Source organism: Sciurus carolinensis, chromosome 3, assembly GCF_902686445.1.
Source record: "Sciurus carolinensis chromosome 3, mSciCar1.2, whole genome shotgun sequence".
Taxonomy (NCBI): domain Eukaryota; kingdom Metazoa; phylum Chordata; class Mammalia; order Rodentia; family Sciuridae; genus Sciurus; species Sciurus carolinensis.
The window spans coordinates 126,046,983-126,107,930 of record NC_062215.1 but is presented as its reverse complement, the minus strand read 5'-3'; the positions used below and the strand labels follow the sequence as shown (position 1 = coordinate 126,107,930).

The window sequence follows — 60,948 nt, the reverse complement described above, 5'->3', positions numbered from 1 at the left end:
CGAGCACGAGCTCGCAGCGTGGCCCACATTTCCCCTGGGCAGGGCTCTGGCTCCAGCTCCGGAGGGGACCGAGGGCCAGAGGGCAGTTGGCGGTACGCACCGCCGCGGTCCAAACCTCCGGCCCCCGCCTCTGGGCTGGCGCCACTCTTGGGCGGTGGGGTAAGATAAAACGGGCAAGGTTCTGCAACTTCAAATCAGCGAGGTGCAGCTCCGATACCAGCGCCTTTACAGGGGCTCCGGGCGTGTTTGTTCCAACTGTTTAAACTGTTTCAAAGCGCCTGAGCCCGAGCCGCCTTCGGCAAACAACTCAATCTCACGGCGAGAGCGCCGCCCTTCTATGCGGGGGAGGGCAAACAGCGCTGGGAGCCGGGGGCAAACGCCTCTTCTCCCCACACCCCCGAAGGGACCCCAGCCAGTCGCCCCTTCGCGCCCGCGGACAGCAAGCTTCTTGCGTCAGCCGGGGCGAGGGTGGGGGATTTTCGGCAGCCTGGCAGCGGGGAAAGGAAGGACCCGGGATCTTGCCCCGCCCTCAGGGGGCGGGAGGCGGAGCGGGCCGGAGGCTGGCCCGCAACTCGGGACGAGTAGCCGAACGGCGAGTGCCCGGGAGCCCCAGGAGCTGCCGCCGCCGCCAGTGCCGCCCTGTCCGCGCCGCGCTTTGGCAGCTGGGACAGGGTCGCCGTCGAGGAGCCATAACGCATTCTTCAGCTCAGCATGATGGACATGGAGTTGCCGCCGCCGGGACTACCGTCCCAGCAGGTGCTGCCCTGGCCCCGGGGCTCCACGGTGGTGTCGGGACCCGGACTGGGGCGCGAGGGAGCCACGGCTTGGGAGGGACAGCTAAAGCCAGGACTGCAGCGGCCGCGCACTGGAGCCGCTGCGCGACTCTTGAGGCAGCGAAGGGAGAGGGGACGCGGCAGGGTGGTCGGACCGTCAACGTACCTGCGGCCCCCGAGGATGACCGGGTGTAGGTGTGGGGAGAGATTGGGGGGCTGGGCCAGCGCGTGTGGAGAGAGGAAGCGTCTCTGTCCGCTTCCTGGCCCTCAAAGCTGGGACCCTGAACCCTGGCCTGGTCCTCGAGTTTGAGCGGCCCCATCGGTGGCGGGGCAGGAGGGGGCGGACGCTGGCGGTCTGAGCCGGCGCGGCCCGGCCCTTTCCGGGGCTGCGCGGCTCCCCAGACTCGGAGCCGGCAAAAATGTGCCTAGTCACGGGGCCGCTCTCGGGGGAGCTGAGGTCTCTTTCTTGCCTGGGCCTGGAGCCACTCCTCCCGCCGCGTCGGTCCGCGGGCCCCACGACTTCGGCGGGTGCGGGCTGTGGCACCGCGCACACACCCCGCTGGGCCGTCTGTGTGCGCTTCTTTGCCAAGTAACCTAACCAGTGGATCCACGGGATCACGCGTTGGAAGCTTTGATCTAGAAAACCCAACCCCCGGAGGCGGGGTGGGGAGGGAGAAGTCACGAAGTACCCTGAGCGCTTGAATCCCTCGACGTGCGGCCGGCAGCCGGGAGGGGTTCCGCGCGCGTTCTGAGCGTTCTTTTGGGTCAGGGGAAAGGTTTGGGCTGGGAACCCAGGGTTGGCCCCTCGCACCGCAGCAGGACATGCGGGCCAAGGCCGCGGACTCAGGTCTGAATGGGCCTCGCCCCGGGCTTCTTGCTCCGTGAGTGGTGCATCTCACTGGCGCTCGCAGCGTTCGTGGCCTTGGCCTTGGTGACAGTGGCCAGTTGGCTGTCACAGCGGCCCTCAGTTGGCCCTTTCCTGCTTTATAGCGTGCAAACCTCGCCGCGCTGGGGCCAAGGGACAAGTTGGAGCTGTTGATCTGTTGCGCAATTGTTATTTTCCCCTGGGCGGCTTTGTCTTTGGATTTAGCGTTTTAAAATTGCAATTTCAAAATGTGTAAGGCAGGATATTCTGTTCTGTGCTGTCAAGGGTAAGAGTTGTGAGTGTAGATTAGAATTTCTATTACTTTTCGCCTGTTACTAAATTTTTTTTTCCTTTCAGCTATTATTTCTCCCGTGGGTCCTTTATATTTTTATTTGAAAATTTGCCTCCTCGGTTTCTTATCGTTTTACCCCTCCATTGAAAGGGCAGAGAGTGGGATACTGGCATTTCATAACACTTTGATATTGTTTTGTAAATTATTATAAAAGTACAAAGTTTCTGTTCATACTTTGTAGGAACTTTTGAAAGAAGATTGTTCATTGTCAGTGGGGGCGGGAATTGGGTTTGTAGGGGGGGAAATTAGTTTAAGAAAATGTGTAACTTGATAGGACAGTACATATGTTTATGCTCTTAAATGTAAAGTTTTAGACTGATCCCGAAGAGCTAATGTAAGCTTTTAGGTTACTGACAGCGTATTAATGGTACTTTTTTTCCTTCTTAAGTTGTTTGTCTTGAACTTTTTCTCTCAGAAATGATTGGAATCATATTCTCCTGGTTCTGGTTATTATGAAGTGTATTGTACTTTTTAATTTTCTGTTGTTTGTTAGTAATCAGTAGGAATGCTTGTTTGACGAAATAATAGGTGATGTAAATGAACTTTGACTTTTAAGGTTTTTTTCCTTTACTGTGCAGTATTGCATTCCATATGCAGAAGTGCATTAAAAAATGTATTGCTTTCTCATAAGTACGAATTTTTCAGTTATGTTTGATAAAAATAACCAATTTTCCATCCTGTAATCAAATCAATTTGTATATTTGAAGACTATGAAAAAAGTGGAGTAAAATTGAGAATCAGTTTCTAGTTTATTATTATGATTCATATTAAAATCATTGCAGTACAGAAAGATTTGAAGAATCAAAAGATTTGAACAAAAGGTCAAAGAAACTATCCAGGTGTGCAGTGGTACTAGGATCACAGATTTTCACTCTGCAGAGGATGTGTTGATAAACAAAACAATAAGAAGAGCCAGTCTGAGGTTCTGTATCTTCATTAAATAGAAAGAACCATCAGTTATTTTTCAAGAGTGTCTCAGAAAGATAAAGCACTTTTGTAAATGAGGGATGAAGTTGATCTTGGACTAGACCAATAAGATTATTTTTAAAAGTCAAGCACAAAAACAGAACAGGCCTCTCATCTCCTGAATGAATGTTAAGCAAAGAACAATCTGACTTTTAAGGTATGTGGAAATCTCTTGGGATATTGTGGAAACCAAATGTAGGAGGATAACTGCACAACTCACATCAGTCTCTCTGCATTAAACATAACTAGGGCCATTAAAAAATATCACTTACTAACTTTGGTCCTTAAAGATATTGCTGGGAAAGCAACAGAAGAATCCCCAGTCTTTCTTTAGGGCTATGGAAGAGTTGAAAGCCAAATATATCATTTTTCTTAATATTTATTTTTACTCCAGATGAATTACACTTAACAAAGCTGCATGAGAAAGGATCCTGTGGTCTGCAGACACTTTTTTTTCTGTACTGAGCATATCCTCTGTCCTGACTGAACACATTTAAAGGGAACTTTGTATATATAATATTTCTTTTGTTTTTCCTTTAAGCCAGGTTAACCTTTCAGTGTATAGGAAGAATTTGACACTAAGATGATAATAGATAAGTTATTGGGCACCTCTGTGTGCTAGGCAATATGATAATTGCCCTACATTAATAATTTCACAGTAACTTCATGGGAAATACTATTTATTATCTCTAGTTTCCAGGTTAGGAAAGAGGCACAAAGAGAGGTCCAGTCTTCTAAGGTGACCCAACTGTTGAGTGGCTCAGGGAGAATTCAAACCTATGTAGTCTAATATAGGGCTCAGAATCACCACTTCCAAATTGAATCAAGACCTTTAAGCAGGAGAAAAAGCCTACCCACTCTTTAACAAATTGATAGATTAGAAAAACTAGCAGAAGAGTCTGGAATTAAAGATTAACATTTGCACCTTTTCCACTTAGGAGTGAGGTGGATCTTGTTAATTACAGTGAGTGAGAGAATAAACCATCAGTGAAATTGCAGCCTGTGGTCTTTTTCTGAAACAAGCCTGGGTGGATTTCATTAGAAAGGCAGGACTGTTCTAATGCACTAATAGTTTTAAAGGCAGATTTCAACAGTGTTTGAGATTCTGCCTCACATTTTTCGGTGACTATTTTCCTTTTTTCTTAATTAAGTCTCTTGCTACTGCAGCCTTTGTTGGTTGGTATATTCTCCTGATCCATCAACTCTTTTAATTTTGAAGTAGTGATCAAAAATAAGTTTGGTAGTGAGGATGGTGAAGAGTGTGACTGGGTTAAACCAGGTTGAAGGAAAATGGGTAGAATGGGGGCAGAGGGTAGGAATTTGAGTAGAAAACAGCTAGCAGAAACCTGCTGGCTCAAATTAAACACTAATCCTCTGTTTTGGCACTTCTGAATTGAAGCAAACATAAGGGCTCAAGTCTGTCCAGTTGAAATTTACTTGGGGCTTTGAGAACAGTACATTTTAAAATTAAGTACTTTATTTCTTAGTCTTTATTGTTAAACAGAGTTATGACTTTATTTGCCTGAATCAAGTATGCCCCAGAACTTATGATCCATGGATGATTTATTTGCCTAAAAGTTGATGGGGGGGGGGGGTAAGTAAGTCCCCAGGGTATTTAGATACCAGGCTCGGCCACTTCTGAAAGTTGCTTGAATCTATTGGACACCAGGGTAGAGGAGGCAGGTTTATTAGATGCAGTACTTAGCTTGTCTTTGTGTATGACTATAAAAATGCATCCTAATTTCACGTTTACTATAAAATGAGTACAAGTTGTGTGTGTGTGTGTGTGTGTGTGTGTGTGTGTGTGTTTCTTTGTGTATTTTTTTGGTACCAGGGACTAAACCAGGGGCAGTCCTCGACTCTTATAATTTTGAGACAGGGTCTCACTAAGTTTCCCAAACTGACCTCAAACTTGTGATCTTCCTGCCTCAGACTCTTGGGTCACTGAGATTGCGAGTGTGTGCCACTGTACCTGGCTATAGTTTATATTTTGATAATCCGATTTCTAGGAATTACTGAAAATTTTTTGCCACTTGCTTTTAAATAAGTATCAGCAAATATTTATTAAAAAGACTTTGAGGTATAGGCCAAGGTTTCTTCAATTGATAATGGTATGTCTTCTGGATATAAAAGCAAAAATATCTTCCGGTATATAATATTTATATTCCCGAACAGTGTTGGAAAATACAAATAGTATTCTTACTCTAACACCCCTGTAAAACAAAACAAGACTGTTAAACAAAATCCTGTCTTGCCTAAAATTGGATTTTGCTGTGTGTGAGCCCCTGCCACAGTAAACACCTTTTAGCTATTTGTGTTAAGAATTTTAAGAACTCTTGAGGGTGGGAAGCCCTTTCTGTTCATTGTTTTCATTGCATGTATGCCATAATACCTATGTGTTACAAAGCCTCATATTTGGAAGTTTTGTGTACATTAGCATGTGAGTTTATTTGTTGTAGCAGTGAAGACAAATCCAGGATATAAGTCAGATATGGATCACCAAGTCAGTCTTTCAAAGGCCCTATCGATTGTTGACTCTTGAGTGTTATAGTCTATCAACAGTTTTTGTTCTGAAGAATTTGTTAAAAATTCCTTGACAATGCTGAGTAGTCCTTTCTCTTCATAAACTTGGGTAGTGAGACTTTAAGGCCTGTAGTATCAGTAGTACACTGACAAGATCTGACATCTTCGAATACAAGAAAAATGATTGGGTAGGAAAAAGAAAATATCAGATTGCTTTATCTTTGATGCCTCTTGAGTATAACTCTTACTTTCTATATTACTTACGTAATTCATTTTAATGGCCTTTGAAAATCTTTCTTGATACTTGTCTTACCTACTTATCTAGGATTTTTAATTTCTCCACATCTGGATTTTAAGCTCCTTAAGAGGCAGACACACAGTTTAAGTGAGGGATCATTCACATACCATTTGATTCACCTACTTAAACTAGTTCAGTGGTTCAGTGTATTCATAGAGTTATGCAACCGTCACTATTCTTTTTAACATCAAAAGAAACCCCACCCATAAGCATTCACTTCACATTTTCTGCCAACTCTCTTAGCCCCTGGTAACCACTCAATGATTATTTTTCTCTATGGATTTGCCTAGTCTAGACATTTCATATGAATGGAACCTTACAACATTGGTGGTATCTGCCCTTTGTGTCTGGCTTCTTTCATTTAGCATAATGTTTTCAGAGTTCAGCCTTGTTGCCACATATCAATGAGTCTTTCTTTTTATTGTTGAATATTTCATTGTATGGACAAACCATATTTTATTTATCTGCTCATTATCAGTTGATGAACATTTGAGTTATTTCTACTTTTTCGTATTTCTTTTTGTTTCTTGTAGTAGTGGTTCTCAGGCTTTGACATATATTAGATTTACCATTAGTATTCAAGTACTGATGCCCAGACCATGGGCATCAAAACATTAGTGTTTTAAAGTTTTCCATGGGATTCCAAGGTGCTGTCAGGTTCAAGAACCAGTGCTCTAGGGGACCTAACTCAGGACTTGGTACCCATTGAAAGTATCTATATAGTGACTTAGCAAAGCTGGTTGTGATGCCTTACTTAAATCATGAAGAGAAGTATTTTTATAGTTGATCACTGGCTTTCACAACATTATGATTGCCACCTAAATCTGGGAACTTTGTTTCAAGGTGTTTGGTGAATGTCTGAAATTCAGTAAATATAACTGGAGCTCTTTAAATCCCTTGGGAAGTTTGGGCGATAAACTTGTTATCAAAAAGTTTTCCCCGAGTGAGTCAGTAGAACTTTTCCTTTTTTTTCAAGAATGTGGCCTGTGGATAATCTGTAGTGTAGATTATTTGGGGGTAGCATGTAGAAAAGACAAGATGGAATACTCAGAAACTGGGATGGGTGTTGCCTGGAGGCCAGGCCAGGACACTGCCTCACCCTAGGGCTGTACAATCTTGGGCTTCCTTATTATCCTCTATTGCAAACAAAATCCCTAAAACTCCAGGGCAACTTTTAGCAACTCCATTTTTTTGGTTCTTTATCTGCCCCATAAAATCCAGCTTTATATCCTCATCATGGTGACTACCACTTGTACTTCTCTGGATGGTATTTTTGGTTTACATATTTGGAACTAGGGGTTAACCTCCAAATTGTGTGCATATTGTATGCGTTGGGGCATGGAGTACAGCACAGCGGTCCCACTTGAGAGACTTGAGTGTGGTGTGGGACCTTCTGAAGCTAACTTAGCCCCTGCCCTGTACACCCTTTGTACCCCACAGACACCCCCCCCCCCGCCGCCCCGCCAGGTTGCCAGGCAGAGCTCATGAGGCCCAACTGTCATCATCTCCATCACCCCTTGGTGGGCTGTTTGGAGTCACCTCAGAAAGCTGCATGCTTTTTAAAAACTTCTGGCAGTAGTTTGAAATTCTTTTCATATGACCTATTTGTTGCTTTAATATTTCAAAACTATGTTATTCTTTTATTTGTTCTTGTGATCTTTGTGTCAAATGATTTATATAATATGTTTAAAGACCCTCAGAACAGAAGGATTTCAGTGTTAACATTTATTCTTCTGCAGTGCAGACTTATGTTTTCTTGAGTCATTTTTTTTCCCATTAAATGCCCTTTCTTTTCTTATCAGGAATATAGCTGGCATTAGAGATGTGTTAGAACCTCCTATGTCTCTGTGAGAAATGACCTGAATTTGGGGTCTGTATTGACTGTGTACAGGGGCCTGGCCCACTGATAAAGGTGTATGGAATTTTTCTTTGTTTCAGACCTGACAGTCCTTTCTGTACTCTGCTTGAGCACAGAATTATAATATTACACGTGGATGCAGAATCCAACCTATTCTAGCCTAAGGGATTAGAACAGAAGGGGAAACAAACATATGCTTTGTTGCTTCCTGTGTGCAGGACAGGCACAGGGGTGTGACTGCTACTTTGGGCCCTCAAGAGTTGTTGGAAGATTTGTACTCTTTGTTGGTTTGTTCTGTAGCCAGGCACCTTTGCTACTGTGACTAGAGAGTGTTGAAAAACTGTGGATTTTTCAGCCTAGCCCCAACCCCCCAATTTTTTTTTTTTTTTTTTGACCATTAAAATTCTGGTAATGAAAATCACTAAGAATAAAAATTACCGTATTTTACTTGCAAAAGAAAAAATTGACAAGTTTTAAAGAAAGTGTTTTTGTTTTTGGTAGTCCTTAATGAAACATAACAAAATATACAATTTCAAAGGACTAGAATGGGGTGGGTTAGTTTGTGCTGGTGGGGCGGGCCCCATTGAAAACTCCTGTTGTTCTTCTCTTACTGATCCCCAGGCTGAAAACGGCCTGTGGGTCCAGGGTCATTCTTCAGAGACCAGAGTTTTGTACTCTCTAGAAACTTCTTTACCAGGCTTTATATTTGGGGGAATCCTCAAGCAGTGGTTTCCCAGCTGTGATCTAGGAACTACCCCCTTGCTCTGGTGGGTAGAGGCATCCTAAGGAAAATCAGGTAACCTCATTTTTCTTCTAATTGACTCTGTCAAATAAAGTCTGACCTCCAAAGAGATGTGGTTAGAGGTGACTCCCCTAGGTAGAAACTCAATGTCTTCTTTCTTCTGCCCCTGCAGGACTCTGGTATCCAGCTGCCTGTGGCTCTTGTGTCCCTCAGGTTTCCAAAGTTCTTTTGATAATGGTATAATTGTGCTATAAAGCTCAGTGATTGTGCTGCAGGAGATAATGGAGACTGAGGAAACAATTATGCTTTTATTTTGGTTCATGTTACCAACTCACTGCCTATGTTGTGAAGAGAACCTGCTTTCCGTGTTAAAAGATATATGTTCTTATTGGTTCCAGTACCCCCTACAGACACTAAAATTAAGTCTGTTGTATAAGACACCATAGTATTTGCACAAAATCTATTTACACATTCCTCTGTACTTTAAATCATCTCTAGATTGCACTTAATACCTAATAAAATGCAGATATTATGTAAGTAGTTGTTATGATGCTGTATTTAGGGAATAATAACAAAGAGAAAGAAGAGTTATGTATTCAGTACAGAGGCAGTTTTTTTTTTTAAATTTCAATCTGGGCTGCTTGACTCTATAGATGTGGATTCTAGGGATATAGAGGGCTGACTATACAGCAGAATTGTCAATTTATGGGGAGGAAAAAATAACATTTACTGACAACCCATTAGTAGAATACTAGGCCCTAGACATGTTCTCTTACTTGATCTTGATCAATAAGTTTATGGAGATTTCTCCATTTTATGGATGACAAAACCTATTCAAAAAGGTTAAGTCATTTGTCCAGGGCCACCACTGGAGATGGCAGAACAAGAATTTTTAATGTCCATAATCTCTACTCTGCCTTGCCTGTTTTACTGCTTCCCTCCTCCTTGAATTCTTGACTAAAGACTATGGGCATTTTGTTAGATGCTAAAGAGGAGCTCCTTTTTAAAGATTAGTGATACAGCGCCCTGCTTGTGTTTGCTAAAGGGGGTGCTGTGGGCAGAAGTGAACATCTATCCCACATTACAGGGTATTTACCATAATTGTCACTACCAGGAAGCACCCCGCCCAGCCTCCATACATTTACAGATGCTCCTAGGTGTTGGTTTCTGTCCTAGCAGAACCCTACTGTGTGTCTACTTCCAGAGACCCTTAGAAGTCTGGGTTCCACTGCATTATCAAGGAAGGGAGATCACAGAGATCATAGAAAATAGAAAAAGTTCTAGAGACCAGTGGAACTGCTTACTTTTTTTTATATAGGTAGTGACTTGTCGAGATCCCTCCACACCACATGGAGAGCAATGTTAATTGATGTGGTCGTTGTGACACTGATAACTCAGATCTACAACTGTAAGGAATTAGTCCTGAAAAGATACACTAAACATTACTATTTTAATTTTCCAGGAAATGAAGTTAAAAGTCATAGCTGGGGTGGTAGCACATGCCTGTATTCCCAGCACCTTGGGAGGCTGAGGCAGGAGGATGGCAAGTTCAAAACCAGCCTCAGCAACTTATCAAGGCCATAAGAAACTTAGTGAGATTCTGTCTCTAAAAATATAAAATAAGGAGTGGGGATTTGGCTCAGTGGTTAAGCACCCCTGGGTTCAATCCCCAGTACCAAAAAAATACAAACCAAAAAAAGTCATGTCATATTTCTCTGGGTCTTATCAACCTTTTTACTGGACACTTTGAAGAAGTCTGCATATAGAGGTAAGAGTAAGGGAAGCTATACAGTAGCTGAGTAGCTGAGATGACATGGTAATAGCTTGATGCTTTAGAAAAAATGTAGTGTATAGGAGCGAAATGAGTTTCCCACTTGTTCTTTTTCTGACCACTAACCTAAGGAAAATACCTAGTATCTTCTAAGAAGACATGCATAATCATCAGTTGTAGTGATTTATTGTTATATTACCCAGATTGCATAATTCTTTTAATGGACATTTTAAGACACTATCACATTTGTTCTCTTAAAACATTAATTTTATTATTACCTTGAAAGGGGTATGTGATGATAGTTCTTAAGATATGATATTTTAGTAGTGTACCCAAAGGATAATTTTAAAGTATTGTTACAGGAAATGTGGTTAAATAAATTTTCTACAACTAATAATTAGGTCATAAGTTATATGAAAACATGGTACCTTCATTTCTAAGTAATTTGAAGTCTTTAACTGGAGACACCTTAGATATATATGAAAATATTGAATTCAGAGCCAAAATAATGTGCACTTATTTATTCCACAAATATTTATTAGATGTCTATATAGCTTAGGGAACTTTTAGGACATGAAATTGTTAGGCTTTTTAAAAAAAATTTTTTTTTGGTTGTCAGCGACCCTTATTTATTTATTTATATGTGGTGCTGGGAATCGAACCCAGTGCCTCACACATGCTAGGCAAGCACTCTGCCACTGAACTACAAATCCAGCCCAATTGTTGGGTTTAAAAAAAAAAAAAATTGGTACCGTGGATCGAACCCAGGAGTACTTCACCACTGATCTACCAACCTAGTCATTTTTTGAGATTGAGTCTCACCAGGTTGCAGAGGCCAGCCTCAAACTTGGAACCCTCTTTCCTTAGCTTCCCAAGTCACTGGTATTACAAGTGTGTATCATCCACACATGGCATGAAGTTGTTTTAATCTTTAGGATAATGCAGCAGATACTCTCAGTCAAGGACATTTGTTTTTCAGGTTGCCCCTCCTAATTAATCTATCTCTTTGGCTCTTTTGCACTTCTGAATTTTAGGGTGTGTTTTATGTCATAATTATTATTAAATTAGTTAATGTCTCTGTCTCTTCAGCCTAGGGTATGAATTCTTCTAGAGTAGGGATGTATTTTGTTCTTTTTGGTAACTCTAACATCTATCACCTTGCCTGCTGTTTACTTAATTGTTACTTAATAAGCGTGAGAGTGAGTCTGCTAATTGCCCTCCAGGAGGGCATATACAAGCTAGTAGATGATATATGACAGGACTTTGACAGTGACTACATGAGAAAATGTCACTTCCACCTGACTTATAGAGGATATTACAGAGGACACCACATTTTCATTAGACTATTTTAAAGCCAATAGATAACATTTGGCTCAGACTTAAGAGACTCAACTGAAGCCCTAGGGATAGGAGAGGCATGAGCCAGAGGTGGGCTGTAAAGGATGACTCAGGATGTCTGGAAGACCTTTGGTGAGCTTGTCCAGTGTTTCAAGTTTATACAAAGCACATGGAAGCCATCGGAGGTTTTGGAAAGGGCAGAACACTGGAGCTGGGTGTGTGCTGGAAGTTTTTATGGTGAGTTGGAAGATGGAGGTGAAGATGAGGGGGTCCTGCTATGTTGTAGGAGTGAGTTTTCTTATCGCTTAGAGGGCTTGGCATCAGCATGTGTATTGAGAATCTGCCATTGTAACTAAATTGCACCTTTGCTGGCCACTAAGAAGGATTTTTAAAGGAGGGGAATGGATTTTCTTCTTTTGGTCCCATCATGAAACCGCTTATACTCAGCCTGCATGTTCCACTGTTACTGTGTTTGATCAGGAACTCATCTGCCAGAATATTCATTCCAATGATGGAAGAAGAGAAAAAGCCAGCTAGAAGTTGCTGTTCAGCTTTCAAAATAAATTCTTTTCTTCCCCAAGATAGCACAGAGGGACTCTCTTTTTGCCCTTTTCTAAGATCAAATTACTATCTTCAGTCAACTGTAACAGTCTTTTCCTTGGCTTCCAGTCCCAGTGATTATCACTGTTCACCCAAGGAAAGAAAAAACTAAACAAAACAGCATCCTTTCTCTTGTGGGCTTTGCCTGTGAACCTCAAGCAAATAGATGTGGGTATCTGCCAGTGGTGACCATGGCAGCCACATGCTAAGTGCTTTAACCAACTGTTTTTGTTCTGTGCAGTCCTATTACATCCCTAGGTAAGGAGCATCCTCCTGTTTTCTAAGTGAAGAACTGAGGGTTTTACTGTGGGTTGTGTTTAGTGTCAGCACCTTTAGATTATGGATATCTGTGCATAGTGTTCTTCAAGTTAAGGAAGGTAAAAACTCGGCTTGGGATCTAGCTTATGATACTAGTGCTAGTATTCAAATGCTAGCTATGATTATTCTTATCATTATATTCCTTCTTTTTCAGGGAGTTTTGAATGTGTGGGGATTCAGGCTTTCCATGACCCATTTGAAAAATACCCCTCCTCGAATTTTAGCTGCATAATGGCATAAACGTTCATGCCCTGTTTTTCTCTTTGCTATATGCTTCTCATTCTCCTGTGGTCTTCCCTATACACATCTTGGTCTGATGTGAGGGCCTATATCTAAATACTGGGCCTCCTGAAACAGAAGACCAACTCCTGGCCAGGCCTTGCACATGCCCCAGCCCAACGAGGCCCTGCACACAGCCCAGGATCTTCTAGGGACACTACAAGCCCACCTGCCATATGCTGGATTCCCTGTCCTTGTGAGGATTGTTAAACCATCTCATAGAACCCCTTCCCAGACCCATTCCCTATGTATGGCAAAATTTCTTCCTCTCGGGTTCTGGGCCTCAAAATCCAGTATCCACAAGTTAGTTTATATGGACAGAAGTTACATGAACAGAAGGAATTTGGGGATTGGCAGTTCATTCGCAGAAGGCTAAATCCAAACTCATCTCCTGCAACCCACTCCTTCAAAGGCTTTAAAATATCTTGTAATAACTACCCCAAAATAACTTTAACCTTAAGAAACAGGCAGAATGGTGGAGAGAAAGAAAACCTAAGACCCTTGAGGAGATGACAGAGCTGGAAGGTTTTTATGTTTACAACCCTTTCACCATGCAAATGTCTGGTACATAAACAGTTTCCTTCTATTTTTTATGTAGTGGCTAGACCCAGAAACTTAAAAAGTAGATGCTTCTCAGAGTCATTTGGCATTTGCAATGGGACATGGATTTATTAATAGCATTACCATCTCACCTTGTGGTTGTACTTTATGTTTTTAAGGGGCATTCATATACTTTTTCTCATGAAAAACCATTTTGTGACAACTGATGTTGTCTTGGCTTCCACTGTAGGGACCACAGAAGAGTTAGGTGGTGACCATAGGCCCCTTACACAGTTGGTTAGCAGCCCAGGCCCTATGTGGCACTCATCTCCCGGGCAGCCTTCTTAAGAGACCTAGGCTATACTGAAGGAAGAGCCTGTGTTACTGGAGTGGTTCTGTAAAGTAACTGTGCCTGTACCTGATCTCACTGTCATCGTTTACTAGATGCAGGTCTTCAGGCAAAAGCAGTGTGCTTCCTTTCCTTTCTCTGGAATGGTGATGATGGAAATGCTGCACACCAGGGTGGACTGGTATGCACATATAAGAGTGAATTCAGGGTTTTAGAATGGTGTTGAGCACATACAAATGTGTGAGCACATACAAATTGTGGTCATTATTATTATCTGGACTCAATTTTGACACTGTGATCCTTCATTCTCAGATCTCAATGTGAAGCCTTACTAGATAACTGCTGTTCCCTATATAATTAGTGGGTTAATTGAAAAGATTCCCATTAAGGAAAAGATTTCTACATTAATTTTAAGAGAATGAAATATGTGTACATTAATGATAATCTTTTTAAGAGGTACATATTGCCATCTGGTGATGAGTAATAACAGTGTAAGGTATTGTGCATTTTAAAGCAATTGAAACCCAAGTTAATTTACATACCTAGTAGAAAGAAATATTAAGTACCTAAGGCTCTATTTCTATCCATCTTCAGATGATCTCTGAAGTAATCTTTCTTTCCCTTTCCATTCCATTCTATTCTAGTGCTAGGGATCAAACTCGCAGGCAAGCACCCTACCACTGAGCTATATCTCTGGCTCTAACCTTTATTGTAATCTTGGTAATTCCATGATGTTTGGATCATAACATTGCTGAATAACAAAAACACTCCACTTAATCATTATGAGCCAGCTCTCTTGGTAATTCAGACTCCTACCAGCTCTTTAAAGTCAGGGAGGTAGCAGTATAAATACTACCCAGTGTAGCTTGGAAAGGCTAATGTGCCTAGGGTATTCAGTGTATACTTAGGAAGTAATTTGCCAAGCAAAAGAGTTTGGTTCAGTAGAATTTACTCCTACGGAGTGCTGGAGGATTCACTTTGTAGGGTGTTGCAGAACCACCCTGTCCAACAATGTAGTTACACTAACCATGTGTTGTTTTGGAGTGCTATGTGGACAGTGCCACTGAAGAACTAAATTTTTATTGAAAAAAAATATATATATTTTTTGGTACCAGGGATTGAATCCAAAGGGGCTTTACCACTGAGCCACATCCCCCACCCGCCTTTATGTATGTATGTATGTATGTATGTATGTATGTATGTATGTATTTATATTTTGAGACCCTGAGGCTGGCTTTGAACTTATGATCCTCCTGTCTTAGCCTCCTAAGCCACTGAGTTGCTGTGATTTCAGGTGTGCTGCCAGGTGCCCTGCTAAATTTAAATTACTATTGTTTTATTTTTTGCAGTACTGGGAATTGAACCCAGGGGTTGAGCATCCCCAACACTTTGTGTTTTTTATTTTGAAACAGGGTCTCTCTAATGCCCAGGCTGTCCTTAAACTTGTGAGCCTCCTGCCTCAGCCTCCTCAGTAGCTGGGATTATAGGTTTGGGTCACTACACCTGGCTTAAATTTCTATTCCTAGAAATAGAAGTAGTATTTTTTTTTTCTCTTAAATATGCCTTTACTGTTTGGCAAGACTATTTCATGTTGTCGCGTTAGGCAAGATTTGGTGTCAAATTTGTTGAGTTTATCACTTATAGTATCTCAATTTTATAATTTTGGTCACATGTTAAAAGTGTGTGTAAAATAAATTTTTGAATATATCGAGTTAAATATATTATTCACTTTTTTTTTTTTTTTTTTTAGCAAGGCTAGGCTACTAAGAGAAATTAGGTATATGTGATTTGCATTATATTTCTATTAGTGCTGCTTTAGAGCATCTTACAAGTAGCTGAAGTTAGCCTGATTTTTAAAATTCAAAGTTAGTTTTTAGATTTATATTCTGGGCATCATAGAATCAGAAGCATTTAGAAGGCAGCATTTTAAGGATCACTGAATCTAGCCTCACCCTTTTGCAGATGAGGAAACCAAGGCCAAAAGTTTTTTTGTAAAATGATGTGACACCAGGTGTGTGTTCTTGATAGCCTATTTCTTTGGATCCTGGGTTTACTTGGCACTGGAAACCTAGTAGTTGGAACTGCAAATAATTTAAACTTTTACTAGGTTCAAACTGAAGAAATTGCCTTTACAAAGAAATTATCCTAGGTGAGCTGGGTGTAGTGGTGCACAACTATAATCCCAGCGACTCAGGAGGCTAAGGCAGGAAGATCACCAGTTCAAGGCCAACCTCAGCAACTTAGCGAGACTCTAAGCAACTTAGTGAGACCCTGTTTCAAAATTTAAAAAAAAAAAAATTTTTTTTTTAAGGGCTGGAAATGTGACTTCACTAAAAGCTCCTCCGTGTTCGATTTCTAATACCAAAAAGAAGAAGAAATTATAGGTGGTAAGAAATTTATTGGGTGGTATACTGTACTGAACAGACAGTATGATGAGTTAGTGTCTGACATATATTTTGGGGGGCACTATAATGACATTTTCATGGGGCAATGGCAAATAAGGTCAAAATTCCCACAGTTTTTGTGAACATTTACTTAGGAAAACTTCATACGGCTGATTTTCATATTTTAACTTCCCTAGTCATAGATTTTTCTAATTATACTGATAGCTTTTGTTCTAGAGGGAAGAGAATGAGATTTTTTTACTCCATGTGTTTATTTTTTTATTTAGGGGTATCTGAGGTCATTTAAAATGTTGGGCCTGTTTTTATGGTATTGTTTTCAAAACTGGTTTAAATGAATAGTCCATCCACAACTACAATGAACAAACTTTAGAGCAGACTAGAATTTAATTATTTTGGTGGGGCACAGGGAGGAAAGGGAGGTGTTAGGATTCACTAAACGGTGAAATGATTTACGTGGGTATGTTCCTCAACTTGGAGAGGACCTGCGTCTGCTGCAGATGGCAGCTGACCAGCTGGGAAACCTTTGACACTTAACCTTCCTTACCTTGGCTTCTTCACACATGGTAGTACGAAATTTAAATGACATAATGGTACAACTGAAAGTGTTTTGTGATCTTAAAGCACTACAGGTGTCAGGCTCTTTCTCATGGAGGCTGAGAACTGTTGCTTGATTCACTTGTCTTGAGGAGCCCTTGGATATGGAATGTGGATTTAGAGCATGTGTGACCGTACTTGGTGGTTCTCAAGGCTCCACGCTCATTCCGGGCCACCTTTGCTCTTGGTAGGGAAAGCTGGTGGCTAGGCAATGGAGAAGATCTGCTGGTAGGGTCTAGGACTGGGCGGCTCTCACTCCTGTTGTATTAAGCGGAGCCAGTCTTAGAAAACCCGACTGTATTCACACTTGTGGATGAGGGAAGAAAAGTCTTAGGAAGCGTGCAGGTTAGACATCGTGTGGTTTTCTGCTAACAAGTTTCACAGGCCATTAATTTGGCTCTTTTTTTTTTTTTTTTTTTTTTTTTTTTATATGGTGCTGGGGATCGAACCCAGGGCTTTGTGCTTGCCAGGCAAGCACTCTACCGACTGAGCTATCTCCCCAGTCCTAATTTGGCTCTTAAGGTTAAATTCCACACAATAATTTTAAAGTCTGTTTTCAGAAAGATCAGTGGAGTAGAGGGAAAGGAACAGGGAAAGGGAGGAAAAGGGAAAGTACTGGGGACTGAATTAGAGCAAATTATATTCCATGCTTTTATAATTATGTCAGAATTAATCCTAATGTTATATATAACTAAAAACTATAAATAAAAAAAAAGTCTGTTTTCAGAGTAATTCCTAATAGTTAAATGAGTGGTTTTTTTTTTTGTTTTTTTTTTTTTTTTCCCCAGTACTGGGGATTGAACTCAGGGCCTTGTGCTTGCGAGGCAAGCACTCTACCAGCTGAGCTATCTCCCCAGCCCGTTAAATGAGTTTTTAAGTAGTAGAAATCATAATAGAAAAGTCTGTCTTTAATTTTAGCTTATGTTAAGTAACTAAATGAACCCTCTGGGGGTCTGCTTAGGCAGATGAGACCTATTGCTGGTTGCCCAGTTAACGGGCTATCTTTATAAACCTGGACTATGGTCTCCAAAGTTACTGTTGGCTCTTTTTATAACCAGTTATGTGTTCTAAATGTAGTTTAGTGGGCAACAGACACCTGTTTCTGAGAGACAAATCCTTAGAGTGTTTTCTTTTTTTCTAACATTTACCTTGTCTATTAGAAAGGCTGAAGTTGCTGATTAGACTGTCGTGTTTGAGTGTTCCACCTGTTGGGACTTTCCCCCACCTGCATTATTTCTGTGCCGTGGCCTCTGTTTCTTGCCTCTAAGTACGCTGCCAACTCAGAAAGCACAAATCAGGGTTAGCTGACTGGAGCATGGCTGGGCATAGATTGGTGGTTAAAGAAGTGCTATTTGCAAGTTGACATTTCTGCAGGGACAGTTTATTCTTATCTTGGATCTCCATTTTATTGTTAAACAATAATGGGAAGGGTCCAGTTTTGAAATGATTATAGACCATAGGAGACCTGTACAGTTAATGGGTTTTTAAAATTTATTTTGGTGCTGGGGATTGAACTTGCACATGCTAAGCATGTGCTCTACCACAGAGCTGTACCCCCACCCAAGTATGTATTTATTGAGTGGGTGCCACATGCCAGTATGATGCAAGATGTAAAGGGCACTTGAGCTGGGAAAGGTGGGGAAATGGGCATTCCATGTTACCAAGTGGGAGTGTAAAAGGTACAATCTTTGTGTAGGGCTCTTTGGCAGTATCTGTCATAATTTAAACTGCATGTACTCTGACCCAGCATTTCTACTTGTATTTATCTCACAGATATCCTCATAATACTTATGAAGTCATTTATATACAAGGGTATTCATCGTGGCATTATCTGTAATAGCAAAAGATTAGAAACCAAGCACAATGGCACGTAGCTATAATGTTTGTAATCCCGGGTACTCTGGAGACTGAGGCAGGAGGATGGCAAGTTTGAGGCCAGCCTGGGCAACTTAGAGGGACCCTGTCTCACAATAAAATAAAAAAGAGTGAGAATGTAGCTCAGTGGTAAAGCACTTGCCTACCATGTGCCCTGGGTTGAATGCCCAGTACCATGCCCTGCCCCCCCCCCAAAAAAAAAAAAAGTTGAGTGGAGGGACTGATTGTTATACTATTGAGTAATTTGTTGTTATGGTACATTATATAATGAAATGCTGGCTGTTATAAGTAATGGGACAATTCTATGACCTGAGGTAGGACCATTTCTGGAACATATTAAATGAGGGGAATAAATGTGGAACCCTGTGATCATAAGCTGTTTTGTATCTCTATGTGGATATAAAATGGAATGTTTCCTTAAGGAAACACAGAATACAAGTGGTTGCTTTCCCGGAGGGTAACTTGGAGATTACTTTTTTGATTTTTTAAATTTTTGAATGCTGTACCATATACATGTATTTTTATTTTAAAAAATATTGTCATGTCCAAAAGGAATTTAGTCTAATCAGAGTATTTAATAAAATTTCTGATAAGAAATATAAAGAGTGTGGGGTATATATTGGCCTTATGAGAAGATCCATTTCAGTGCTGAACTCTCCCCATGAGTTGGTCTGATCTGCCTATAAGCCTCCTGGGTCAGTCAGGTCCAAGGGTTCAGAGGGCTGACTTCCACATCTCAGTTTCCTGCCTGTGGGGAGGGAGATATAGGGCTAAACCAAGGTTTCCAGACCGTGTTTTGCTCTGGTGTGTGGAAAGAGCTTCCCAAACTCTGAATTTGAAGTTTGGAGTTGGAGTCCTAGCTGTGCTGCTTGCTGAACATGTGTTTTGGGGCAGATAGCTCCAATCCCAAAGCTCTACATGCTCATGTAGAAATGAAGATTACAATACTGGTCACCCTCCCTCACACTAACACTCCTGTAAACCATGAAGTGAATTTAAAAAGGGAAAGTGAAGCAAAGGTTTACCTTTTCCTCTCTCACAAATAACGTGGTAAGAGTTGTAAAATTAGAAAATCAGAAAAGGGGGTAGTTTGAGAATCCTTTGGCTTTGGACCATGTGTAAGTTATTTCACCATGTAAGCCCGTTTCCAAAATGAGGGGCTGTCTGCGTGATTCTTCTGGTCTGTTCCAGAAGCATTTCGTGACTGTGTGGCATAAACAGTAATTCCCATGCCCCATGCTGGACGAGATGAGTCATGCTGACGGAAAAGTCCAAGTGCAAGGAGGAAGTCTCTGAGTCTGAGAATTTCCCTTGCGCTGGAGAATCTGAGCCTCTGAGGGGGCAGTGAGGGAAAACATTGCCACCACCAAGGGAGACCAAGAACAGAAACAGTGTGGAGATGTATTTATTTTTATGTGTTCTCATCACCTCTGTAGCCTCCTTTGCTTTCAGATGGCTAGTATGTTCATGTAGTCAAGACTGTTGCACTTTACGGCATCTGTTACCTCTGTGAGGCCTTTCTGTGCCAGGGTAGTGGTATTCCCTCTGTGATACCTGGGTTCCTCATTCGTCTCCCTGTGTTGTCTCATAACTAAGGTCAGAGACTGTCTCTTATTTATCTTTGTATCCCTGGCACCTAGCATGGTTCCTGGCACTTTAGAGGGGCCCTGTATGAGTCTAGGAGGTGGGTAGATGGATTAAGGATGTACTTAGGGTGGTATGTACACTAATCTTTTTGATCTTGGCCATCACCTTTAATAACTACCACCACTGTGGTAAATTGAGATTTTAACCATTAATAACTTACTATTTTAAGAAATATTTTATACTCAAAGCTTACACTAAAAAAGTAAAGTATTTTAATGGTATCCTCAGTTTCCAATGAAAAGCTAAGTGTTAAATCTGTGTTTATTAATATGTAATATGGTAAAAAATATATATCAATAAAATTCATCACTACCACTAGTGTTCCCTACTGTTGCCACATCAAACAAGGTCTCTGGTTGGCAGTGACATTTGGCGCCCACTCAGCCCCCAAACCTGAATGACTGCTCTACTTATTATTTTTTAGCTAATTTTAAGTAGTTAAATATGAAAAGGATGGACCCTGGAGTTCTTGTTTTTGTTTTTTAACAAATGCAGGACCCCAAAATAGGGTAAGTGTAATTCAAGGAAATTTAGAGCCCCTTTGGTTTGAGGTCTCTCTCATGGAGACACCCCTGTAGGAGGACCCAAGAGACAGGCAGCAAGGCTGCTTGACCTCCATCAGGGCTTCCTGGTTAGTCCACACCCGGTTAATTTCTGTGTAGGTTAGATGAAGGGGGTTAGGGAGTTGGATGCAATGTTCTCGAAGGTTGCTGGTAACATGGGGTATACATGTGTGTTTTCCTTTTGGGTCATTCTGACAGTAGTTTCCTATTGGATCATTCTGTCCAAGCGTGCCTTTCCTATGTGGAGGACAGCGTTCAGAACTGAATACATAATGTAGCTCACTCAAAAATGGAAAAGAGATTAGAAAACTGTATCCTAAAAATTTGTTGTCAGTTCAAGCCCTTCTCTTGGTAAAGAAGTGATAACTTTGCATAACCCCTAAGAAGCCTAGCAGCCACATCTTGCTCCAGTACAACCAACCAAAACCAACTCTGATGGGACCCAGGTGTGAAGCCTCTCACAGACAGGCTGGAGCTGTGCAGCTTTTGTAGCAGGTGGGGTCACCTATTGTTTTAGAAATTAATTCTTCTGATTTCTTTTTAACCAAACTACATATGTTCCTCTTGAGAAAAATCACTTTTCACTTTTGCTTTATCTTTGCATCATGCACTGGAGTTTATGGACAAGGGTAATGGGTGAGAGTGTCAGTAAGCTGCCTGGATCATATTTCTTAGGTTGAGTCATTGCTGAGAAACTTGTTTGTGAATAGGAAGCAGCCCATGAAAATGTCTGTGTATAGTAACCTGCCAGACTGAGGAAACTGAACTACTTTCTAATTGAAAGACACAAAAGGAGGATAGTAATGGTTCTACAATCCAGGGAATGGCACACAGGTGACCTTATCTTTTAACTTTCTGAATAATCCATCTTTTGGTGTGATTTCGAGAATGTTTATGTGGGTAAAATATCCCTAGCTGTTGAAGACTGAGGAAGAATTCCTGAGTAAGATTTCTTTAGAAGGAAAATTAGGGTTAGTGTAACTGTTAAAACCTATTAAGAACTCTGCTGATATATACAACTTGGTTGCTAGACTAATATTTTTTAAAATGGTGCTAGAATTAGACAAATAAGCCAAGCAACATTTCTACTTGGCTTACGTGGCTGCAAAGCCCCTTTTGTCTTCAACATTCTCTTAATCTGTATTTCTAATCATTTGATAATTTTAATTATCTACAATTATTGTAGCAACACAAGAAAGAATTAGCAAATCAGTCCTGTAAAAACCCAAAGTACTTCAATGTAGACAAACTACAATGACCTGCCATTTGCTTTTTCTAGAATTCTCATTGAGAAGATAATTAGCACTGCACTGCGTATCTTCTTGTAATGCCATGAAGGACAGAAGCCCTAGAGAAGTAAATTGGGACATAAATATTTATGTACAAGTTTTTTTAGCAGTTTATTGGTGAAATTCATTTTTTTATCTTGTTTTTCGGTACCAGGGATTGAACCTAGTGGTGCTTAACCACTGAGCCACATCAACAGCCCTTTTAATTTTTTATTTTGAGACAGGGTCTCACTAAGTTGCTGAGGCTGGTCTCAGTTTGGAATCCTCCTGCCTCAGCTTCCTGAGTGGCGGAGATTACAGGTCATATGTATTTGTTTTTAGAAGAAAAGATCCCACCACTTTCAGTCAATTCTCCAAAGGAAATGGGGTGTGAGCTTCATTTACACATGTGTGAAACATACCATTTTAATTTTCAAATATCATTCCAGAGTTTGTTTATTGAACACTTTTATTTAAGAATGGCAATCATATTAACCTGTACTTTATCTTTTCTGATATTTTGAATGATCCGAGCATGGTAAATGATTTGTTCAAAATACTAACAAAAAACTTTGAGTGTGGATTCTGTATTCAAGGCCTTTCTTGTTTGTTTATCCTACTACAAAGATGTTTGTTTTAAAGTGTTAGGAGTTAATTGTCCAACTTCAGATTTCCCATAAAACCTGTGAGATTACGCAGATGGCAAATGATGATGTATACATTTTAGAAATGAATATTTCCATTAGGCCAGATGGTGATTTAACATAAATTGTCCAACTATTGTTTCTTATTGTCTTCTTTTTTGTAAGCTGTGCTTGCAACATAATTTGTAACACACTCAAGATTCACAAAAGAACAAGAAAAATTCAGACTCTTAGTGGCAGACAGGATTTGCTCCATATGCCACATGAAGTCTCATAGCCAGCACTTGTATGGCCCTTGAGAAGCCTTTTCATTGGTTTTAAGGAAATAAACTGTCGAAACACTATACAAACCACATCCTGCTTTCCTCTCTCTTCCCCAGCTCCGCTTATCTAACATTGTACACCGTGGCTCTCCTCCTCCAGGCCTTGTAGAAGGCCAGACACTTGTACTTCTTCAGTCCTGTGTTTCTGTGCAGAGGAGCATTTTTAGTTCTTCCTCAGGCACTTCCCTTCCCTGACCTCTGGTGTCACGTCCTCATTTGTTATGGGCTCCACCCCTACTATTATTTCCTCTTAGATGATGTGCAAGCTTTGCAGACATGGGTCGTTTGTGCAGTCAGTCATGTGCCTGGTCATACGGCTTCTCACAGGAAATGCTTACTGCCTGTTTGGTTAGCACAGAACACAGCACTGAGCCTGTGGGTCTCCCTAGTAGCATCTTGGGTTAACAGACTTCTGTTCATATTCAACATAAAGCTTTGAATGTTTCATGCAGTGGCAAATCTGCAAGCATTTTCCTTCTGAAACTTTTGTGAAAATTCGAGTAACAGCATGACATTAAGGGTGTGAGGAGAAAACCATTGTTGCTGCATTCTAAATTTGGTTAGAACATCTGTTTTTAGGAATCCAAAGTAGTTGCTTAAAATTAAGCTTTAAAAATGTTTTCTTCTTCTAGAGATCTCTCACAGCATAAATACAGTTAAAAATACAGAGGGAAATCTCTTTGAACACTTTCATGAAACCTGTGTGGATGGCATTATGATCTCTAGCCTAAAGAACATACATTGTTCCTTCCAACACCTTTTGGTTGCCTTCCTGGTGGAGTTGGAAAGCTAGGACTGAAAGAGCTGCTCATCCTCCCAGGATTACCATGGTTTCAGATCACTGCTGCAACAGGATGCTCTAGAGCTGATCCAAATGATGCTTCCTGTTGTATTTTTCCTGTTTGCCAATAAGGATCCATCAAGGTGTCCTTTTCTAAACTTGTTATGGGAAATTAAAAACATACTGAATAGATTTGGAGTTGCATTGAAAGGAAGTCATAGCACGAATTGAGTGGCAGAATTGTTTGTGAAAAGTTATATGTAAATGTACATGGGGTCCCCATCACTTGTAACACTGCAGCCACCAACAGTATCAACAAAACCACTACCACCATTCACCAACAGAACATCTTCTGACTTGCTTCATATTAAGGTGCTTCCATCCTTTTTATTTACATGTTGCATATGTTTACTAGTCAGTTTCAGACCTACCCTGAGGAAAGACCAAGCAGCTTCATTGCTTCAAAGATACTATCCCCAGTTTGGGGAAAAAGTTAAATCATTCATTCTGTTTAGATAGTCCTAATGTTATTCCAGGTTCTCATTAGATAGGTCCTCAGCTTCATTAGTAACTCTTGACCTGGAGTTTAGTCTCACCTACAACAAGTAGTAGAGCCCATTGCTGTCAATGTGCATAACAACATTTGTATATTTTTACATTTAGGGTAGGATAGAATAATACTGAATTATAACTAAAACCATCTGAAACTCATTGGTAACTGGTGGAAGGGGAAAGTGGGGGAAAGAAATAAGAGGTAAATCAACTCTTAGGGCGATTGCCACTGTGCTGCCTCTAGGCAGGTGGCCTGATCCTGCTGTGTTGGGTAAAAATAGTCTTAAGTGTTCACTGAGGGAGCAGCCATGTTATTTTTGTCCTTGTGAGGTTGAGCAGAGTAGCACTGTAGACCTCTACTGGGCAGGCAAGCTGACATGGCTGGCCCCAACTCCTATTGCCCAGGGCTTCACTTTTCCATTCTCAATTTCATTTTGATACAGGTAATTCATTAAATGAAACTGATGTAAATTTTCTGTTTGGACATTCCCTAAAACTAAAGTTACAAATCAGAAAAACTGCTTTTGATACATTTTTGGTCAGGAAAACATATGTCTGTTACTAATTCAAAATAACCAGCCCCTTTGTTAAGACTGTTCCCATATCTTAAAACTTAGTACCTTTTATGTGCATGTATGCATATGTAACAAATCCCATCAGTGTGTACACCTATAATGCACCAATAACAAACATGTGGGGGAAAAACAGTACCATCAATCCTTCTTGTAGAGCAGTATTTTTTTGTTTTGTTTCTTAAAAAGTTAGGGGCTGAGTGGTAGAACATATGCTTATTAGCATGTGCAAGGCCCAGGGTTCACTCCTTAGTAAGAGAAGAGGGAGGGAGAGACAGACAGATACCCACACGGCATTTACAATTTCCCAGGAAGGAGCCTAGCAGGCATTCAATACCCCTTTCCCAACTTGGCAGTACACAAAAAGCAGCCTTTCTCTTTAGCAGTTTTTTCGTGCCTTTGGAACTAAAGCATAAGTCAAAGGAAATTATTTATCAGGTGAACCACAAAAACAAAAGTAGCAGGACATGAGAAGAGAAAATAATGTAGTGCAGCAAATACCAAAATGGTGATATTTCTCACCTGCTAGATTGACAATTTTTCAATCTTTCCCTTTATAAACTTGATATTTGCCTTGCAAATTTAAAGAAAACTCCCATGCATTCAGTCTTGTTTGTTCAAACCCCATTTCTTATAATCCTGTGATTTGTAGTGCTCTTAATTTCTATACCATTAAAATCATATAGGGTTTCTTTTAATTCACACACATTAGTGTACAACATTTGTAACCTTGCCCCCTTTAGCGGTCTCTACTACCTTATCAATAATTCAAGCTGTCATATGTTGGTTGTTTTTAGTGAATAGATTCACTGAGTCGAATTAACTGCTTTCCTGGAACATATTTTGTAATCTCCCCACCATCAACCATGGCATACTGTGAATAACTTATGTGGACTATCTTAACCATGAACTCTCCTTTTCTGCTTTAAACGTAGGACATGGATTTGATTGACATCCTTTGGAGGCAAGATATAGATCTTGGGGTAAGTCGAGAAGTATTTGACTTCAGTCAGCGACAGAAGGAGTATGAGCTGGAAAAACAGAAAAAACTTGAAAAGGAAAGACAAGAACAACTCCAAAAGGAGCAAGAGAAGGCCTTTTTTGCTCAATTACAACTAGATGAAGAGACAGGTGAATTTCTCCCAATTCAGCCAGCCCAGCACACCCAGTCAGAAACCAGTGGATCTGCCAACTACTCCCAGGTAGAGTACTCAGTATGGGGGAAAGTATATGGCAGGGTTTAAGAGAACATTGACCGAGGATTAAAATATTTGGATTTGAGTTCCAGCTCTGCCTTTTCCTATCTTTGTGACCATATCAAGTTAACTTCCAAACTTCAGCCTCTTAGTAAGTTCAGTACCTAACCTGTTTACCTTCAAGAGTTATTGTAAGATTAGTAGGGCATAAATCACATGAAAGAGCTTTGTACATACAAAAACATCCCTCCTAGGATCAAATAACAATAGAAGTACTGGCAGTACTAAAACTAGTAATAGGTATTGCTTATGGTATTGAGGCAAACGCTGTTCTAATTACATTTATTAGCTGAACTATATAAGTGAGGCACCATTCACATTTTATCTGAAGCTCAAGAAGGTTAAATAATTTGCCCAGAAAACTTAAGAAATTAGGGGAAGGCTGAGGGTATACTTAGTGGTACAGTGCTTGTTTAGCATTTGTGAGGCCCTGGGTTTAGTCTCCACCACCACTACCCAAAACAAAACAAAATAAACAGAAAACAAATTGAGGGAGCTAAGATTTGAGTCCATATAGTCTGGTTTGAGTCTGTGTATCAAACTGATTTTTGAAATAAGCAATTAACTAGATTAAAAACATTTTATGAACATTAATCATGAATATTTAGCTTGGCAATGGAACATTTAACAATTTTTTTCTTCCTTTATGCCTTTCCCTTTTAATCCAGGTTGCCCACATTCCCAAACCAGATGCTTTGTACTTCGATGACTGCATGCAGCTTTTGGCAGAGACATTCCCATTTGTAGATGACAATGAGGTATAACACATTTGGTTAAGAACAAAACTCTATAAGTACATTGAACATATCCTTTATAAGTCCTTTCAGTGTGTCTTCATTTAAAAGAAAGAATACATTTTAAAAGGAAAATTTTTTAACAAGAAAATGCCTTGTCAGGGCACTTTTTCACAGATATCTTTACAATATAAGACAAATAAATAAAAAACGTTTATGATGGGTCTGGGGTTGTGACTCAGTGGTAGATCACTTACCTAGCATGTGTAAGGCACTGGCTTTGATTCTTAGCACTGCATATAAATAAAGGTCCATCAATAAACAACTAAAAAAATTAAAAAAAAAAAAAAAAAAAAAAAAAAAAAAAAAACAGGAAAAGGAAAAAAGCCCTTATGATGTAGAACCCAAAACCTTTGGAATAACATAATCATGGCAACAACTTACTTGTGATACTAAAAATTTTTTCTAAGTAAGGGACAAGCTAATAAACCAACATTGGTTCAATTAATAATTTTTATCTTTTGTGTTTGAGGCACTGTATAGATAATACAAATGAAGTCCTAAGATTTTTTCTTACCCATTTTGAAGTTTACCTTTAAATGCATGGGATAGGTTAAAACAAGCCATTAAATTGTAAATTAGGAGTCAGTTGTGGAGAAAAATGTTGTTATATAGAGAAATTGGGGTCAGAAGTTGGTAAATAGAGAAGTAACTGCAGCTGATTCTACTTTTAAAGAATGACCATGCCTTGGAGCTTACTTATCCACTGTTGGTGGTATACTCATGCAGATAAATAAATGCTTTGTCAATTTTAGGTTTCTTCGGCTACATTTCAGTCACTTGTTCCTGATATTCCCAGCCATATTGAGAGCCCAGTCTTCACTGCTCCTACTCAGGCTCAGTCACCTGAAACTTCTCTTGAGGGAGCCATGGCTGATTTAAACAATATGCAGCAGGACTTTGAACAAGTTTGGCAGGAGCTGTTTTCCATTCCAGAATTACAGGTAACTAAGAATAATGCAGTACTGAAGATGCTATTTCATATTCAGTACCTTTTAAATTAGTCATTCTGGGGCTGGCGTTGTGGCTCAGTGGTAGAGTGTTTGCCTAGCATGTGTGAGGAGGCACTAGGTTCAAGAACCCTCAGCACCACATAAAAACATAACTAAATAAAGTTGTGTCCATCTACAACTAAAAACTTAAAAAATCATTGATTGTTTATTACTTACATGCCACCTATTCATAAGAAGGATTTGAAGATGCTTTTCAGTTAGTCAAAAGAACTTCCCAGATTCACTTAACATGCACGGTTAGTTAATGGGCCCTACCTAAAGTCTGATCTATAACCCTTGAAAATAATACATATGCTTAGGTGTATATATACATCTAAGATATATCTATTGAAAATGGAGATTAATCTCTGAATTACAGAAGAGAATGCCTTGTAGAGAATAGGGGTGATAAGTGTGTTTACCTAAACTTAACAGAAGGTATGGCTTATCACCTATTAAGAATGTTTAACCTTGCTGGGCATGATGTTGCAAGCCTATAATCCCAATGATTTCAGGAGGCTGAGTCTGGGGGGATCACAAGTTTGAGGCCAGCCTGGTCAACTTGGTGAGACCCAGTCTCAAAATAGAATTTCAAAAGGGGCTAGAATGTAGCTCAGTGGTAGAGTGCTTATATAACATGTACAAGGCCCTGGGATCAAACTGGAAAAAAATTTAATCTTGGTTCATATAGTATAAACTTCTTTTCCATGCAGTGTCTTAATACTGAAAATGATAAGCTGGTTGAGACTACCACCGTTCCGAGCCCAGAAGCCAAACTGACAGAAACTGACAACAGTTATTTCTACCCATCCATCCCTTCACTGGAAAAAGAAGTAGGGAACTGCAGTCCACATTTTCTTAATGCTTTTGAGGATTCCTTCAGCAGCATCCTCTCCACAGAAGATCCCAACCAGCTGACAGTGAATTCATTAAATTCAAATGCCACATTAAACACAGATTTTGGTGATGAATTTTATTCTGCTTTCATAGCAGAACCCAGTATCAGCAACAGCATGCCTTCCTCTGCTACTGTCAGTCAGTCACTCTCTGAACTTCTGTATGGGCCCATTGATGGTTCTGACCTGTCACTTTGTAAAGCTTTCAACCAAAATCATCCTGAAAGCACAGAATTCAATGATTCTGACTCTGGCATTTCACTGAACACAAGTCCTAGCATGGCATCACCAGAACACTCAGTGGAATCTTCCATCTATGGAGACCCACCACCTGGCTTCAGTGATTCTGAAATGGAAGAGTTAGATAGTGCCCCTGGAAGTGTCAAACAGAATGGTCCCAAAACACAGCCAACACGTTCTTCTGGGGATACAGTGCAACCTCTATCACCATCTCGAGTGCACAGCACACCTGTGCATGATGCCCACAGTGAAAATACACCAAAGAAAGAAATGCCTCTAAGTCCTGGTCATCGAAAAATCCCATTTACAAAAGACAAACATTCAAGTCGCTTAGAGGCTCATCTCACTAGAGATGAGCTTAGGGCAAAAGCTCTCCATATCCCATTCCCTGTAGAAAAAATCATTAACCTCCCTGTTGACGATTTCAATGAAATGATGTCCAAAGAGCAATTCAATGAAGCTCAACTTGCATTAATTCGAGATATACGTAGGAGGGGTAAAAATAAAGTGGCTGCTCAAAATTGCAGAAAAAGAAAACTGGAAAATATAGTAGAACTGGAGCAAGATTTAGGTCATTTAAAAGATGAAAAAGAAAAATTACTTAAAGAAAAAGGAGAAAATGACAAAAGCCTCCATCTACTGAAAAAACAACTCAGCACCTTGTATCTTGAAGTTTTCAGCATGCTACGGGACGAAGATGGGAAACCTTATTCTCCTAGTGAATACTCCCTGCAACAAACAAGAGATGGCAATGTATTCCTTGTTCCCAAAAGTAGGAAGCCAGATGTTAACAAAATCTAGGTTTGGGAGAATCTGACCTTTTCTGAGCTATTTCTTTTTTTTTTTTTTTTTTTTTTTTGTACTGTTATACTAAAAGCTCCTACTGTGATGTGAAATGCAGAAATATACTTTATAAGTAATTCTATGCAAAATTATAGCCAAAGCTAGTATAGAAAATATGAAACTTTAAAAAAAGCATTAAAATATCAGTACATTGAATCAGTGGTTCACTTTTAACTATAATTTCTTAGGACTCCATTTGGGCTAGATTCTAAGTGTAAATACTACAAACTTCTTATTTATACTGTTCTTATCTCATTTGTTACATTCATAGATTTATGATATGACATCTGGCTAAAAGCAAATTGTTGCAAAACTAACCACTATGTACTTTTCTTTTTTATAAATACTGTATGAACAAAAAAACTTGCATTTTTTATATTCAATTGTTTAGCTCTGGAAAAAAAAACTTTTAAGAGCTGGTACTAATAAAGGAATATTATGACTTAAATTATTTCTTCAGATTCATTTGAGTTTATTCACAGTGATTTCCATAAGACAATCATCTGTTTGATATATTTGGATGTTCTGTACTTTGAATCTTTTTTAACTTTAAAAAACATTTTATAATAAGTATGTGGTATTAAGAGTTATAAAGAAAAAAAATATCAAGATATTCACTCTTCAACAGCAGCTACATCTCAAGGAAAACGTTACAAATTCATTTTCATGGCAATAGGTGCGTGCGCACTATGCAGTCGGCACCTAGAACTTGCAATCTAGCAAAGGGAAGTCAGCAAATGTACTTCATGTTAGAAAGTAAAGGATCATTGGCTTAATGGTGTGAGACTGAGACAGGAAGATCACAAATTCACTGTCAGGCTGGGAAAGATCCCTCTCAAAAAAGGAAGGACTGGGAAGGTCAGTATTTTTACTGCAACCTATAATGGTTGCAGCTATCAAACCATGTTGAGGTTGCAACATTTGAAGGTGTGGGAGAGCAGGTATTTTGATAGTCAAGATGGAAGAGTCTATAAAGGTCAAGGACTTTTGAGAGGATGAGGGGTGGGACACAAGCCTTGTAAGCCCTCAGAACTTCAGCCTAGTTAAGTAAAGGACTTTATTATGATATTGCCCAGGAATGGAGTAAACTAGAACACAGGTAAGTGGGAACTGGCTCCCATTTGGACACCTTTGGATATCTATTAGACAGGGAGGCCCTGCCAAGTCCTTTTGAAAATGCATTTTCAAACCATTCATAGCTTCCCTTCAGTTAATCTAAGCAACTCTATGTATTCTTGAGTCAGGAAACTTTTAAAGCAAGCGTGTTCCACCAGTTCTGGAACCAGATAATCTGAGTTGCTATCAATTTAACAACCTCCAGCCAACTTTCTTCAGCACTCGGGCTCTTATCTGTAAAGTTCTAGCTCACATTAAGCACACTATAGCTGGTGTTTTGTCAATTTTAACTTTGTATTAGGATACCTTTCATTACAAGTAAAATGGAACTGGCTCATGAGAATTTGACTCAGATGACTATAGGAACAGGGTTGAATATGACTTCAAGGACCAACAGATCTGGGATTCAAATGCTGTATTCTAAATATTGTGCTGTCAAGGAATTTCCTCTGGTGGTGGTAGCAGTGATGACTGATTTAACTCCTGGAGACTTGTCCAACCTGAGTAGAATACCCGGTTGGGTAAATCATTTATTCTTACACAAAATTAAGTGGGGATTCATGACAATTTTAGCAGTAGCCTCATCTGGAGCACCTGTACTTGGTACTTAACAGTGAAGAGCACCGTGGGACACGCTGCTTCACCTATTTAGCTGCATCAGCTGAATTTCAAAGTACCTTACCAACTCATACAACGTAACTGACAATCGAACCTTACAGTACCCAAAATTATCAATTGTATTATGTAAACTCGTTTAAAATTTCAAATAGAACAAATCCTAGTTTATCCAGTAGCTTCATACCAGTTCTCAAGATAAAATTTTGGCCCTTTAAGAGTTAAGCCTTGAAGTGTTCCCGATTTCCATTCTGTGTATCTTTTGAGGCATTAGTGCCAAACATGATACTAAATATCCTAATTGCATAACACTTTATGTAAAAGTCCTTTTCACCCTGGGACTTCTGAAGCTTTTGTTGTGTTTTATTTTGTTGGGAGGTGGGTGTTCAAATTTACCTCCCATGCCCATTATTTCCTTGATTAGGTCTTAGAACATAGAATTCTATTTTAAGATACACAGAAGGATGTTTCAGTTGATACGATTTTGTACTACTGTAGAACTGGGCTGGTGGGGGGAGAACCATACATTTTCAATTCCATGTGAAGAAAAATGTCTCTGGCATAACTCACCTGGTCAACCATGAAAATCTCAGGCATGTTCAAGGATGGTGTGTGTGTATGTGTATTTGAGACAGGGTCTGGCCAAGTGGCCAAGGCTGGTCTTGAACTCATGCTCCTGTCTCAGCCTCCAAAATGGATAGGACTATAGGTGTGTACCACACCTGGACAGAAAACTTTTTTTAAAAATTGCCAAAACTACACTATCTTTACATACCACAAGATAGGCACTAGTTAAGCTCTTTATGATCATTTGCACTTCTCATGGTATTTGAGGATGGATATCATCTTCCTTTCACATTGAAAAAATAAATGCCTAAACTTGATAAAAATCAAGACAAAAACCATGCTTTCAATACCAACTAAATAACCCAACCCTAAAATCAAATAGGAAGTTCCTCCAACATTTGCATTTGAAGGATGTAAGCTTGCACTTTTGTTGATATAACAGTAATACAAGGTATTAAAAATTGGAATAACCAAAATTATAAAAATTACCTGTCCTGTAACCTTCAGGTAGCCAGTTAAAATTTGACAAAATTCTTTGATTACATGCCCTTTAACCATTAAAATAAGTGTAATGGCTATACACAGGGATGTAATTTAACCATTTCCTTTTAAAATGTAGATGCTGAAGACACCCTAGTATAACTGAATCCACATGAATTATTTCTTTACCAATTCTAAAACTTTAGTATGGGCAAATTCCTCAAGTTTTCAGAACTGTGCCATTTAAACTACATGAACATGCAGCTCAATGCACCCTTGCTGTTCATTACCTGGTATTAAGGTCTTCAAAAATGTGATAAATGGGAATGACATGTTTTATTACTTCATCTTGAAGTTATATATTCAACCCAAAGTTAAAATCATTTTTGCAAAACACTAGTCTTCAGAAAATTTAACAGCAATAGCACGTGGAAGATCCAAATTTTGTATTTTTTAAAATGTTTTACATTTCATAAGAATTTATTCTTATTGAGAAAATATTGTTGAAAATAAAGTCCACTCTTGTCCCTATTTAGGAACTCAAGTATTAAAATAAGGTACACAATTCCTTAAATTATTTAACTGCAGAGAATATTAAACTATTGCACATGCTAGGAGACCACTCTGAATACAAGCAAAATGTTTTAATTCTATTACTTAAAAGTTCCCATCTGGCTTCAACTTACAAGGTATTTTACTTAAAATATACTGAGAAAATATCAATAGCTGTTAAAGCTAGAAATTCAAATATGCAATGCTACTTAAAATAATTATCCCACTATCAAGCCAGACATACACATTCATTTCACTTTAACTTGGGTTAACTGCAGCAGTGTAGTTCAAGACTACTTTCAAGGAAGGATATTTCCCCAACTTGCCCTCACCAGAAAACATTCAACCCATCAACTTCAAGAAACACTTCTAACATCTGGGAGTATTTCTGCTGCACACACACCCCTCCGCCCAATTTGTCTATTAACTCACTTGCTTAATCATTTCTTCTCCCTTAAAGTTCAAATTCCTCACATCACCAAAGTTTCTCATGGATTCTGTTCTCAAAGACCTAAGTCTAAGTGTCCTTTTAAGCAACATGTATTGTGGCAATACATTTTAACTTTTTAAAAATACTTTTTCTTGTACACCTACTTCCCAGTTGTATTCCATTTAATAACATCCACATCTTTAAAAACAACTTTATATAAAAGGTTCATTCCATGTTTACTGTTTTATTACTAAAGTTGTAACATTCACCTATAGCATGTTACATGATCATGAAGTGACGAAAACACACACATTTCTAAAAATATTTTAATGAAAAATTTCTTTCTGTAAACATTTCATTATACTACAAATTAAACAGTTGAATCCATTACAGACCACCTCTGAAGTCTTAAAAATCAGAAAACATTGAAGCTTCAAAAGTAATTGTGAATATTTAGATAAACTCTCAATCCTTACGTCACCCCTGCACATTAGCATGCTTATTCACTACTTTGTGACATCAGTTACCGGAACTGTAAGAGATAGTCATTAATTAGAAATATTCCTAATTGTGACTTTTACCAGAACTCTTAAAACCAAATTTATTTCTACTTAATCCCCTAACACATGGGCTTTACCAAATATCCTTTCCCGTAGAAAAGTGTCACCTTGCTTTTAGAGAAAGGAATAACCTGCATGTTTAATAAAATCAGTTTGAAGTTTGCCTCACCATTTCCCATTTAGTTAACAATTTCCTTACTTTGTTTATGGTGCTACAAGTTGAAGATAGTATTGAGAGGCTGGGGTGTAGCTCAGTGGTAAAGCTCTTGCCTAGCATGCAGGAAAAAAGGCCCTGGGTTCCAACCCCAGCACCACCAAACAAAAAAAAAAAAAAAAAAAAAAAAAAAGAGAGAATGTGTAATTTTCAGAAATGACAATGGAACTACATTTTTAAAAAATCCTTTTATTTCATAAATGAACTGGAAAGAACAATGCTTTAAAATGTTTTCGATCTTATCAAATTTGCTCCACTAAACCATGTTGTGAAGGAATTTTATTAAAAGGCTGTTACCTTTAACTCAATTCTACGATGGGTGACCCAACCTTTTTTTCTTAAACCCTATGACAAACTCAATACTCCTATTCATGGAAGGAAATTGACTTACATCTTAGAAACTAGTGTTTTGAGCATCTGTCCCCTGAAATTGTTATTCTATTAAAAAGTAAATTAAATTAAACCTGTTTTTAACAAGCCCTATTGGGGCAGCAAAAATAGCCCTTGTGTACAATCAGCAACTGATCTAAATAGTAACCAAATAATTCTTTGGGAAAAGATGTCCTTTCATTAGTTTAATTAAGCCTTCACTGCTTCTGGATGAGTAACCAAAATAAACAAAACCAAAGTTTATTCTATTTGTTCAAATAATTCCCTGAATTTATATGCAAGAGAACTTATGAGGCCACCTGAAAGAAGAAAACTTTTTATCTGTACCACCTGGTAATGGTGAAAATTCATTTGAAGGTATTTTTCCTGGCATGAGGATTGTCAGCTTAACGCATGTTATTAGTCATGTTTATTACAAAAACTGTTTTCACAAGTTTTTTTCCTTTACCAAAACCTGACTTGACCCTAAAGATATTAATGAACTGTATACATCTTGACACATCTTTATCAAGATGAACACTTGTGGCCATTTCAGGAGAATTTAAAAAACTGTCTAAGGTTTAACACATGTTGAACATGGTACCAAGATAAGTTTTCCACTTGATAATTTTGCCAATGTACCTATTAGAAAGGGGATGAAGTTTTAAAATATGTAATAGATTTGTAGGGAAATAAATGGTGTCATCAAATTTTACTGTGAGCTACAAACCTTACCCAGCCAGAAACCTTCGTATTTAAGATGGTAGGAAAGACATTCCTCATTTAGGCAAGAAGGATTCTCATTCAACCTGCAAATCAAAAAGATTACTCTTACCTTGCTTTACAAAAAATTACTCTTTAATTAGTGAAAAAATTCAAATTCAAGCCTTACCTAATCCTTATTGCCCTTCCTTGCAGGTCTAAATGCTAGACCTAGTGACTGTGGCAACTATCTCTCATTGATGTTCCAAAAGGCGAAGAGCTCCTTCCTGCTAGACTTTCTTCGATATTTCAGTTGTAATAAGCAGATTTAACTAGCTTTTGGAAAGTTGCTTACTATCATCATAGTATCTTATGCCTTCACTTCTCAGTAGTTGAAGCTCTTGCTGCTGCCTTGTCATTCTTTATTTATGCTGACTTGTCCATACTCAAAAGGCTGCTGAAGTCCTGTCTTAGTCAGTTTCCTTTGATCCACATTGTGCTTAAAAAGCACATCTTAGGTCCTTTAAAGCTGGTTAAATCGCTCTCCTCATGGCTTACTTTTCCACACTGTTCACAAAAACTAAGCTAATACAACTTATAAACAGGTCACATACACAGATTTCACCTGCTTATAGGTTGCAAACATTAACTTACTGAAAATGTATTCGCTATTAAACTATTCCAGAACATACAAAGTTCATTAACAGTACAATTAACCTCATATGCCATTAAAGGATACTGTCAAGGTTGTGTCAAACAATTTCACAAACATAAAAACAGGAAATGTTAATCTCCCCCATTCCTTCAACCTTTATTATGTGAATAAAAAAACTTGAGACAATTTAGCTCAATTTTAATAAAATGTTTCCCAAGCATTAGTTTGACCAGGTACCCAAGGTTTAAGTTATGAACATTGACAGTGTCCATTTATATAACCACACTTGAAGTTATTAAGGACTTAACCATTTTCTAATATTAGCCTATTTTCTACACTGCTTATTCACATATGCCCATTAACAAATGGAATGTTGTCTGTTACATTTATTGGTTTGTGAGTGTTTTCTGGAAAACTGCAGAATCTGTGAAGACCGATTTCCATGCTGGCATTGCATGCATCCAAATATTAATAATGCACAGAGGCACAGAATTAGAGCAACAAGAGAGCATATTCAAACACTAGCACGCCCCATTCCCCTTTTTATTGCTTGTTTTGCTTAGTACTTTTAAAACCAAATATAAGTCTTGAATTCAATGTTCAACTACCAAAGAAAGTATAACAGCAGGGCACATACTTAGGGCTTGAATGATTTTAAGCACTAGCTGGCGCAAAACAGTAAACATTGGTTTTTGTATATATGACCTTGTTATCTGTTAAACTCTTCTCAACCATGGTCTTCAAAACAAATTGATAACTCACACCAACATAATTTAGGTTTAAATATACATAAGGAGTAACAATGTGTTCTTTGGGAAATTAAGAACTCAGGCTATCCAAATTTGGAATCCAGGTCTTTGGGAAGTGAGAAGCTTGTACTAAGCAACTGTGCTACATTTCTGCTGCATTAAATTATTTTGGACAATTATACCTAAAACTATCCTTGGTTTATTCAGCAAAATGTATAGGGTAAAATCAGGAAAGCATGCCAGCCAGTTAAGGGTTCAATAGCATGATTTTTATTTTCTTGCTATGAAAGCTTTATCAGGGGGAAAAAATTAAACCAAGGAAAATAAGTCAAGATGTATGGGCCTCATATGCTTTAAAAAGAAAACAAAACAAAAGCAGGTACCCACTAATTTGCTCCAATGTAGCAGGCTTAGTGGACCTGTTGTCTTAAAAAGTTAACAATGGTTTTTAAGCTGAGGGGGGGGAAAATATCCACTAACCCTTTTCAGAATTTAAATAGAGGGCAGCAGACATTCTTTACACCCCAAAACTATGGCAGCAGTTTAAATGTGACCAAGGTAAATGTAGAACGGAGATGTTCCAGACACAGCTAGGACTCAGCAAATCTAACACACTAAAATCATGATTACATTGTGAAAGAAAATGCACAAAAACCAAATAGGAATTTTGAGATTTTTCATTTGAAGGTAATCTTAGTGCTATTAAATTCACAAATATGCTAATTTAAATACCCAATCCTATTTATCTAAAACACACATTTCAAACATACAAATTATCTATTCTCTCCACATGTCAGCGCCCATTCATATCATGGTTTGGAAATGGGGAGAATAGATTCCCCTTAAACTGCAAGTCAGCAGGTGTTTCTTTACAGTTAACTTTAGCAAAATTCATACAAAATAGTAATTAACAATGATCTTCTTTTCTGTTAACTCACAAGGAAACACCTTCGAAACTGCATTTTGTTAAAGTTTCTGTACTAAAATGTAGAAAAACTGAACTACACAAATATTGAAAAGTTAAAAATTCCTTAATTTTTTATTCCTGGTACCACTACCACAATTTACAGGGCAATATACCTGATGTAATGAAAAGAAAAAGAAAAAGACAAAGCTACAACAGATAAAAGACCTCAGGAATGTACATCTAATTGACACTACATTGCATTAATCAATAGCTGCACTTTTTGCAAACTGTGGCTATGACAGTCCTGAACAAGAAGGGTTTCCTGTTTAAGCTGCAGTAACTTTTCTGACTATGGATCATCGTTCCTTCTGTGGCAGATTTTTACAGTTCCTCTAATGCATTTGGGACGACTGTCTCAAAGTAACCTGCAGCTTTCCTGACAACTCCTCGCTCTCTCTCCTGCTAAGAACTGTAGCCTGTTGAATAATACAGGATAAAAAAATTATTACACTCAGTGAACAGTTCCACATATTCTTTATCATCATGATAAAAACTTAAAGATACCTACCCTTTTCTGCTGTTTTTAAAACCTTCTGCTACCATATCCACCACTTCCACCACCAGATCCATAACCACCTGAAAATACACATGTAGAGTTTTCAAATATATGTGGAATTTTAAATTAAAATAGTTCTGAAGAATTTTGATTTAAAGTATATTTACCACCATAGGGACTGCCAGAGCTTCTTCCACCAAAACTGCCCCCCTTCATGGGTCCATAATTTGATTGCTGTTGTCCACTGTAATTTCCAAAATCATTATAGTTCCCACCACCACCATAGTTACCTGAAATCACAAAAGATTTTTATTTGTGGCTTACTATACAATAACCATGTCCCCCCTTTAGTTTATATAACTTATCTTGACAATCATGGTGGCATTCTCTGCAGTACTTACATCCAAATCTTCGAAGATTTTCTAGTTACCCGAGTACCTCTACTAGAGTTTCCTAGCAAACCTCAGACATAGGTAGCAGAGCATGTTTCTAAACAGACTGCCAAATGTCAGGATATTACAGGAACATCTTTTATAGATTCCATACGTTTGCTCACTCATACATCCAACACCATCAAAACTGTCACTGTTCAAAACTCACTGTGATTCTGTCAAAGTATGTAACTTTTAAAATACAAATGCCTTCTATCAGAGCTCATTCTCACTAATAAGCCCCAAAACAGTGCATTCCTAACAAAGTTCTAAGGTATCAGAGTAAGGACTCAAATTTATAGTATGTTATGCATTTATAACATTAGGATTCAAAGTATTTTTGTTAACCTAGACCCCAAATGGCATCCTGAACTGGGAGTACTGAATTTGTAGATCCCATTTGTCCAGTTCAAAAGTGCCTGGGAGAATTAATTTCTGGCAATAAACATTCCACTGATTTTAAATTGTAAAATACATACATTACATACTGGTAAGTGTCCATTTTACTATGCAAAAATGGGACGGAATACATTTTACTGATTTACTAATAGCAAAGTTTAGGAAATTGTTTACCATTTGATTGCTTTCCAATATTACAGTTAATCAAATGCTTTTATCACTTTTTCAAATATCTGTAAAGGAACTATGCAGTCAACACTGAATATTTAATATTTAAATAAAAGAAAACTCACCACCACCAAAATTTCCTCCTTCATTGTAACCATCATATCCTCCTCCTCCACCACCATATCCACCACCTTGGTTTCCATATCCTGGTCCACCACCACCATAGCCTCCTCTACTACTATAACCAGGACCACCGCCATAGTTGCCACCTAAAAAGATAAAACAAGGCCATACAAAATAATCATAATTAATGGTGAAGACACTGAATTCATGTTTTATATTACAGTTAAGTCACTGGCATATAAGCCAATGAACTAACACTAATGGCAATACTCAATTAATATAACAGTGTAGCAACATTCTGGACGAGTAAGATGAATGCTTAATTACTTCTTGAAAGTAGAAGTAAAACCATTTAAAAATTTTCACCTAAAAACAACAACAACAAAAAAAACCCACCACACCTCAGAATTAATTCTGTTTCAACTGTCAAGTACAATACTTCATACTGGTCAAAAAGGCAAAATATTTTTTTTTCTGTGGCACTGATCTAGAAGTATACTTTAACGATCAATCCATTTAAGTCATGACTAAAATTGCAAAGTGTAACATTAAAAAAATTTGTGTGTGTGTGTGTGTGGTGCTGGGGATTGAACCCAGGGCTTTGTGCTTGCGAGGCAATCACTCTACCAATTGAGCTATATCCCCAGCCCTTAAATACATTTTTTTAAATATTTTTTTTAGTTGAAGATGGACACAATCTCTCTATTTTTATGTGATGCTAAGGATCAAATCCAGTGCCTCATGCATACAAGGCAAGTGCTCTACCACTGAGCTACAGCCCCAGTCCCATAAGTATAGTTTAAAGGCAGAGAAAATCAAAATATCAGACATTAGAAGACAAAAAAAACTTACCATCACCTCCAAATCCATTATATCCACCATCACCTCCTCCATAACTACCTCTGCTGCCACCACCTCCACCACCATAGCCTCCTGAGAAAATGCAAGATAAGATTTAAATTATATATTCAATTTACTATTAAATTTTAGATACACAGGTAATTAATGTTAGCAAGTATATCCTTACCTCTTCCACCAAAGTTTCCACCACGGCCAAAGTTACCTCCACCACCTCCAAAGTTTCCTCCACGACCCATAAAGTTGCCAGATCCACCACCACGACCTTTAACACAGGCAAAGTAGATCTTTAAGAACCTAACAAAAACCACTCACATTTACTGAGTATGTATATATGACCCTACTTACCTCTTTGTGATCCAGCAGACTGCATCTCTTGTTTAGAAAGGGCCTTTTTCACTTCACAATTATGCCCATTAATAGTGTGGTATTTCTGAACTAATTTTTTAATCAAACAAACAAAAAAAGTTATTTTATGTTTGGCAAAGCACATGTAAACGATATCCTGTGTCATTATGTAATTCATTAAAACACTGACAAGAAGGTAGCTGACTGAGTGGGGATGAGGGAGCATTCTGGGATGTAAATAGTTTTTGATTCTTATGCTGGTTACGCAGGTGTAGGTGCTTTATGAAAATTGAACTATACATTTCATAGGCTATTAAACACAGGATTACAGCAATTTAGCAAAGTTAGTTCACAAGAGAAACCATTTGTTTCCTCAAATTCCACTAAACTGTCACTTACCAACAATTTTGTCAACTGTATCATGATCATCAAAAGTTACAAAAGCAAATCCTCTCTTTTTCCCACTCTGCCGGTCTTCCATAACTTCTATGGTTTCAATCTTGCCATACTTTTCAAAGTAATCTCTCAAATTATATTCTTCTGTATCTTCTTTAATACCACCAACAAAAATTTTCTTCACCGTTAGATGGGCACCAGGCTTTACAGAATCCTACAAATAAAATAATATGTTGAGTCAAAAAAACCAAACTTTCCTAACGTCACATATTACAAAACATGTTGTTATTAAAATACCTCTCTAGAAACAGCTCTCTTTGGTTCCACTACACGCCCATCAACCTTGTGTGGCCGAGCACACATTGCTGCATCCACCTCTTCAACACAAGAGTAAGTCACAAAACCAAAGCCCCTGGAACGTTTTGTTTGGGGGTCTCTCATTACCTACAAAATAAAAATTTGAAAGCACTGAAAATATACCTTCATAGGCCCCTCCACCCTTTTCTAAGCCTTTGTTTCCCTAGTGACTTACCACACAATCTGTGAGTGTGCCCCATTTCTCAAAATGTTCTCTTAAACTATCATCTGTAGTTTCAAAGCTCAGACCACCAATAAACAGCTTCCTCAATTGCTCTGGTTCCTTTGGATCATGGCCCTGAGAAAAAGTCAATATATTTTAATTATTTCTTGCAGTAAGTGAATTTTCTAAAAGTTCGAATCTTTAATCTACAAATAGTAAAAAAGAAACCTGCAATATTGTGTTCAGTTAAAAAATCTGACTAAAATGGTAGCAAGGAAACCAATCTTTCAAATACCAGCATCACTTCAACTAAATTAAAATCAAGACAACAAACACAGAATCCAAAATTCCTTAACTTTAAGCTGCAACTGTCTAAAGTTAGATATTTTAGAAGTTGCTAATGAGAAGTCATTTTCTGTAAACTCGAAGTGCTGGAAAAACTGTGTCCAACCATGCCATTTCAAATACTCAGTTCAATGAGCAACATTTAATTTTAAACCACAAAACTGTGTAAGACAATTTTGAAAGTTGCAAGTGGTAAATTTAGAGAAATTCACCAGTTTCATGTAAATGGATATTAAAAGAGGCACCTCCCAAAACCTTAGAAAACCCACCACCTAACTTTCTGCAACTTGTTATATAGTGCAAAAACTACCTTATCACTTGCATCACATCAACAAATGATTTCAAAAAAACATTTTTAGTCTGACAAACTGTCAAGTTGGACTTAACATTAAGTATATAAAATGGAGCACAAAACACTGAGAATTTTTAAAAATTAAAATGTGGCCCAAATTTGTTTTATACTTTAAAAAGACAATAACACGAAATGCCATTTAATGCATGCATTAAGATTTCATTTACAGTCCTCAAGGGGCTTACAAGCACATTCTAATGTTTTCTAGAAGCAGAGACAAGGCGTCAAGAGATTGTCACATGCTAGAAAAAATGTTAAATGACTAAGAGCCTAATGCACCAATTCATTGATTTTTTTTCCAAGTCTTGAAAACATTTGATTGGTAACACATTAAGTCCACAACAAAAATCAAAACAACCGAAAACACTTAAAAACTTAACTGCACTTGCAGTCCTCTAAAAACTCAGAAAACTACAACTAGAGTCAACTCAAAGAAGAGAAAAACGAGATCAAAAAGTGTAAATTCCTACTTAACATCTACTCTCAAATCCTGAAAGTACTTCATCCACATGGCGACTTAAGTAGTTATCACTCTTAGTACTCCAACAAAATTAGCAGATTAGTAAGAATTTTAAAGCAGCAAACTTTTCAGAAATCTCCTATTTCCAATTTGGTGCTGCGAAGAACAGGCCAGAAAATTAAATTCTTGTCGCCAAAGAGGACCTGTAAAAGCCTAGAAAGGCACCGGCAGAACTTCAGCGAAAGCACTGCGCCGCGAATCTCGAAGCCATCTACGGCATTTTCTGCCGGGCCGCCTCCTTCCTGCTCCTCCAATCCCGCGCTCCTTCCCAGCGGCTCAGCGAGGCGGCGGCCATTGCGGGCCAATGCGCCATTTCGTAACGCGGCAGCGGATCAATGTCAATGTGGCCGCCGCCCGCCTGCTCGCTCGCCCGGATGTGCGGGCTCGTCCCCTCCCCCCACCGCCTCCTCCCAACCGCTCCCGCTGAGGCCCGCCATGCCGCCCTCGGCCTCGAATCCGAGGCCGCGCAGCCGGCGGACCGGTCGCCCGCCCGAGGTTCCCTCCAGCCACGCCTCGCCTCCGAGGGCCTCCTCTGGTGCGGCCGAGTGAGGGCGAGGCAGGCGAAGGGCCCCGAGGAGGCCTCCCAGGCCGGCTCCCCTCCCCCTCCCACCGCTCGTCTCAACGCAGAGCGCGGGACGGCCAACCCGGTCCACCCGGCCTCCCCGCTCCCATCGAGCCAGGCCCCCCCATGCCGGCCACTACCCGTCAACCCCCCGCTCTCCCCCTAATACCTCCTCCCCCCGGCGGCGGCGGCGACGGCCGGAGTCGGGCTGGGGGCGACCGGGCGGCGGTTTTACCTCCATTTTGAGACCGGACTCGCCTCTTCCAACTCGAGTTCAATATGGGACCGAGAGGAAGAGGCGGGGCCAGTCGTCACGTGACGCGCTTTCTGCGCGCCGCCGGTCTGATGGGGGAGGGGCGGCGCAAGAAGGGGCGGGGCCAAGTGGGAGAGAAGGGAGACTGGAGCAGCGGGTTGGCGGGAGGAGGGCGCGGGGCGGAGGTTCGGCGGAACGCGGGAGCGCGCGCGCCTCGCCAACTTCCAATGCAGCGCCGCCCTTGCCGCTGTTCGCGCCCCGGCGAATGCTGGCACGTCAGCTCGGGCTGGGCCAATGACGAGTGCCCACGTCGGGAGAACGCCTCGTGACCGCGCGGCACCGGAGAGAAAGGCCTTTTCCTTTCTTCTTGCGCCTCTTCCCCCTCCCCCACGCAGGCTTCTCGGTCTCCATTTCCTAATTCATTCCAGCCCTGTCCCTGAACTAAAACCACATGTTTCTGCCCTGTAATTTTAAGATTTCAAAGAAGCTTCTTGGCTCCTCGGATCAACTTTCCAGCTTCCAAACGCTAGGGACGAATGTCTGTGACTGGCGACGCCCACCTGAGAGGCCCTGTACTGAAAATCCGTTCAACACTGACATGCATGACTCATGGGGCACCTTCGACAGGCCTCAAAACGAGACTGATTTAATGAATTTTTATCCTTAACGACCTCAGTCAGGACCAGTGGAGGTCAGTTCATCAGGTGCTCACTGATCTCAAGAATTGTCAGGCATATTTTTTAATGTTTTTCTAGTTATCCAGGAAAGAACTGAAGCATATGTTTTAAGGGATGGAATTTAGGGACTTGTGAGTGGCTTAAAATTTTTCTAAAAAGGCACACTTAAACCAGATACACTACCTATTCACGAGTAAATTTTTTAAATTTTTTTATTTTTTTTTTGCTTTCATGTGGTCACCTGTTACCAATTGTTATTCAGTATAATGAATGGGATGAATTAAAGAGAAAACCAGAGATCTAATCCTTTTTCTGCCCAGCCAAGGGATTTTAAAATCATTTGATCTTAGCTTTAGTTTTTTGAATAAAAATGGGGATAGGATTGGGTGATCTCCTAACATCCACGACAGCCATAAATTAATAATCTGTGGATCTATGTTTAAACAAAATCACTGATGAAAAATGACCACAATTGACAAGCTTCCCTTCCCTGCTAGGATATGCCTTATATTTTAATTCAGCAATCCATAGGAACAACTTCAGAACAATTGATCTGGCCCTACCATGAAAGATGTAGAAGTCTAATCATTTGTTGTGAATTGTTTGAAAAGAAAGTTTGTGTTAAATGGGGCGTGGTCAGCTTGGAGTTTGGAAAAGATATGTGAAAAGTTAAGAATTTGTTGATATTTAGCATTGCCCAAGGAGGGGCAAGCCTCATATTTGGGAAATAAAGTTTATGTTGTGAGGCAGAAACCAAACAGTCCTCCTCCTCCTGTTGCTCTGATTCCACCATTCTGAGCAAATGTGTTTAAGTGTTCTATTTCTCAGTATGGCAGTAGCCAACAACAACCTTGATACATTGTAAAAATTTATACTCTTAGTGTCTGGTTAATTTCAAGATTGTTTGAGTTTGATTACCACGAAATAGTCTTGATAGCCTGATCAATTCCAGGTATGTAGCAAAATGTACTGTTAAAGACCATAAGAAATGACACAGTGAGAGCAGTATCCCGGCTAAGTTGGAAAGCTGAAGTAGGACCATCACAAGTTCCAAGCCAGCCTGAGCAATTTAGCAAGACCCTTCTCAAAATTATAAGGGCTGGGGATGTACCTCAGTGGTAGAGCACCTCTGGGTTCAATGCCCAGTACCTACCAAAAAAAAAAAAGAAAGACTATAAGAAGAAGAAAGATGGTGTTCACACTGAGCAATTCTGTGAGACAATACAAGAGTGATAAAGAAGAATGCTTACATGGCTTTGCTTTAGGGCATGGATGTCTGTATTTTCTAAGTTACTTAAATCAATAACTTGTTATTTTCATTATTTCTTCTTCGAGTTGTATTAAATTTGTATGTTAACTTGAGAAACAGGATGGGGTGGATTAATAATTTCGTCTGAGAACATTGTATGTTAGTCCATTTATTCAGGTCTTTTTATCCTTCAATAAATATGAATTTCTCCCTTTGAAATCATCCAGATTTACTGTTATTCTTAACTGTGATTTTTAAGCACAGGCTATTTTCTATGCTTTAAGCTTGCCCTCTAGCTCTAGACCATGTGGTATTTCAAATAAAACCATCCATGCTCCAGTTCTTGACCCTGTAAGACACAAACTTGAACCTTTGCTGCTATGTATCCTTTTTCCCTAGCTGTCTTTGAAATGAGAGACAGAGTACAAGAGCAGGGAACAAGGGTCCTGCGGTGGAATGGGTGGCAGACAGGCTTTATAATCTATATCAAGGCCTCTCAACTTCTTTAATATGACACAGAAAATGATCATTTTTGTACAGCACACTAGGGTAAACTGAAAGAGATTTGGAGTCACCTAAATGATGGTTAAATTCAAAACATTTTCTTAAAAGGATGTAATTTTAATAAAAAATGAAATACATAGTATTAGGGGAGACATTAAACATGGAATTGGCATAATACTTTAAGGATTTCCATGTTTTTTAATGATGAATTTGAACTTGTTCCTGTGAATATATTTTGATATTAGCTTTTATGGTTGAAATGGCTTTATGCAGTTTTTGATCCAGACTTTTTAATGATGAACTTCTCATATTCTGAATAGTCCTTATCATTGAGGGACATAATAGTCCCTTATCATTGATCACATAAGTAGGTAATAAAATATTTAAAACCATTTTATACAACCATTCAAAATTTGCAATTATAATTTTACTTAAAGGATCTAACAACTCTTCTTTTTTTTTGGGTGCTGGGGATCGAACCCAGGGCCTTGTGTAACAACTCTTCTTTTATTGACAAATGTAATTTCATACGATAATGTAAATGGATTTCAAACCAATAATACATTTTTATATCAAGATTTCTACATTGAAACTTTAGCTTTCAGAAATGTATGCATACACAACAGCTAGGATGCCATTAAAAGGACACTGCCTGCGAAGTTATAGAAGCAACCACTGTATGTTAAGACAAATGTTAAAGGCATTACCTAGAGCTGATCCCACCAGAAACTCCACTCTGTTCAAGTGCCTCTCTCACTCCCTGACAGACTACCTTCTGGACTTTGTGTGTTGTACATCTTTGGCAACTAGATTACAAATTCATGCATGGATAAGAATTTCTGGTCCATGATAGACAGTAGAGTGCTTTGCATCTAATTGCTTACATGGCAGACACTGCTCACAGAGGAGCAGAACTGCAAATGCTGATTATTGCCCGTGGTACTTGTTGCTTACTTGGCACACCCCAGATCACCCTGCATGAGATGCCCTGGGGAGTCCTAAATAAGGCAGTTCAGTGACCAGAGGTACTGGCCCTAGGGACCCTGGCTGCTTCTGACCTCCCTTAACTGCCCCATTGCAGGAAGGGTCAATTTCTCATATCCATTCAGGACATAAGCATGCCAAGTTCTGCCAGTTGGGAAGCATTGTCTGACTTGTGTGATTCATTTTGTGAATGATGAATCTGTTACGTAGAGTAAGGAAGGAGTTGATTTTTCCAAGATAATACAAATTATGGCAGAGTCAGAACAAAGAATGGTAATTGAATGAAATTATTTTGAACTGTAAGAAAGTAATTCTTAGAAAGGAAGACTTATAATAAATTATAAACTTTGTTTTCTGCCACTATATTCAAGATGTACCTATAGCTTTATTTTCTAAAATCTTGATTCTTGAAAAGGAGTATGTAAAGTAAAATTCAAAACAAATCAAAAATCTCTCTCTTTCAAATCCTATTATAAAGATTTGACCTCTGTCAAAAACTGAAGTGTATATACTAGTACATTTTCTTAGCCTAATCAATGTGTTAGGTATATATGAAACACATTCCTTTCATTTTTACAAAAGTAAAAAATCCAGATCTAAAATTATATTTTCTCCCCACCCTAAGTGATGGTAGGTGCTGGAAATTCATCATAATCACTCACATTATTGAATGCTTATCACTATGTACTCTGTACTGTACTGACCACCTTATGTTCCTGATCTCATTTAATTCCCCCAACAACTTCAATAGGTAGGCCCTATTTTTATTTAGATAAGAAAACTAGGGCTTAGAAAAGTCGAATAAATTGACAAAGATCATAAAGGTCCTATGAGTAAGGCACTAAAGTACAATGTCACATCATTTTAATATTCTTGAGGGTCAGTCATAATCTTTCTTTAAAAGAACTTTCTATCACACTTCTGTCTTGTTTACTACCTGCTGCCTCTTCCTCCTCTGACTTACCAGGGTTTGAACTCAGGGGTACTCAACCACTGAGCCGCATCCCTAGCCCTATTTTTCTTTCTTTCTTTCTTTCTTTCTTTCTTTCTTTCTTTCTTTCTTTCTTTCTTTTTTCTTTTTTCTTTTTTTTTTGTATTTTATTTAGAGACAGTCCCACTGAATTGCTTAGCACCTCGCTGTTGCTGAGGCTGGCTTTGAACTCACAATTCTCCTTCTCAGCCTCCAGAGCTCTTGTTACCAGAGACGACTACAGTGCCTGACTATGTAGTAGGTGATTATATGAAATTCATTTAAATGAATGAATGATGAAAGAAATCTTTTAGTTCCCCTATAGAGCCTCAGAGAAACTATTGCATAATTTGTGAAGTATAGTGCAAAATAAAAATTCAGGACCCCTGTTAAAAATTAAGAATTTCAAGACAGTGACATCAGAACATTAAGCTAATTCAGGACCCTTTTTGAGTGCAGGGCCCTGTGTGTCTGTAAAGGTCACACCTCTATGGAGCCAGCTGCAGTAGTGCCCTATCTAAAGCAGACTCCTAGTCTCTTTTGAGCAATTGACTCATTTGCCATTTGGTGATTTACCTCTACTTCTTCATCAGAGACTCGTTTCTTAAGTATTCCTGATCTAGTTTCTGCCTGAACTACAGAAATTCTTTCTCTGAGGTCATAAATGATTATCTAACTGTCAAATAAATTTCCTATTTTCAATGTTAATCGTTCCTAACCCAGGGATTAATATTACTACCTGTCCCTCCTTTATGATGTTTTCCTCCCTTTATTAAGAACATCGATTCTCCCCTTCTGTGCTGTCTGTGCTTCCTTCTGAATCCTTCCTCTTTGATTTCCTCTCTCCTGTTTTCCTAAGATTTTGTAATAATGAAGAATAGGCTTTGTGAAATGCATGCATTGTTCTCTCAGGATGGCTATTTATCTGGGAAAGAAGGTGTGTTGTGGTGTACTCACCTGAAAACCCTCCTGGAATATGTCCATTCCTCCCAGAAGACTGAAGTAGTGATCAGGACTGATTAGTGTGGTGAGATGATGAGATAGAACACTCCCTCCTTCTAACACATACACACACCATGGGTTGATTAAGAGGATGAAGAGGTAATTTCATACTAATAGTATTGATGAGTCATCTACAATGACTATACTTTCTTTCCAACAAGCCCCAATTTTGAAATCTGAAGAGGTTAAAAATCTTTATATTAGGTCCTTTACAAATCACTTCCCTGAATATCCCTAGTTGGACCTTTTAGATAGATTTCTTCCATTTTGCCTGCCTAGTATAGTTCCCTTTTATGAACTAGACTCTAATTTTTTTATGGGGCTGATAATGTATCTCAGTTATAGAACACTTGCCTAGCATACATAAAATCTTGGGTTCAATCCCTAGTATCACAAAGAAAAGAAAAAAATTAATATCTCATTATCACATTTTCTTATGAAACTACCTACTTCTCATTCTTTGTGGTTCAAGTGGAAGTAGTCATTACTGAACAGCCCTCAATTTTGTCTTCGTTTCTCAGCAAATGTTTACCACTGCACCCGACCCATCACCCTTATTCTGATTTACTTTTGCATAGGTAGTGATGTCATGCAGCTCAGTGCACACACTGAGTAGTACATGGCATATGGCTGTGAAGAATTTTGATAGGGATTGTTGTCAGTAGAGTTGGTTTCAGTCATTGTAAGGAAAAAGGTAATCAGATTGAAATAAGACTAAGAACTGAATTGAAATAAAACTAAAAGTTGAATTGATTGAGAGAGCTTTAATTCTATTAGAGGTGTTTCCCTATATTTTTAGTACAGATTTATTTTATTTTATTGTTTTAGATCCTGTCTTACTATATTGCCCCAATTGTTCTTGAATTTGTGGGCTCAAATGATCCTCCTGCTTTAGCATCCTGAGTAGCTGGGACTACATAGTATGTGCCCTGTCTGGCTTTGGATTTTTTTTTTTAATTGTTTTTTTCCAGGTGATAACTTGATTATTTATCTCCTGCATTTCCTATAAATTGCAAAGTCTTAATTGAATTCAGATTTTAAACACATTTGGTAAGAATACATCAGAGATGATGATGTTTATGCTTAAGATTGTATCACAATAGGAGGCACTTGGTGTCAGATTGTCTCGTTTTTGTGATGCTACTAAATCACTTAGTTAAGATGGTGATTGCCACATCTCTCTTGATAAAGGCACCCTTTCTAATTACCAAGTAATCTGTGGGGTGGTAATTTGGTTCCAGGCAAATATATGACCCTGGAACAATCTTTCCCTTTATAGGTTACCATCCTTGAGTGAATTATTATTTAACTGGGGATAGAAGAATAGTGAATTTCCTTGGACAGTGCTGGGGATTGAACCCAAGGCCTCATACATGCTAGGCAAGTACTCTACCGCTCAGCTGTATGCCCACCATGTGACTTTCCTAATTGTATCAACTTTCTACATTTATTGATTTATTTATTTATCTATAAAAATCAAAAATCAAAAATCTTTTCCTCAGGCTGGGGAGATAGCTCAGTCGGTTGAGTACTTGCCTTGCAAGCACAAGGCCCTGGGTTCCATCCCCAGCACCACAAAAAAAAAAAAAATTTCCTCATGAATTGCGAATGAAATACAATTCCTCCCTAAAGTAAGGATAAATGCTTTAATTATCAATTTTCATAGTAATAAGTAGCATAACAGTTTCCTTAATGATGGCAAATTTACTTCTCTCTCTCTCTCTCTCTCTCTCTGAACCACTATAGATTCATGGATTTTTATTTATTTAGAGTTTTATAATCAATTGCAGTCCATATTCCTTTTTTAAAATATTTTTTAATTGTAGATGACCACAGTACCTTTATTTTATTTATTTATTTTTATGTGGTGCCGAGAATCGAATTCAGTGCCTCACACATGCTAGGCAAGCGCTCCACCACTGAGCCACAACCCCAGCCCCAATATCCCTTTTGATATTTAGATTGCCCTAAATTTGACTTCTATGTCCCTTTGAATCCTCAGGTACATTTAAATATCAGTCAGAACAAACTATATGATGAGATTTTAGGCAATAAATGGAAGAGATCTGGAGATAAAAAGAGGGAGAATGTAACTTTTGTTTAGGTCCCTGTTGATTTGAGGAGTCTTCTTTTTCTTTGCATTTGAGTCCCAGATGCACCAAAAGTCTCATTGTTTTTCAGAATGTATTGGCAGTGGACCAAAATTACTAAATGAATATTTGACTTGTTTGTAAAGAACTGCCTGTGTATCTGTGCAAGAAGAGTGAGGGTAACTATGACCCAAATATAATTAATGAAAGGGAAAGAGTCACAGTCATAATATGGGATATTAAATCAGCAAAACATGTATGTGTGTATATGTTTATGCACACACACACAGATAGGTAGGTAGATAGATAGATAGATAGATAGATAGATAGATAGATAGATAGATAATGACTCGAGATTTCTTACTGAGATATAGGAGGGAGCACACCAAAAGGGCCCTCCACACAAGAAACTTGGCTGTCCTATGCTTTGTTCATTCAAATTCTTCTGATTTCTCATGGATAAATGCATCCTAGAACTGTGGGTTATCTAAGCACATCTGCCTTAGGAAAATTTCTTGTGACAATAATAACCCAAGCGAACAGTTTTAAATGGTGGGAATTTGGGTCACCAAAACATGTCAGTGGAGGAATTTGATTTTGGACAGAAGTTTTAAACAAGTTACCCCATCAATCCTGCTAGATAGATCTCTGGTCCTGCTGCAAACTTACAGCTCTAGAGCTGTGAATGAATGAACGGTAGAAATTAAATTACACCAAGTGGCAGTTATGAAATCCCCTTTCATGTAGAAGCAAGGACAAATGCTTTCATATTGCCGTGAATATTGTATAGTAATATTCAAAATGCGCTTACATAGAACTCTGTGATGGCTTACAGAATGAATAAGATATTTGAGATCTCTAGTTTTTTCAATAACTTTCCAATCCCTTTTCATTCTATTTGTTTAGATCCCCACTTAGATTTCAGAATACTTTTGCTTTATTTGCTGATTTTTATTTTTCCTTTTTGCTGGTTCATCTGGTCCTTTTATTATCATTGCCTTAATTAATTTCCTGGGATATGGTATTATTTTACCTCCCATCAATAACTTTCTTTTTAGTACTTAATTTTTCCTAACCAAGGAGCTTTGGGGTTTCTTTTTTTTTTAGTTCACCCTTTCCTGTAGACAAAAATATGAAGGGACACTGCTAACCCTAGGCACTGTATAAGCTTATACACAATGTGAGAGGGCAAATACTTGGTAAACTAATCAAGGATTTAGGCTTGACAGGTTTATATATGATTCAGGTCTTCCTTCTTCCTTTGGGTATGTGGAATTCTTTCCCAGTTGAGTTTTCTTTTTTATCTCAGATCTCTATTCAAATAAGTGTCAGGCTGGAATGTAGTTCAGTAATATAGAACTTGCCTAGTACGCATGAGGCCTCAGGTTCAGTTCCTGGCACTGCAAACAAACAAATTAAAAAAAAAAAAAAAAGTTCTCACTATAAAAGCAATTTTAATATGAGCTACAAAAAAGTTACTTCTTGCCTTTGCATCATTAAATATAGATGGAAGATGCCATGTACCAAATAAAGTGGTTTTATTTTTAATTATTCAGTTGAGCAAACAAAATATGCTAGTTTCTATCACAACATACATTTGAAACATCTTCTAATCTCCAAAGACTTATATAAAAATTAGAAATAGAATAAAAAGAAATAGGTATAGATTATTAAAAGGCTGTAGGATAGGCATCATTCCCTCTATTCTATTATTGGACATTTTGTCCTGGCACTTAAAAATTATTTTGTGAAAAAAAATCTAAAACAGTAAATATATAATTTTAAACCTTTATGAATGTACAATTCAATGGCATTAATTACATTCATAATATTATGTAATAATCACCACTCTCTGTTACTAAAATTTTTTCTATCAGTACAAACAGAATCTCTGTACCACTAAGAAGTAATTTCCCATCTCTCCTCCTCCCAGGCCTGGTGGCCTCTAATCTTTTTTTTTTTTTGGTACCAGGGATTGAACTCAGGGGCACTCAATAGCCACATCCTATTTTGTATTTTATTTAGAGACAGGGTCTCACTGAGTTGCTTAGCACATTGCCATTGCTGAGGCTGGCTTTGAAATCGCATTCCTCCTTGGCTTAAGGGATGCAAAGGAATGAGGCCCAGCTCTTATCCTTCAGATTGCTGTAAAAAAGTAAGGTTTGAAAACCTTTATGTCACTTTCTCCTTTGCTTTTCACAGAACGCAATCTCTATCTCTTTGACAGAGGTGTTGATGTGTTGGCAAAAGTGAGAAATTTGGTTTTGAGATGAAAAGGATTTTTTTAAAGAAAGGTGCTATTCAGCTTCTGAAAGCAAAGTTGTATCATGCATATCAGTAGCCTTATTAAGCTGAGTTTTTAGCATAAGGGGAGATTTTCCCAAATTCCTTTCCTATTGTATCATGGGCCCAATTAGGAGGGGCCATAAAGTCCTGTGGTGTGGAGAGGATACTCTTCCTTCTATGTTAGCGAAGCTGCAAGTCCTGCTGTTCAATAGAAGAAAGAGGGGGAATAGTTAGGGTTAGTTTGCCTACCAGTAACACAACTATTCCAGATAAAAGAGCTTAAACAAGGTAGAAGTTTATTTCTCTCTCATATTCCAGAAATCTTTTTGGTGCATAAAGTTGTCAGTCCAACTCTACGAATGACATTCCATACCTACTTCTGTCTTGCTCTCTGCTGAGCTTCATACCAGAGATTAAATCCACATTCCAGCCAGCAGAAGAGAGAAAGTGGGAGAAGGGTATATCACCTTCTTTTAGAAAACTTCTGTGAACTGCACATGCAATGTATTATATAGTATGTCGGGGGAGGAGATTTATTTCCTCACCCATTGCTAGATTCATGGCTAAGGCACCTAAAACAAAAGATAGATTGAGGGGAAAAGCATACAAATTTATTTAATGGAAGTTTTACATAATGTACAAGACTTCATAAGGAACATCAAAAAAAACAGGTAAACTCATGTATTTTTATGCTTATTTGATGAAGAAGTGGATATTCATGGAAGTGTGATTGAACAAAGGGGATATGAGCTAATTAATGGTAATAAAGTTTGGGGAATTTAGCAAGGCCCATTTATTCAGGTTCTTCATAGATTCGGACATTTCTTTCTTAAAGGTATAGGAAGGGTACTTCTCAAATGAGGGTCTTATGACCTGCTTTAGAGGAAAAGGTGGAGTATTGTCATTTCTGCAGTTTTCTCATACACCAAGGTGCCATTCCTGAATCCTATCAGTGTACTTATATGCCATTGGGAAAAACTTGGTCACGTGCCTATAACTAACTTCAGGGAGTCAGAAAATGGAACCTCTATCATTATAGAAGTAGGGACATACTGATATTGGAGAATAACTAGCACTTTTGCCAGGGGGAAAAAAAAGGAGGTAGTTTAAAGAACAAGACTTCAAGATGAAGAGAAGTACTGAGTGAAAGGCTATCATAGGGCGCTCTGGACAGCCCAAAGGCAACTCAGTGTGAGGGTATTGAGTGTTGAGAATAGGTTAGGGTCTGAGAGCAGTAAGAGGCTAGGAAATGGGTTTTGCTAGTTGAGAAAGTAAAAAAATTTTCTCTGTAATTTTAGCAGAGACTGGTTCTCTTCTGTCCTATCACAATGTGGGAAATGATTTCTTCCTTCATAAGATGAGTCCTAAGAGGGAAGGAGACTGATGGATATCTCTTGTCATCATGTGACCTGGAGATCTTAGATGTAGGATTATGGGGAGTCAAGAAAGGCTTTAACAAGACCTTCTAATATGGGCCTGGGACCTGTGTCCTGCTGAGGGATTTGCCTCTAGTGAGGAGCAGCAAGGTAAAGGGGGTGTACTTTGGGATGTGTACAGCTATGATGTCCTCAGTTTTAGAGGACTGCTTTGCTCTGGCCTTTAACTTATGTTACACAGGTACAGGCACTATATAATAAAATGACTCAGCAAAGATTTGGCACCTAGACAGTCCACTTTAAACCTTACACTACCCCTTGCTAATCACTTTTTGAGTGGAGATAATAATTCTAGTATCTTCCTCTTGCTGCAAGACCAAAGATAAACATGACTAGAGATTGTAAAACTCAACATGGCTTATCCTACCAAATGGACATTTTTAGTCTGCACCTTACAACAACAACAACAACAGCGTGTGTGTGTGTGTGTGTGTGCGCGCGCGCGTGTGTTTGTGATTCTATCTACTTTGTCCCTATTGATCTGTATATTGTATCTCAGTATGTCAGATTTCTACCTACTGGTTCTGTTTTGGGTTTTTTTGTTTTGTTTTGTTTTGTTTTTTGTTTTGGTATTTGTTTGTTTTTTTGTTAAGTTTTCAAAAGGTCCTTATGAGGATTAAGTTAATTTCAACATGACAGTAAAATCTCAAAAAAAGTTTAGCCATGCTTTATTATTATTATTGATTCAGAATGAAATGGAGAAAATGGAACCATGTAGAGTCTACTTAGGCTCAGAAAATAGAAATTTAATGATTCTTTGGCCATGTGGATGTATCAAGATGTAAATAGTGATAACCTACTTTCAAAAGTTCATGGATGAATAAATATGCCTAATTTGAGCTGTGTTATCAGTTCATGCAATTGAATAAACTTAAATCTGTAGAAATGATAGATGCAAGTGGGGAAGAGACTGAGTCAAGTAATATTTATCCAATGTTATTCTGTTGATCTGTGTTTTTAGTTAGTAGTATCTTATAGCAATTATGACAATCTCAATACACAGGTAAAAAACAAAGTGTACTTGAGACTTTGGTTTGGATCCCCAGCACTGCAAAACACCAAACCAAAACATAAAGTGCGATTCAGATTGTTCTTGGAAAGTATACATAAGAAAACATAACAGAATCACTGGTAAGAAATCTGACATAATAAGGGAGACAAACAAAGTGTTGGGGGAGCTGGGTGTGGTGGTGCACACTGTAATCCCAGTTACTTGGGAGACTGAGGTATGAGGATCTCAAAATCAAGGCCAGCCTGCGAAATTTAGCAAGACCCTATTTTAAAAGAAAAAGTTAAAAAAGGTTGCGGGTGTATCTCAGTAGTGAAGCACTGTTGGGTTTAAATCCCAGTATTGAAACAAACCCACAAAAAACCCCAACAGGGTTGTAGGACCAAAGTGAGAACTGTCTCTCTTTTTTTTCTCTTCCTGTTTTTAAAGATATAGGTAAACACTCTCAATATGGCAGGATTAATCATGTTGAATTTAGGATAATAATATATTTTTGTCTCGTTTACATTCTTTATCTTATTCAGAGTATGCTAACATATGCTGTTGTTTACTCCAAGCTTATAATGTCAACCATGAATTCTGTTTAGTTCAAATGCTACCATGGTATCTTAAACATGTAATTATAATATCTTAAACACTATTACTTATACTACAAAACTTAGCAAGACATTTTGAATTTTTCAGAAGGACCAAACACTCATTAAAGGTCCTAAAAGTATTTTAGAGCTGGAAAGCACTTTCCAGGCCATTTAGCTTAACTCTATCCACTTACAGAGGAGTACATAGAAGCACAGAAAAGGTAAGAAAGTGATTTAAGTTTCCCCAACTCACAGGAGGTGAAGCTCAACTTCACTTCCTGTCACTGGTTTTGTAAATTCACATAGTTCTAAAAACCACCACTTAGTAAATAGCTCACATTAACAGAAGGAACATCTAAAATGCAATATGGCTATTTAAAGTTTTTTCTTTCTTGATATTTGACAATTTTAACAAATCTTTACTAGATTGACCTGCAAACTGGAGTGTGTTGCTTACTCTTTCTAGGAATCGCAGTTAATTTGAGTTACTATAATTCCCTTTACAATAATGAAGTTCCATGTAAATTCAAACCCATTAAAGAGGAATTGCCTTCTTGGACTACTGGGAAGAATTTTAAACCATAGGTGTTTCAATTAATTCATTGTTGCTATGATAGTGTTTTTCTCCTTTAAATATAAAATTATATTATAGTGCAATTAAAAATATTAGTTTTGAAAGAAACCTTAGAAAGCATGTAACTCTCTGCATGTTAGAGGACATACAGATGAGGATGGTGGGAACATGAGGTTAAGAGAATAATTCTATAAAATGGGTCCACTGACTGATTGCCTCATGCTTTCCTTACTGCAGTCCTACCTGGCCTAAGTGAACAGGATATGTCACATTCCTTAGCAAGCTATCTGTCAACTTCAGGAGAAATGCAGTCTTGAGATAATGTTCATGGGAGGAACACAGGAGACTTTTGTGGCCAGATCCTGAAACTCTGGGGAGTTTAAGATTAATTTCTCTTAACCATGAAATCTGTAAGAGCATATGTTTAAGAATCCAATTAGAGCCAGGAGTGGTGCACACCTATAATCTCAATGGCCCTGGAGGCTGAGGAAGGAGGATCTGGAGTTCAAAGCCAGCCTCAGCAATTTAGCAAGGCCCTCAGCAACTCAGTGAAACCCTGTCTCTAAATAAGAAAAATATTAAAAAGGTTGGGGATGTAGCTCATTGGTTAAGTGCCCCTGAGTTCAATTCCTGGAACAAAAAAAAAAGAAAAAAAAAAAAAAAATCCAAGTAGAACTGGTCGGAATGGGCCAAGGTGACCTACAATTGCCATGACAGTAGGGACTTGAAAGTCTGATGTCACCTTGCTGTCAGTCTAAGGTCAGGAGGTGAACCTGGGTAGGACTCTCTGGAAACTTCTCTGGGATTCCCAATAAAACTGGAGTGCAGGAGAGGCACTTTCTCTCTCTCCTCTCTGAAAGGACCCTCTCTCTTCCTTAAGAGTTTCCCTTTCCCCATTGCTATCCCTTCAATAAACTCATTCCTTTAACTCTGAGCAACTTGTAGGAAATCTTTCTGACTTGATCGAAAGAATCTGGATTTGGAGTGTGGGGTCTTCGTGTTGCTTCAGTTTCTCAGAAGGCCCCAGCTTTGTAACATTTATACCACATTTTATTCTTTCAATTATTGATATAAGTTTATAACAACTAAGTTTGAAAAAAAAAAAAAAAGGAAGAAAAAGAAAAATCTGTGACTACAATAAAATGAAGCACTTTTGGGAAAGAAAATGAAATTCAAATAAAGCCTCATCTTCATCAATGAATCTTTATTCATTTACACTATAATTATTGCCTGAATATTTGTGTAGGAAAATTTTTCATTTAAATTTTCACTACTTGAATCATAATGAAACAGATATGGTTTCTGTTACAGCAAGCAAAACTCTTACAGTTATTGTTTAGTAGAGTATCAAATATATAGAGACATTAAATATATCAATGACACTGGGATTTTTCTTTCATAGAAAGTCTTAATTTTATAAGTTTTATACTTTCTCTATTCTTTTTTTTTTGTGGTGCTGGGATCTATTCTACTTAATGAAAAGTTTTTTATTTCTATAATATATTCATTAAATATTTCCAGTGCTCTCTTGAATAAGGAAATGTCTCAGCTATTAGGAATATGTGTTCTAAAATCCTCAAGCTAACACTGTGTAGAACACTTCAGTTTTGTTCATATTTTAGTGACCACACACCTTTGAGCACTGAAAATAACTTCTGCATAGTGCTGGAAAGGACAGAAACCAGGCTATTTTTAGTTGCCAAGAACATTACATTCTAGCCAATAATTTTTTACATGATAGTACAAGTAAGACCCAGGGTGTCCTTAAAGTATCTCTCTCTCTGCCATTGTTTTTTTTTGATGGATTTATTTATTTATTTATTTATTTATTTATTTATTATTATTGTATACAAATGGGATACATGTTGTTTCTCTATTTGTACATGGAGTCAAGGCATACCATTTGTGTAATCATACGTTTACATAGGGCAATGATGTTTGATTCATTATTTTTTTTCCCTTCCCCCCCACCCCTCCCACCCCTCTTTTCCCTCTATACAGTCCTTCTTTCCTTCATTCTTACCACACTCCTTATCCCTAACCCTAAACCTAACCCTAAACCTAATGCTAACCCCTCCCACCCCCCATTATATGCCATTGTTTTTTTAATTGTATGTGGACACAATGCCTTTACTTTAGTTTTATGTGGTGCTAAAGATTGAACCCAGTGCCTCACGTGCTAGTGTACCACTGAGCTATAACTCCAGCCCCTGAAGCATCTCTTAATGTGTGGAGCAAAGATTGTTTCTAAAAAAGATGTTCACAAAGCCAAGTTCCTAGTTTTAAAAAAAATTAAAAATAGATATCTAAAATTGAAAAAAAAAAAAAAAATTCTTGCTCATTCCCTTGAGAACTTGTTTTGCTGGAGGTAAGTAATTCTCAGGGAAGATCAGAGCAGCCATCATTACTTCCTGGCTCTCTGTCAATTCCAACTTTAGACTCTGGGTTGTTTCCTGTGCTGTGAGTTTGGATTTCTAGGCAACAAAATTAACAAGATAGGAAGAGTGTAGCTTCCCATTTCCACTTATATTTAAAAGGTAGGTGGTGGTGTAGAAACTTAAATTAAGAGCCCCTTGGTTGTCAAAAGTGTTTATATTTACATTATTTCAGTTAATCCTTTTATTGACCATAGGTGGGTTTAGTTTCTGCAACAAAGAGACTAGGACACTGAGTCAGAGAAGCTAAGTAATTTACTGATGATAATATGGCTAATGAAAGACCGGAAGAGAACACTAGAAACGGAGATAGTATGAGATAAAATCTCACTCTGTAAGCAACTTGCGCGGGTCTTTCTTCTCTGTTTTGCCGTCCTGAATTGCTATAGCAGTAGCTGAGGGTACCCCTTGGCCTCTGCAGAATGAAGGCAACAGTTACCCAGTAGGTATAAGTTTCTGTTTTCTGAAATAAAGGCCATAACTAGCCCAGTGCCCTTTGAGTAAAATGCCATAAAAAATTTAAGGTGTAATATTGAATTCTTTCTTTTATTAGCAGTTTCATAGCAAAATTCTCCATATGGGATTGCTATAGTTTCAGAGACAGGGCATTGCTGGGCACTTATACAGGGGCCATTTTCTTCTCTGGTGACCTGAAAATCCTTACAGGCTTATGGTTGTGCTTCAAACCTTTCTCCATTTGGTTCTTCCTATTATAGGCAATTTGTTTCTTAAAACTCAGGACTAGCTTTCTCCAAAGATTTTTTTCCCTTTCCAAAATAGTGTGAAATTTAGATGTTAATTGTGTTTTGCTCATCTAATTAGATGTGTGAGTTGAGGAGTATAAAATATATCACTAGCTACTTTCTCATAAGAGACAATAAATCTCTCAGATTAAAGAGCAACATGGCATAGATGGTAGTCAAAATAATATATGAAATCATTTTATGCCAGGAGAATGAAATATTTTGAGGACTTTCTCTGAGAAATTAGGTTGGGTGATTGGCTAAATTTTCATATCCTCCCTACCTGACACCCCCCAACCACCAGAGAAACAAAGCAGGTATTTCACACTACACAATTTAAAGTGCAACTATAGCTGGATGTGGTGGCACATACCTATAATCCCAGTGACTTGGGAGGCTGAAGCAGGAGGATGGGAAGTTTGAGGATAGCCCCAGCAACTTAGTGAGGCCCTAAGTAACTTAGCAAGACCTGTCCCAAATTAAAAAATTAAAAGGACTGGGGATGTTGCTTTGTGGTTAGGTGCCCCTGAGTTCAATCCTTAGTACTCCTCTTTCTCCTAATAATAATAACAAATAAAGTGCAGCTATAATTATCACCTAGTAATCTAGTAGCATATATTTCTTAACATCTTTACCCCATTCCTCTTTGACTTTTCTTAGTTCAAAATAAGCTTTGCAAACTAAGCCATTGGATGTTAATAATCAATTCCTTGGCTAGTTTACATAATAGAATAATAAAACAAAATGCTATACAAAGTCTTTGATCTCTCATAAGAAATATGTGTAACCACTTACCCCCAAATGCCTATGCGTCATCTATAGGTGATAAGCTATAATAAACCACCCC

The 60,948-nt window shown here is 38.5% G+C and overlaps 2 protein-coding genes across 7 annotated transcripts; one reads left to right on the top strand and one right to left on the bottom strand.

Moving 5' to 3' along the window:
• The first annotated feature begins 234 nt into the window (after positions 1-234).
• Nfe2l2 (NFE2 like bZIP transcription factor 2) lies at positions 235-30,259 on the top strand. 4 transcript variants are annotated; one of them, XM_047543640.1, is made up of 5 exons: positions 242-756; positions 25,732-25,998; positions 26,721-26,810; positions 27,602-27,790; positions 28,552-30,259. In XM_047543640.1, exons 1-5 carry the CDS (start codon positions 712-714, stop codon positions 29,773-29,775), a joined length of 1,815 nt encoding a protein of 604 aa, XP_047399596.1. In that variant the 5' UTR covers positions 242-711; the 3' UTR covers positions 29,776-30,259. The 4 variants fall into 4 exon arrangements, with proteins under 4 accessions (XP_047399600.1, XP_047399596.1, XP_047399599.1 ...); XM_047543643.1 differs by lacking the exon at positions 242-756 and adding an exon at positions 1,566-1,924; XM_047543642.1 differs by lacking the exon at positions 242-756 and adding an exon at positions 20,206-21,151.
• Positions 30,260-33,873: 3,614 nt separating this feature from the next.
• Positions 33,874-43,619, bottom strand: Hnrnpa3 (heterogeneous nuclear ribonucleoprotein A3). Of its 3 annotated transcripts, none has more exons than XM_047545808.1 (11): positions 43,481-43,619; positions 41,545-41,667; positions 41,310-41,456; positions 41,016-41,226; positions 40,617-40,706; positions 40,438-40,533; positions 40,263-40,343; positions 39,413-39,556; positions 38,457-38,579; positions 38,302-38,369; positions 33,874-35,529 (listed from the first exon to the last, which is right to left on the bottom strand). In XM_047545808.1, exons 1-10 carry the CDS (start codon positions 43,550-43,552, stop codon positions 38,317-38,319), a joined length of 1,140 nt encoding a protein of 379 aa, XP_047401764.1. In that variant the 5' UTR covers positions 43,553-43,619; the 3' UTR covers positions 33,874-35,529; positions 38,302-38,316. The 3 variants fall into 3 exon arrangements, with proteins under 3 accessions (XP_047401764.1, XP_047401763.1, XP_047401765.1); XM_047545807.1 differs by lacking the exon at positions 33,874-35,529 and adding an exon at positions 37,839-38,209; XM_047545809.1 differs by lacking the exon at positions 33,874-35,529 and adding an exon at positions 37,839-38,209 and having other exon boundaries at positions 43,547-43,602.
• Between the last annotated feature and the right edge of the window lie 17,329 nt (positions 43,620-60,948).

Coding starts and splice junctions, on each gene's coding strand:
- Hnrnpa3 (XM_047545808.1), bottom strand. CDS start 43,552: ATGGAGGTAAAACCGCCGCCCGGTCGCCCCCAGCCCGACTCCGGCCGT. Junction 40,534..40,616: donor GTCTGCTGGATCACAAAGAG/GTAAGTAGGGTC, acceptor CCTGTGTTAAAG/GTCGTGGTGGTGGATCTGGC. Junction 40,344..40,437: donor TGGAAACTTTGGTGGAAGAG/GTAAGGATATAC, acceptor GCATTTTCTCAG/GAGGCTATGGTGGTGGAGGT.
- Nfe2l2 (XM_047543640.1), top strand. CDS start 712: ATGATGGACATGGAGTTGCCGCCGCCGGGACTACCGTCCCAGCAG. Junction 757..25,731: donor CGGGACTACCGTCCCAGCAG/GTGCTGCCCTGG, acceptor CTTTAAACGTAG/GACATGGATTTGATTGACAT. Junction 26,811..27,601: donor CATTTGTAGATGACAATGAG/GTATAACACATT, acceptor TGTCAATTTTAG/GTTTCTTCGGCTACATTTCA.